Source organism: Rhagoletis pomonella, unplaced genomic scaffold (assembly GCF_013731165.1).
Source record: "Rhagoletis pomonella isolate Grant_MI unplaced genomic scaffold, Rhpom_1.0 Rhpom_scaffold_00001, whole genome shotgun sequence".
NCBI classification, from domain to species: domain Eukaryota; kingdom Metazoa; phylum Arthropoda; class Insecta; order Diptera; family Tephritidae; genus Rhagoletis; species Rhagoletis pomonella.
In genome coordinates this window covers 1,899,423-1,971,511 of record NW_023458555.1, presented here as the reverse complement: position 1 = coordinate 1,971,511, position 72,089 = coordinate 1,899,423, and the positions used below count along the sequence as shown (strand labels likewise).

The 72,089-nt window shown below is 36.6% G+C and overlaps 4 protein-coding genes and 1 long non-coding RNA gene across 9 annotated transcripts in view; 2 read left to right on the top strand and 3 right to left on the bottom strand.

Moving 5' to 3' along the window:
- Positions 1 to 20,310: 20,310 nt before the first annotated feature.
- On the top strand, positions 20,311 to 24,441 carry LOC118735979 (VPS35 endosomal protein sorting factor-like). Of its 2 annotated transcripts, none has more exons than XM_036466078.1 (13): positions 20,311 to 20,711; positions 20,775 to 20,940; positions 21,018 to 21,354; positions 21,409 to 21,561; positions 21,654 to 21,822; positions 21,898 to 22,064; positions 22,121 to 22,403; positions 22,464 to 22,774; positions 22,832 to 23,187; positions 23,250 to 23,389; positions 23,466 to 23,631; positions 23,699 to 23,967; positions 24,327 to 24,441. In XM_036466078.1, the coding sequence occupies exons 1-13, from the start codon at positions 20,403 to 20,405 to the stop codon at positions 24,432 to 24,434; spliced, it is 2,934 nt and encodes a 977-aa protein (XP_036321971.1). In that variant the 5' UTR covers positions 20,311 to 20,402; the 3' UTR covers positions 24,435 to 24,441. The 2 variants fall into 2 exon arrangements, with proteins under 2 accessions (XP_036321971.1, XP_036321964.1); XM_036466071.1 differs by having other exon boundaries at positions 21,654 to 21,825.
- A 7,235-nt stretch (positions 24,442 to 31,676) lies between these two features.
- LOC118735976 lies at positions 31,677 to 36,106 on the bottom strand. Its single transcript, XR_004992662.1, has 2 exons — positions 31,882 to 36,106; positions 31,677 to 31,812 (listed from the first exon to the last, which is right to left on the bottom strand). It is a non-coding gene; the product is annotated as an uncharacterized LOC118735976 (long non-coding RNA).
- A 3,567-nt stretch (positions 36,107 to 39,673) lies between these two features.
- LOC118735964 (14-3-3 protein epsilon) lies at positions 39,674 to 47,998 on the bottom strand. Of its 2 annotated transcripts, none has more exons than XM_036466041.1 (4): positions 47,377 to 47,998; positions 40,187 to 40,656; positions 39,929 to 40,109; positions 39,674 to 39,864 (listed from the first exon to the last, which is right to left on the bottom strand). In XM_036466041.1, exons 1-4 carry the CDS (start codon positions 47,438 to 47,440, stop codon positions 39,809 to 39,811), a joined length of 771 nt encoding a protein of 256 aa, XP_036321934.1. In that variant the 5' UTR covers positions 47,441 to 47,998; the 3' UTR covers positions 39,674 to 39,808. The 2 variants fall into 2 exon arrangements, with proteins under 2 accessions (XP_036321934.1, XP_036321943.1); XM_036466050.1 differs by lacking the exon at positions 47,377 to 47,998 and adding an exon at positions 44,889 to 44,982.
- Positions 47,999 to 55,445: 7,447 nt separating this feature from the next.
- Positions 55,446 to 57,728, top strand: LOC118735955 (oocyte zinc finger protein XlCOF6). 2 transcript variants are annotated; one of them, XM_036466028.1, is made up of 5 exons: positions 55,446 to 55,539; positions 55,697 to 55,869; positions 55,953 to 56,811; positions 56,897 to 56,974; positions 57,026 to 57,728. In XM_036466028.1, the coding sequence occupies exons 2-5, from the start codon at positions 55,708 to 55,710 to the stop codon at positions 57,640 to 57,642; spliced, it is 1,716 nt and encodes a 571-aa protein (XP_036321921.1). In that variant the 5' UTR covers positions 55,446 to 55,539; positions 55,697 to 55,707; the 3' UTR covers positions 57,643 to 57,728. The 2 variants fall into 2 exon arrangements, with proteins under 2 accessions (XP_036321921.1, XP_036321911.1); XM_036466018.1 differs by having other exon boundaries at positions 55,522 to 55,539; positions 55,610 to 55,869.
- Positions 57,729 to 71,804: 14,076 nt separating this feature from the next.
- LOC118735944 (transcriptional regulator ATRX homolog) overlaps positions 71,805 to 72,089 on the bottom strand; it is a 28,044-nt gene continuing 27,759 nt past the window's right edge. For both annotated transcript variants that reach the window (XM_036465997.1, XM_036466005.1), the window contains one exon: positions 71,805 to 72,089. This exon is cut by the window's right edge and continues 1,200 nt beyond it. The gene's annotated coding sequence lies outside the window, so the exon portion shown is untranslated.

The window sequence follows — 72,089 nt, the reverse complement described above, 5'->3', positions numbered from 1 at the left end:
GGGCGTTTTCGAACTGGCTGCCGATATAGATCGATCTTCTACTCAGCAGTCGATATGAAGTAAAGAACACAAAAGTTTTGCCAAAAGGTTCTACTTTGAGCTCGGTTGCCAATCTTCAGCATTTTATAGAGTTGTAGTGGTGACGATGTCGAACAAAAATAAAAAAACCTTTGGGAGTTTCCAAGCGGAAAAGTAGACGCAAATCCATGACGCTGTTCGGCGTGGGAGAGGGATGACGCATTTGGGCTCGATAAAGTAAAAGTCCAATGAAGCTCAATTAAATAGGATTGGATTCGTATATAACTTTTTTTTTAGCTTAGCCTTTTAATTAGTAGCTTTAATTGTATTTGTTAATAAAAATAATAATAATTATCTATTTATTTGACTTTTCGCTTGATAAATTTCGTATGCATTTATTCTCTTATATTACGCTGTAACTTGGATCGCGAATTTAGTTTATCCCACAAATAAAAATTTTTCAACAAATATTGGTTCATAATTTAATTCATTGCAGTCACTTTCCATACAAGTTGAACTAAATTACTGTGATATGTTTAATTTGTAAATAACGATATTGAGATATAGTATGTGTATTGGTGGCAAAGAAAAATGAATGCATAATTTAGATGTTCATTCAGTCTTTCATAACCCCTCTATAAATGTAATGTTAATAAACGCTTTCCAATAACAAATAGCAGATCATTTGATCAACATACTGTAACGGCAAAATACGATTGAAAAAGGATACTATTTTTATTTGGGATGCAATTTAAAAAATAATAATTTTTTTAAACATTGTTATAACTTACAAAATCGTCAGCGGATATACAACTGTGGGTTAATTTTTAGCTTTGCGTCCAGTACTTTTTAATGATAGACTGCTCCATCGACGGAACTTTTCGCAACCGCCTACTTGACTGGATGGCTTTCTCAATTCTCACCGCAGTTCGGAAATTTTCAATGTGAGTGCTCCCAAACGGACAATCAGGACAATTAGGATAACAAGAAAGTTTCTGCAATATGAAATGAACAATGAATACCCAATAACCTTTTGTCTACTGCCGGATATATCAGAAACAGTTTCTCAATAAATCCGAATATTTCCACTTACCTTTTTGGGATTACTTTTATCTTTCAACTTTTTCACAAAACGTGGAAATTGTTTTCTTATTAGATAATTCTTTTTTTAAGTATCAAATTTTTTTTTTTATGTTGGTAAGTACTAAGTGCACCACTGCAATACCAAGCACGGCACCAATGTAAATAGCATCCGCTAGCATCCACCATCTACAGTTCGGCTTGCAAATTCGTGAATAATGCGGAAATATTAGCCAAATGTCAATTGGCAATTTGTCAAATGCGCTTTGCAGCACGTCAATATGCTTCAAGCCGTGTGAATCGGGCGCAGTGAACAACAAACAACAACAGCATATTGTCATGACATTGCGAAAGCTGTCGGCTGTCGGCTGTGGCAGCCACGCTGGCGGCATTTCCCATTCATACAGAGACAGAGCTATTTGCATTGCAACATGGCATTGACATTCGGACGGCTGCGCAGGCAACATACAGCATTGAATATTTCAGATTTCGGCTTCCAGTTGCCGAGATATTTTTCCGAATTTAGCATGCGATATTTGACATTCACAGCAGTGTACTGAATGCAATACAACATGTAAATATACTATTTGTAAGTAAATATGTAAACGAGTGTACATAGCAAATCAAGACATGTATGTGCATGAATATGTAGTGCTTATTTAGCATCAAACTTTTCATTCTTAGTAACAATGAATTCGAGGTTCAAATCCATCAGTAGGTAGTAAACCCACGACACAGGTCTGCGACATTTAACTTTTTTTTTCCCCTGCTAATAATTATGTTATTTTTTAAATATCGTGGCATGTTAAATTTAAAAAAAAAAAACCTTTTTGTTTTTCTAGCACATCGACATTAATTTTTATTTTATTATTTTAAAATTATTAGCATTTTTCATGAAAAGCCAAATATTATTATTATTAAACTAAATAACTAAAAATATCCCTAAAGATTAAGTAAATCAGAAAGACTTATAGAAATTCGAAGTTAAATACGCGGCAGCACCAAGAAAAGTTAAAAAAGTAAGTTCTAATAATTTTCATGAAAAAACCCACTTGAAAACTAAATTTTTATTTCAAAATTATTTGTTAAAAATACCCATAAACACTAAGTAAATCAGAAAGATTTTCGGAAATACAAAGTTAATGCCGGTAATACGCGGTAATACTTTGAGAAATGAAAGAAGTAATTTTCTCGGAAAATTTATGTTATGGAATTTTTTTATTTTTTATTTTTTCACAACTTACTACCTGATACCAACAAAAGTTGCTTATTTTTATTATTTATTATTTATTTAGTTTTTAAGGGAAATTTTCCTTAAACTTAATTATTTGTCAACATTATAGTGGCGTATTAATATTTCTTTAAACATTTTTATTGAGCTTTGTACCACGATTTTTTTTTTGGGAAAAATGGAAAAAGCTACAAGTCTAAGCGGTTCGAAGTTGTAGCAGCTATTTCAAAGATAACCACATCTCTTCATCAGACTTTTTTCTCTATGCTTCAGAAAGAATAAAACAACCCGCAAACTCTTGTTGATAATCCCTTTTTTACTTAAAAAAAAAAAAAAAAAAAACAGTTTTAGTTAAAAATATACATAACTACTAAGTAAATCAGGCTTTTGTTATTTTAAGAAACTTTTAGTTTACTAAATAGTACAAATGATTCGCGATTTTTTGCACAGTGGTTTTAAATATTCCAAGGCTAGTTTTTGAGCATCTAAAACCTGATTTGCCGAACTCAGTGGAAATATGACTTTTTGCAAGAAGTCGAAATCAACATTTTCATAATATTACATAGAAAAAGACAAACACGATTCAGTCAAGAGCCGATTTAGGAGACATGAATTTTTAACCGAATTGATTTTTAATATGTCGCAGTTTAAGGTATATTAGTTACTTTTCTCGATGTTGACTCCGACACACAGAGGTAGGTGCTCGCAGTGTTAACAATTGAAATTGCTATAGTTTTGTAATTTTTTTTTTTTTTTTGTGTTTACCACCTTTAGCGGGAAAGATAGCATGATAAATCGTCGCTCATGATTGTTTGACGTAGAATACGATTTTTTCTGAGTTTCGAACATTTTCCAATCATTCGATTATTTGATTCGAAATTTGGTGGTGTGATTCGATTTAATTCGAATTTTCAAAAATTAAAAATTTTTTTTTTTACTGAAAACTTAAATCAAATCGAAAAAGAGATTCAATTTAAATAACATCTATACATATAACACATTAAAGATATTAAAGAAGAAATAATAAGCGGCAGCAACAGAAACCAAATTAACAATTTTTAGAATTTTTGTTTGTCTGTATGTTTGTACGCGCATCACTAGAAAACTACTGCATGGAATTGTATGCAGTTTTCACCGATGTATTGCTGAAGGTCTAGCTTAAAATATAGGAATAAAAATTATTAGAAAGTTGCCACTTGATTGAAAAATTACAATTTAAGTAAATTTATAAGACAAAGTAAATGTCGCAATATGGCTGTCAAAACAAAGAAGTTAAATGAGGCTTATGACGAAAATATTTTTGTGGAAGGTTGTGACCTGTTTGAAGATTTGAATTTGATTTAATTAATAAGATAAATTAATCATAGCAATACGGGTATCAAACTTAAGAGGTTTAGAAAAGTTCACTGTCAAAAATATTTTTCAGGGAGGATTGCCACCTGTTTGAAAAATATTATTAAATAAATAAGATAAATGAAATATTACAATATGGGTATCAAACTAAAGAGTTTTATTTGATAGTTACTTAAATAGATAAAAAACAAAAATGTATCAAATGCATCATGTATTTTTTAGTACCAATTAAAAAAATTTACAAAATGTATTTATATTAAAAAAAAAATGTGGTTTGTTTTCATTATTCTTGCTTAACAAACACAAAAGAAATTTATACATACTTAACGTTACATACTTATACATTTATACGTATGTTCATACTTATACAACGAATAAAAAGTCGTACATTTCTGACTACGTATTATTTTGCTTTCTAAGCAAGATCTTTAAGTAAGCAAGGAACAAAATAATAGATCATGAAGAATTCCATCGAGCCACATTTTTGGTTTGCCCATAGCTAAGCGGCTGGTATTCTTGACTTATGCTTAACATTTCACTACACATTTGACATCAGTAATAAAAAAGGAATGTCAATCACCCGACACCAAAATTTGACGACAGTCTTCAACGTGCATTGCGATATCTACATTTGTTGTAAAAATTAAGCATTAGATACAGTTTTTACATTATAAAGCATCGGAAATCGTATTAATTATTTATGAATTTATTTCAATATTAATACTTAAACATTTATCGGAGTACCAATTGTTCCATTTTCTGATACATTTTTAATACATTCGATACATAGAAAAAATATCGCTTTTTATATACGAAGCATCGATATGCATCGATGCAGTATTCGATGCAAGGCGAATTTATGTAAGGTGGTGTTACTAGATGATCAGCTGATTTTGTGTAAAAATGTGTTTCGCCTCACGGCTTCTAATGTCAAATTAAACAAATTTTCTTTGTATTTCCACACATATCCTTACAGACTTTGACAGTTTATGCCACCAAAGCAAAAACAAAATACATGTAAATTTTTGTTTTTGAACTCCTGCCATCACCTTATATTAATTCGCCTTAACTGATGCATCGACAGTTCGAAAAAACATCCGATGTATTTTTATGACTTGCACGCCTAAGGGAAATGTGGTGCCAAACACAGAGGCAGAGTTGCAGAAAGTTGCAGAGTTGCTTTTTTGCTTATTTGCAAATAAAGGAGAAATTCGATTGTTTTCTATAAAAATTCGATTTTATCCGAATTTTAGCACCACAATGTTCGATTTCAAAAATTCGCCATTTTTGGGGTAAAATTCGACTCTCGAAGCTTCGAATATCGAATTTACCCATCCATGGTATGGAAAGAAATATCCCCAAATTTATCGATAGGCTCATTTTTATAAGTGATTATTTCGTTCTCTGTCGTATAAAGGACTGTAAACATTGACTTATTTTGGTGCCAATTTTGAGCCTTTAAAGTGCTATAGCGACTTATGTTTTGCAGATGCACCTTTTATTTTCGGAATATACGTTGTTTGGAGCAATAATTATTATTGTGTAAACATTTTATATAAGTTCAATAAATATTGAGCATTTTAAGGCAAAGAATTTTTAAGAAAATTAAAAAAAAAATATTTATAACGAAAATGCTCGAAACCCGCTCGAATGACTTTGCTTTTGTTTTATTTACCAAAAAGTCAGTTATTTACTTTCGTTGGTATACGGGAAGTATTGGTTAATAACTTCTAATTATGTTTATTTTATTAAAATACATGCTCATGAATTTTTAATACAAAATCACTTTGCCATCATTTGTCAAATCGTCATTGCCATGAAAAGCGAAATGAAAAATTGTGTAAAAGAAAGAATTGGTAGAATTTCGGCGTATGGACGATATTAGTAATTTTAATTAAAACAAAATCTAAAATCAACCGACTGCTAATTTGTTTCTTTTAATTTTCTTTAGAACTAAAGTTATTCCTTGACGTGGTTTATTTCTAGGCCAATTTAATTTAAACTAAAACATCAATTAAAAACTAATAGCCTCAGAAATTGGATTGTATTAAATTTCATAGCCAAATCAAATTTGTATATACATACATACATACAAACTAAATCAAGTATGTATTTATGTATAAGCGTAAGGCTTTATTTTTACAATTCCCATTACTTGCGCTGCGCGATTTCTACTCTATCGTATACTGGATAAATACTTTACTTTTGCATTTAACGTCTTTTTCATCTTCTCATTTCTTTTTGGCCGAAAAAATGGTGCTTACGAGCGAGCGCCTTTTGACTGCGGCGGTTTTCTCATTAAAAATAAGTTCTGTACTGCCATGCTATGCTTTATTAATTTACGATGGTTATTTGTAATGCACGTTATTGACAGCCACTCCCACTTGATGTTCTCCGCAAATAGAAATTAGGCATTCATAAAAATTGGTAGTAGCCTTGCCAGGCATTTTTTGTTTCCATTGTGTTTTCATTTTTTTTAACTGCAAGTACAACACTACTTATCAAAATGTTTATGGGAAATCATTTTTATGTTATTTATCACATTTTTCCGTTGTAGGACTCTTTAATCAGGCACGGAAGCTGAATTCAGTATTCAACAACATCTGCAAAGAACCGGGCGGGGCTCTTCCTAATTCCATGTATGTACATTAGAGTGGTCCAAAATTGCATGCGAAAATGTATAGACGGCATTTTTATGCTCTCACCGACTAGGATTGTTCTATACCGAAAAAAATATACCCCAATTTTTTTTTATTAAAAAATATTTAGAGGTCGCTCAAAGCGCTCAAAGTTTTCCATATATTTTATATGGGAAACTATAACTTTTCGTAGAAATTGTATATAATTCTTGAGAATCAATATTTTTGATCGGAAAAAAATTGTTTACTTAAGCGATTTCAGCTTTGAGAAAAAATAAACAGAAATGCATAGCTCAGCCAAATGGCGGCCTGCGGAACTGAAGACGATGTTCCTCTGGCGTTGGCACAATCAAATCAATAGTGGGATTATTATGCTGTGGTAAATCATTGCATTGAAAATAGGGCTCGTAAAATTATCCGACTATTCGACTAATCGGTTAACCGATTATTCGATTCGTAACCTTTCGCATGCTTATTAGTCGGTTAATGGTATTCGAATAGTCGCCCGCCTTCGATTATTCGAATAGTTGCTTTGCTTCGACTACTCGGGCATTGTAGCAAATCGAATTTCAGTAACCGAACTCTCATTGAAATTTCTTTGACAAATGAAAAAAAAAATTTAAATATATACATGCACACATATGTATGTATATTCAGATACAAAAATGAGCGGACGCAAAAGGAGCTGGGTTTGGGATTTTTTCGAAAAAACAGAGGACGAAAAGGAAGTTCCATATGTGGTGCAGTTTTGTGCTACAACTCCTCCACATCCTCACTGAACAACCATTTAACAAAAATCCATAACAAAAATCGCGAAAATGAGAGGTAGGTATTGCTTTAGCCATTGTCTCTAAAATATTTCGCAATAACATTTCAATAATTAGCGCACATTCTTGCAAAAAAAGTCTGCCTTAATTTTGCACATGCAATCTTATATATGTACTACGAGTGTAACAAGACTTTTCATATATGTATATGTATCTGTAAATGCAAAAAAAAAACTCGAACTTAAAATATTCGATTAACCGAAAATGAACGGTTAACCGAATAATCTAAAGTGAACGGTTATCCGAATAGTCGACAGCTTTCGACTACTCGAATATTGCTAACCGATTAACAGTAGTCGACTTCAGTCAGATTCGAATAATTCGGTTAATCGATTAACCGAATTGCCCGAGCTCTAATTGAAAAGCATTTGGTGTTTTGAATTACTCTTTAATCACAAATTCATTGCAGTCAAAACTATATTTAGTAGAATTTTAAAACAATGACTACACCCATTAGCGCACACAAGGGTTGGGTTTTGGGGTCCAAAAATTTCTTTTCCATTTCTTGTGCGTAATTTTACATGAATTTTTCGTTGTCCAAAAATATGCAACGCATACGAACTTACTGTTGTTTTTCACACTTTGCGGCTACACTTTACAGAGTTTACCACTGATATGCACTTAACAAGGGTTCGAAAACTTAATTTGCCAACTTAGAGTTCGTTGCACCAAAATGAGCTACATAATAAAAATACAAGTTCAGTTAATTTTTTCGGCATTCGAAATATTAAAAAAAAATTAGTCAATCGTGAAAAACCACCATCTCTATCGAAATCCAAAGACCACAAATCGAGGAGAATTAACATAAAAGTATAAAAATTTCATGGAACTAATTAATTTATTTGTGTGTTGGTGTTGATTGACAAGGAATGGCGGAAATTCGTTCCAAAATAAATTATTTATTTGTATTAAAAATATTTTTTTTTTATTTTTTATTACTTTTGAAAGTTGAGGGGATCTTGTGTTTATAGACCCTTCCCAAAATATATTTCTTGGTGCGCCCCTGACTACACCATTAAATTATAAGTAGTTTGAATAAGTTATTTAAACATTCTGTAAGATAAATTTTAGAAAAGCCCTTATAACCTTATACACATTTGTGTGTTGCATTATATATTTCATTATAAACCTAAAGTGAGCTAACTCAAAATTCAGATCGGAAAATAGTATAAATGCTTGTGAATCGTACATATTCAAAGCAATTAGTTTAGTTTTCGGTTAGTGTATATTATCATGAAAAAAAATATTTGCATAATATTGCATTGAATTTTGGCGAAAATGTAAATAGGCCATTTGGCTATTTTCCTTTTTAATAATGTTTATTATTTCTTTATGAAAATATAGCGCACTATCTAAAAAAAATTTTACATCAAAATTTCTAACTTTGTAGAGCATTTCTGTGTTCGTATGGAAAAGTAGCTTATGTCGAATGGCTGGCTTTAGTATAATGCGGCATTCCCTTTATTCTTTAGACGACAAGGAATTTTTTGATGAGACTTAATAAGAATATGGATTTGCAAGTATCGGAACTATTTCTTGTGCGTTTATTTGCCAAAAGTTCTTCAACGGCTCAGCGCCAATGAATCATTCGCAATCGTATGCTGCGAATGCCGATTTATACTAAAGCCAGCCTTTCGATATAAGCTTCTTTTCCATACGAACACAGATTTATAAAAATTCGACGAATTTTAACAAATGTTTGATTTTGAAGTTTTTTGTCAAATTTTTGTTAAATTTTTTGCAGTAAGCACTTTGGTAGCCCAAAAATCGGGCACCCCTTTAGTTTTTTCCTTTTCATATTTGTAATACCTATACCACGACCGCTGTGGTGTAGTGGTAAGCAGTGCGCGCTTCCACTCCGCAGCGCCTGGGTTCAAGCCCTGGTCAAAGCAACATCGCAAAAAAATTTAGAGAAAAGGTTTTTTCTTAACAGCGGTCGCCCCTCGGCAGGCAATGGCAAACCTCCGAGTGTATATCTGCCATGAAAAATAGCTTCTCATAAAAATACAATCGCCGTTCGGAGTCGGCGTAAAACTGTAGGTCCCTCCACTTTGTGTGACAACATCAAGGCGCACGCCACAATTCGGAGGAGAAGCTTGGCCAAACACTAACATATGCGTAAGCGCAAATCTATTATTATTATTATACCAACTTTCAGTTTTCTACTGCAACCAATACAGGGTGCTCAATGAACTTGAAATGCGCTACTAGTTCGCTGTGAAACTAGCAAAAATATTGGTGATTGTTATAAAAACCTACAGTTGCCATGACAACTGAAGCTTGTGCGATTTTTTTAGATAATTTAAATTTGAAATGCTCTTAGGATGCTTAACCAATTGTTTGATTAATATATGTACACAACACTTCTAGAGTAAAATATTAGGGTCATGAGCATCCTCTACATTTGTACATAGAAACGTGAGGTTTGGTACCAGCACCTCTTTCGGTAAGAGGACAAATTTTGGAAGGTGTCCAAACCCTATCTTCGAACAATTTTTTTTTTACCACTCTAATGTACATACATACATATAAAGTATATGTACAAGTACAAGAGAAACATTTATTAATAAAACACAGCTTTTTTGTCCAAGTTCTGGCCTGGTTTTTACATCTTTTTAATGCTTTTCTCCACCATACTTTCTGTCTTCTATCTGTGGATTTTCCCTAACTGAATACCGTCACAGTTTTTCTTGCACCGTCATCTCCAACGTCTTGCTGCACATTAACCCAATTAACAGTTGTCATGCACTTGCGCGTACATACATACATATGTAACTACATGCCGACCGACCTCAAGTGCATCTCATCAGCTCCCTTTCTCCCAACCATCAAACTTAATACTTACATATATACGGGTTCTCTTACAGTGATCATGTACTGTACGGGTATTTATTTTATTATTTATTTTCAGTACTTTGTTGTTGGAAATTGTGAAATAAGATTTTTGTATAAACTTATATATGTACATATGTATGTGTGTGTACATATTATTATTGTCACATTCGCCGTGTGACATTTCATTTTCTGCCGCCACTTTCATTCCCCGCAAAACCTGCATATGTGTATGTACATTAGCATATACATACATAAGCCGGCGGCAGATGGTGTCAATGCGATGCAATTGCAGTATACCATATAAAATATGTGTTCTATGGGTAGGACTATAATCTCACAAATGGCAAAGCGACTAATTGCATTTTTTAGATACCCTTGCCCTTTGTGTGACAACATCAAGGCGCACGCCCACAAATCGGTGGAGAAGCTCGACCAAACACTAACATATCGTCGGTGATACTGCAAAACGGTCTATGTCTATTAGTACCCTTGACACTTAAATGGTGTCTTACTTGCACCGGAATGCATCTGCAAATCATTATACCCTAGTAAACGAATGACAAAACTGTCTGCCTTTGCCTGATGAAGATGAAGATGAACGATTGTCAGAAGCGATCTGATACAGATAACAGATCAATTAAGCACCAGAGGTAATAAGTGACATAGAACGTTTTGCAGTATCACCGACGATATGTGTAGGCGCCAATCAATTATTATTATTATTATAAAATACTTTTTCATTGCGCCTTTTAACAGTCACAAAAGCCTAGCTACTTATGTATGTACATTAGGGTGGTCCAAAAATGCATGTGGAAAAGTAAAGTCCGTGTTTTTATGCTCTGAAACCCTAGGATTGTTCTATACCAAAAAAAAAATTGATGTACCCTCATTTTTTTTATTTTGAGATCAAAAAATATTTAGAGGTCGCTCAAAGCGCCCAAAGTTTTCCATGTATTTTATATGGGGGAAAACAACTTTTCGTAGAAATGGTATAGAATAGTTAAAAATCAATATTATTCTACCCGAAAACTCTGTTTATCTGCAAGAGGCTCCCAACAATAATATACAATTGTTTATTTTACCATTTTTTCATTGCAACTATAATTTATAGGTCCGCCAAAAACCCACAAAAACCCCGAAAAATGCAATGGGGCGACCGATAAAAAATCCTTAGTATTAAAAAATGGTTAAATAAATAGTTGAGTATTATTATTGAAAGTCTTCTTAAGAGAACCAAAGTTTTCCGATCGAAAGATATTGACTTTCAAGAATTCTATACAATTTCTATGACAAAATTTATTTTCCCCATATAAAAATACATGGAAAACTTTGAGCACTTTGAGCGACCTCTAAATATTTTTTCGATATAGAACAATCCTGGGGGGTGAGAGCATTACAATTCCGACTTTACCGTTTTTGGACCATCCTAATGTACCTTATCACAAAATGCATTTGATGTTCGGAGGTGGCGCAAAACTGTAGCTCCCTCCATTTGTGTAACAGCATCAAGACGCACACCACAAATTGGAGGAGAAGCTCGGACAAACATTCAGCAAAAATGTTAGTTCTAAAATATTATATCATAATTTCGCATATAGAACTCTTAAAGTTGCTTTTATTTAGACTACAGCGAACGGGTATAGGGAACTCCATATCGAGTCGTTAATTAGAGCTGACTTAGGGAAAAAGAGATTTTCATATACACATGTAGATAGCTAGGCTCCTTTTCCATCTTCTATACTATAATAACTCACTAATCTCCGGAACTACTGAATGGATTTTCATGGGGCTTTAACTATATAACTTAACGCTATAACTTCGAGACCGTAAGTCACATGACTTTGTAATTTGGTGTGTTGAAATACATGTCTATGGTGGATGCTTATAGTAAAGTACATTAACTTTTGTAAAAGGGGCGTGTCAATTTTTTTTAATCAGCCATAACCTCGGAATCATACGTCACATGAATTTGGAAAGCGCTTGCATCGTAAAACATACTTTTGCAAAAAAATGCTGCCGATAGATGGCGCCGGAGTCGAGACATTTAGATAACCCGTCTTTATCGTAAGACCTGGATTAACGGGTATTAACTTTATGATAAGAAGTGCCTCTGCAAAAAATCACGATATTTAGATGCCCCTCTACAAATTGACATTTCAGAAGACTAAATAAAGCACATAGGCACATCAACGGACTATCGCTATATCAAGAAGAAGTGTGCTGAATTAGAGAGAACACGGTGGGAATATCAATGACCCCGTTTGAACGGTAAAACTCTTTCATCCTGTGGAAAAGCAGAATTGCAATACTTGCAGATATCTCACAGGTGGAAATAAGAGCTCATAGCATCGAAGGAGATTAGTACTTAACCCAAATGTTGTCTCAGCGCTATTATTCTTGGCCTATGAGTAAGCAAGGCTCTGCTCTTCACTCCTTTCAACCTAAACTATTAATTTTTACATTACAAACCGTTTTTGCATGGCAACACTATATTGACAAAAGTTCTTATAAGGCGTCGCGAAGCAAGCCAGGCATTTGCTAGTTAGTACCTACTAAGTTGACAGAGTTGCTATATGCAGTTTCTGCCTTCCGGATAATCAGAAATTTCAGTCTACTGAACGCGAGCTACTTCAATTTTATAAACAAAAAATTGAGAATTCAATTTGCTTGTAGATTTTTTGACTCTCCTTGCACATTTGCATTATTGTTTATTTCCTTCCCATTTAGCGATGAAATAAGACCAACATTTTTTTAATAAAAGTGCAATAAGTTTTATAAACTTTGGAAATTTGAAAAGTTTACAATTTTAGTAGAGATGTAGAAGTACACGCAACGGATTTCACAAAAATGTATTGACATATTACTATTTTTTAAAAGTACAATTTTGGTAGTGTATTCCAAATTAAAAAATTAAGTGCCGTTATAATATATGGCCAAAAATGGCACAGTTTAAGCCAAGTTGGCGGACATGGACATATACTTACCATAAACTTTCGTTTCCATACAGATTTCCAAAAGCTTTTTCTTCTGATTAGACGTTAAAGTTGCATAATTTTACAAAAACATGATTTTCCAAATTTAGATTTACTTTAAGAGAGGGGGGGGGGGGGGCCCCCGGTACATTTTTTGTTAAGTGTTTTTGTGTTTTTTTCGAAGTTAGCGATTTGAAATTTTTGCACAGAAATAGGTTTGTTTTTTCATCGACTGCTTATTTTGTGTTTCTTTTGTTGATTCTCGGACTGCTAGCCCGAGATCGCCCAGACTAATTTCCGGGGCGAGTTTTACGATGTAGAGATTAAAGTTAGCGGAGTAAGTGGTATTACATACTTTGTTTTTGTCGATTTTGATGATTCTCAAGTCAAAGTAAACAACGCCGCAGAAACTTGAAATGTACTGAAATTCACAAATACTTACACAAAAATCGCCGTTTTTTTTAACATTTTCTTTATTAATTCTTTTCATAAATCATATAAAGTCTGGTCTTTTGCTCGGCCGCGGGCGCCCGCGTTTGCCCGAAAATGCCCAATTTGTGTTCCTTTGGTTAGTTCGCGGTGTAAGCTTATCAAAATGCTTCTTTCCTTTATCCTGACCCTGTTAGCCTGAGACTTTATTGTTTTCCATGACACAGTTGAGCACAGTTGTGTTAAGTTATCGGTCAGAGCGTATGAGTAACCTCTTTAAATTTTCAGTCTCAACATACATATATGTACATTAGATCACGTCAAAAAAATAAACATCCCTCGCTGCGACCGCCATCTGACTCAGACTTGCTCCACAAATTTCCCCTCTCTACGATATGTAATTTTAAGGGGTCGCGCATCGAGTGTTAATTTTTCCCATAGGAATAACACATACGAAATTGAGTTATTCTCTTTTGAGGTCAATATAATTTACTACTAGAACTATAAGAATACATTTTGTTTATGTATTATGCATGCTCAGATTTTTTAAACCTTTTCTGCTACATATGTCTGCCAAAATTTTATAGCTGTACCCTCCCGATCAACGTACACGAGAATGCATCCGGTTTAGATATTTTAGCAACGCTTTCACTTACAAAACTATTGAGAACGGGTTCCGAAAAAGTATCGTAAAAGTATTACCTGTCGCTCAGTTTGTGGCAGCAGGACTCTCGTTCTCGATATGAGTTTTCAAAGGTTTTTCGAAGTGTTTTCGATAGTGGAAACGTATGTCAGGCGGAAGTTATTTCGATCCGTTTTGTTATCGAGAAATTAATGAAAACGGCAATGTTTTCGATCCGTTCGATTATCGAGAAGGCAACGAAAGCATTAGGAGGAGGTTGCAATTAAAACTTATTATTAACTGACTTCAAAAAGGAGGAAGTTTATCAATTCTTCGGAATATTTAATTTAATTTTATGTACATATATTACCGGGTAACTTTTGACCACGTGAACCGTTTTCGATTATTCATTTTTTTATAGGAAAGGCGATACCTCAAGGGTTGTCCCATACTAATCATCGTGTCATGAAGAAATTAACGTTAATCCTAAATTTTTGTATGAGCATTAAAGTCGCTGCCATTTTGTTGCTTAAAAATTACTTGTTGGTGAACATCACTTTCCATCCTTTGTTTTTTTTTTTTGATATTCGGGATTTTTGAATTGTGCTATTTGATAAGGATAGTTAGTTTTTTAGTTTAATATATTTATCCTGCAAAGGAGTTTCAATACTTATGTCCTCCGAATTATTACATGGTTCCTTAAATTATCAAATTTGAGTAATTGTTTAGTTTTTAGTATTTATGCTCAAATTAATTTTTCTTACTTTTACAGCCGATTTCACCAGCAATTTAAATGGAAAATGATGATTTATTTTCTGTCAATTTCCATATAAAATTCAAAACATCAGTTTTTTTTTTTAGGAAATTGGCTGTTAATGTTTTGAAATATTCTTACAAAATTTTTATATTTTTTTGAATATTGAATGACTCTTAGTTAAGGCGGAGCTTGATGGTTAGAGAAACTATCGTTAAACTCGTAACATCCGCTAACATACATACGTTTCTTGGTCGGGTGGTATGTATTCATTTTTACTATGGGAGTATACATATGACAACTTTCAAGCCGTTTCACTCGAACTTCCCTTTTTTGAGTATATAAATGAGCGATATGTATACATGTATGTATATACATTTGGAAAAATTTGAAGTTTAATTTTAAGTAAAGAAATTAATGTTTTAGTTTAATTTTTGTTTTTTTTTTTGTCTGCGTATACCGGACTGTCTGCTCACGCCTGCGGTTACATGTACACATGGTCGTGTACATTTTAGACTTTATAAAAATTGATTGAAAAAATATTTTTCGTTAACCAAAAACATACAAATCACAGTTTCAAACTTTATAAAAAATTTTGGAAAATTCAACAAACTTTCATCAAAATTTCAACTTTTTAATCTGAATCTTTAAAACATTTTTGGGTACGCAGTTTTATAACTCATACAATTTCAGTCTAATGAAGTGGAAGTTTTAACCGGCTGAAAATCGTGTGTTGATTTTTGAGATTTTTTTTCGGAGACTGCTTTTGCGGGTTTTTTATATAACAAGTGCATTTTACAAAAACTGGCGTTTATTTTTTGAAATTCTGTTGCTAATGGTCTCCGCCATCATACTCGTATTTAATAAGAAATTCATGCTTATATATATATGGGAAAAAGTGCAAAAATCCGTCACCAAAACAAATTCTCAAAAACCAACGGGATTTTTTAACCATTTGAATCTTGAAAATTATATGGGCTATCAATTTTTTATAAAGTTTGAAACTGTGATTCATATGATTTTGGGTAAAGCTTGGACGGTATTTTTAGAGAGAAATAACAAAAAGGATTTAGCTCGAAAAACAATACGAAAATTTAAAAAAAAAAAAAATCAACACGTGGTCGTTTGTTTCAATCTCAATATGAACTCAAAAAAAAAACACTGAAGAAACGGCATTTTTATACCAGATGTAAGTTCTTCCTAATTAACAGCCAGTTCTTGTGATAGCATCTCTTTAGCTAACCAACAAACAAACATACATATTAGAAAATAAATGAAAGTAACGCCATCACAGAATTATGTTTTTGCCCTAATTAACTCGGAACAAGTGGCTTCCACGAGTTTGGTCGTCAACGATTAATCAAGTAACGGTCGACAAGCAGGATGCTTTGTTAACTGGGTGTTATGACCACAAAATGCTTATTTGCTTAGCGCGAAAACGAAAATTATTGCAAAAACAAGTAAAACCAGCAAATACGAACAACAGCAGTAGTGACAGCAATTCAACTTGCAGTTTCACTTTCCCTTGCAGCGGACGCAGTACCACAAATTTGCGTACATAAGTATTGGAATAAGGTATGTACAATACATATGTATGTATATGTATACTGTATGTTAAAATGTTTTCGATCCTGACAGCATCTGTGCGAATGGAACACCAACTCACCGGAAGCTCCTGGCACCAAGCCTTATCCATTCATACAAAATAGCGATATTAGATACTAGCCATCAGCGATTCGCCACTTCTCGCTCGCTATATTAAAGAAGAATTTTGCATGTGAAAGCAACAACAAAGTTAGCTAGCACGGATAGACGATAGCGAGTTTGGTTGTACCTCATTGAGTTCGATCGTTTCGCCACTCGCTAACTGATGGCGAATCGATGACGGCTATTAAAAGGTAAGAGATAAATAGGGATAAAAGAGAGCACCTTATGAAATAAGACAGATTTTACTCTCCTGTCAAGTTTGGGCAGCCTCACAAACGAGGTTGGTACTTTAAGGCTTGGGTGTGGATGTTCCCTACGTTGGGTATTTGTGAAAATTCACATCTTTGCTGACCTCACGCCTACCTCATGTGTTATGATTGCTCTCGGTCGTTAAAACGGAGGACGATAGGAAAAACGGACTAAATAACGGAGTCCATTGTGGGTCGTATGGAATAAAATTGGCTATGTTTGTGTAAAGTTACCAGCCTCCTACGTCGCGCAGGTAGGTGCATTACCGGGCGATAATAAAATTAACTAGCACAAACGCTTACAAAAACGAAAATATAAGAAAAAAAGAAGTGTTGGTTCTTCGCCAAATAGCCACAGCTTATCCCGGCAAAACCCAACACGGAGCAGGAGTTTTTTGGAGTAGGAGTTTGGGTGTCTTCACATCCGTTTCGGTAGTTTTGGTGAACGACCTTTTCAGCTTACTTTTGTTAGTCTGATAAACAGTCATTTACTTTTAAAAAAGGTAAAATATTATTATAATTAGGGTTTAGGTATGTTTAGCATTAACAAATGTTTTGTAGAAAAAACAAAAATGAAATCATTACTAAAACATTTTATCGATTTGCAGAAGACACCCGAAGACTATTATTTAAATCAACAAGTAATTTTTTAGCAAAAAATAAATCCGACTTGCAATTCTCATGTAAAACTTTAAGATTAAATTATTAATTAAGATTACATATGTACCCAAAAAAATATTCCGACGAATAGATAACCTCCTCCTTTTTCTTGAAGTCGGTTAAAAATAACGGAAAAAATTACGATTTTGGTGTAAGGACGAAGTCGCATTTAAAAATTTGCATGCAATTAAGGTAACTAACATATTTGTATTTTAACTCTTCAATAAGTTCATAATAAACTTTATGCAATATAAATTCCTTTGTAGGGCTCGGCAAAACTCAATTGTTACATGTGTATTCTGCTATCACGGCAATAGCCATATTAGAGAAGAAATAAAATATAACATTTTTACATAAATTATTTTTCGTATTTGTATAAAGACGTGCGGTGAAACCCGCGGGTAGAAGCTAGTACATATATAAATGAGTATGTAAAAGGGGGCATGGCACATCGCAAAAGCATGGAATTTTGAGATTACGCATGTTTGAAACAATTATTTTAATGGAAAAACGTTGAAACAATTCGATTGACCATAATCATGCGAATACAATTGCATAATGAGCCATTGGCACGAGTATTTCCAAATCAATTACTGTATGTATATTGGTAACGGTAAAATCGAACTGCATCCAAATACACAATTAACCTGTTCCCGTACATCAGGATTTGCAGGTTTTACAGGAACAGCTGTTTTCGCCTTTAACAAACCTTACGTGAACGTGGCGTACGGGAACGACTGTGGACTTAAAGCTCAAACAGTCAACGACGTAACGTAGACGTAGGTTGACGCAGACACGATCTACCTTATGAAATTCGCGTGTTAACGAAAACTCACCACCGCATGGTGGTGACGTTGCCGTTGCTTCTCTCTCTCTCTCTCAACAGTAAATTTACGATACGTCGTTGACTAACTGCGCTTTAAATGTGCCCACACGCACCGAGGTGTACGTATGCCGGTCTGTTTTACGTAGCAACATATAAAATTTAATGTTGATAGAAAGAGAGAGAAGCTGTATACGTCACGCGTAACCGTCGTACGTACACGTTGGTGAGTTTTCATTTACATGACGCTCTCATAAGTTTGATCATGTCAGCTGATACGTTAACGAACGTTTACGTCGGTGAGTGTGGGCAGCACTACACTATTAGTCTTCAAAAGAATTACCGGAAGCATACAATGATATTGACTGGAAAGTTTAAAGGAGAAAATGTCCTGTTACCTCGAATACCTATGATACCATCAGAAACTACAATACCTTTCAACCGGTTACAAATTCCGATACCCAAACTTTCACGATGCAATCACAACAGACAGCGAGCGCTTTCGCTACTCGACTCTCACACCTGCTCTCAGAGAGCACTCTTCAACAAACCGACATATGCGAGCAGTGGAACCACATTTCCCGCTCATTAAGTACCGCCGCCGAAGAAGTAGTCGGATTTCAGCGAGCCCGAAAGAACAACTGGTACGATGAGGATTGTCAGGAAGCTGCTGAGAGAAAAGATGCCGCCTACAGGGCCACGCTGCGATCGGACGCAACGCGCGCTATGTGGGACCGCTATAGGGATCTGAAGGGGGAAGCGAGACGTATTTGCCGCAATAAGAAGAGCGAGGCCGAAATACGTGAGTGCGAAGAGCTTGAAATGCTGGCCGACAGGAAGAATGCCCGAAAATTTTACCAGAGAGTTAGGCGACTCACGGAAGGTTTAAAGACCGGGGCGTACTCCTGTAAGAACAATAATGGCACTGTTTCATGTAAGGCAGTCAATCCCTGGAATTCAGTTAGCGGTCTGTAGTCACTAATAGTGATTTTTGGTGGTGAACTTGGATTTTGAGACTATTTGAAATTCAGTACGCTGGCTCACGTCTCTAGTCTCAAAAATAAGTCACTAATTTGTCAGCTGGCTAAGAGCAGGTCACAAAAATAGAAGTATGGAGGAAAAGCTTATTTGTTTCCATTTTATTAAAATAAAACGCGAAAATGAAGCGAGGAAATTTGTTCAATAAGAATTTCATTAGGAAATAAACCAAAATGCTTTAATATCATACAAATGTATTGAAAAAAATTTAATTTATTTGTTTTTAAAACATTAAAATCTAAAGATTTAAAAAAAAATAAAACTAATAAAAAAATAAAAAAATACTAAATAAAAAAAAAATAAAAACCCCTCTACGGCCGAGGAGGACTTGAACCCGGACCCTTTCGACTGCCAGCCAAATGCTTTGACCACTCGGCCATTGCGACTCTTTCAGCGGCGCGGGCAATAGGCATACATAAACACTATCAGTTGATTGTCTGTGTTTGCTTTCACCACACATTTTTGGTGAAATTCTTGTGACTCTCTCCTTCTGAATATCCCAATCGTCTCAAGTCACAAAAATAGTCACTAATTGCTAATCTCAAATTTAATGACTTGAGATGAGATTTAATTACTGAATCCCCGGGAATATGGCGGATTTAGAGCGAGAAGTTGCCAACTGATAACACTTTGTATTATTGCATCATGGATCATGAGTTATAGCGGCGAGTTTTGACATTGCACCCGAATAGGGCTGTAAACACCCCTACTTATCATGCAAAGGTAGTTCAGAGTAAGTTGAAACGACGATATTTGATACCTGCGCCGGGTATATAAAGTTCGGTTTCACCCAAACTTATACTTCTTTACTTGTTTTATACTAATTACATTAATATCTTACGAACTACATTACCGATTAAAAAAGTTTTGTATGTAACTCCTGTAGCTTTCGTTATCCCATCAAACAAAATTATACCGTTATACTTTCTACAAAAACCTTTATCGACGTCTTTGTTCAAAATTTCTCGCACCGGTTCTTGTTCCGCAAGCCGCTTTTGTGGTGTATTAAGCTCTTAAGGCTATTGCAGAGAATTATTCGAATATCTGTGGCAACACTAATCATATGTTTAATTTTTAGTTTGTCACAGTCTGTTTGCGCATAATACGTAGCCATCAGAAACGCCCAGATTCAGGTTTGGTTTACCACAGAAATTTCGATCCTAGAAATGGCAAGCGACTGGGATTGCATTCCGCACACTTACAATGTGACCAAGAATTACTTGCAGAGCTATCTAACCTACGAACATCCATTGAAGATACAAACAGTAACCGTAGTGGAAAGCAAGGGAACGAAACAAACTTCAAAGGATAATCGCAGTAGTTTCAGTAGCAATGCAAGCTCGAGAGCTTCTTCCAGCATTTCACTGATCACTGAGCCACTCGGGTCGACCCTAGACGGAACAGATCCTTTGTCTCAGTTCGCACGACAAGAGCAAGAACTCAAAGATCCCCTAGCACAGATGTCTACAGAATTCGTTAGTAGCTCGGAGAAAATTTTCTCTATATGTACATTTGTTTTATTTTGGTATTTTGAACAGCACACCTTTCAAAAGAAGTTAAAGAGACGGGATAAAAATGTCATAGACGACGATGATTTAAGTTGGGCCACTAAACGGCTTGGCATATTAAATCGTTTCACAACATCGGAGAAGCTCTCAATAACAACCAGTTTCCTTTCCACAGGAAGTCCAGGAGCGGAAGGAAGTAAGCTAAGACTAATACAATTCTATTAAAAGACATATCCAGAGTTTGGGACATATTTTAAAGCAACTTATTTTTAGTCAGATCTCAAACTGTGGTGGCAGATAAGGTTAAATTCCGCCTTGAACAACTAGATGACTTTGATGATGGTTCCATGCGCCACATGATTGACCTAACACAACAGGAATACATACAGCGTATTGAACAGCTGAACCAGGAGTTGGTGCAATCTTGGAATGATGATCAACGTGTTAAAGCATTAAAAATTGTCATACAGTGCTCAAAAATGCTACTAGACACTTCAGTTCTTAGCTTTTATCCCAGCCAATTTGTACTTATCACTGATATACTTGACATGTTTGGTAAATTGGTATATGAACGGCTGAATATAAAGGCATACAACGTTGGCGATGGATGGTATGTAAAAACTGTATTTTTTTAAATCACCATTTTAATAATACTCTACCGTAGCTCTGGCAAGTTGGGGAGAACTGAATCATTGCACGAAAGTGCACGAGAAACTTGTCAGAACTGGTTTTTTAAAATTGCATCTATACGAGAACTCCTGCCCCGTTTATTTGTAGAAATGGCTATAATCAAATGCTACGAATTTATAACTCCAAAGTAAGAAGCCTAGTTAAATTCTTGCAAAGTGTATCCATATACATACGTACATAACATCTTATCAACATACAACTTTCTTTCGTCATATGCAGCGAATTTGATAAATATCTCCTCCGTATCACGAAAATGATCCGCGGGATTGGCGATCCTTTAGTGCAAACGTATGCGCGCTGCTATTTGGTTCGCGTCAGTTTGAGCGTATCAACGAATAAAGAATGCATACGAGAAAATTTTAAGGATTTTTTAAAAATCTATCATACGGTAGTGAGCACTTAAAAACTTACAAGACAAATATTGTGTATACATAAATACGTACGCATGCTCTTTTTTGCTTAGATTTTTAGCGGCGCTATTCGTTCGGAGCTAAATCGTCAGCATGTTAGCATTGAGACTTACTTGGCTCTGTATGGTCCGGCATTGGATTTTATATTATCAGCGCTTGTTCACAAATGCAATCTCTACACCGAGGAAATATTGAATGAGTGCAAAGGAATAAAAAATAAGTGAGCTTGTTATACGAATTCCTTCATGTCTATTTCACCGGGACTTTTATTTTCAGTGCGCCGTTTTTGGTATCGATATTGAATTCTTTCAAGCCTGAATTCATCGCGGCTAATGCTTTAGAATTCGTCAAATTACTTGGTGATTCCAACACTGAAGGCATTTCAAAAGGGCAGTTGTTTCGGGCACTTGGAACTAATGTGAGTGGCTGCCCACCACTGCCAGAGCAGCGATTACCGTTTTTAAACGCTGCTTTTAACACCATTGACACTTTTACTGATCCAGCAGAATATATGAATTGTGTGGAAGCTTGGGCTCAATTCATTACAGAAAATTTTCCAGTAAGTGAAATGGAAAAGACAAGTGTTTAAAAAATTTATATATATTATGTATTCCAACAGGTATCTGTAATAAACGATTTGCTAGGAACAATTACATTAAGGATTAACGCCAGCAGAGCATATGAGAAATATTATACACAGCTACAAAATGTTTTAGACAAAACACTCCAATACTTTAAAAATACGGAGTCACTTCTCATCCAAGAAAATTTTTTACCATACGTTGATCTTTTCCAAAAGGATACAGTGAAGATAATTGTTTGCAAAAACATACTCACCATGTTTAATCTGAAGAGCGAGGAGAAGATTTCTGATGAAATTGTAATAAATGCACTGATGTACATTGGAAAAATTCTTAATGACTCTGTGACGTAAGTCGAGATAAAATAAAAGCTATAAATATGTATGCATATACGTTTGCTCTTTAGCTCTTTAACCGTGGAAGATGAACGCCGTCAGATTTCTCAGTTAATTAGTAGTTTTATACGCAAGGTGGCTTTTCCTCGAGACTTTGAACGTCACCTAAGCTTTTATGTGGAATCACGCGATGCTTTCACTAATTTGGATACTGTATATATAACATTGGTTAATGCAGTCAATAAGTTAGCCATTGAGACATATCACTTAGTTAACGGGAAGCACACACGTAAAACGGGGGCCTTTGCTAAGGCATGCGCCGCTTTTTGCTTCATCACTATTCCTAGCATTGCAGCGATTCAAACTCAAATGGATTTATACTTGCTGAGCGGTCAGGTGGCATTATTAAACCACTGTTTGGGGCAGGGTATGTAGTTATCCCTTGAAATATTATAGATCAATTCACACCTGCTATGTTTTTTTTTTCAGCTGATGCGTGCTTTGAAGCCTCACTTCAATTAGTCAACGATTTGCCGCGATCAGTAGAGGTTGAAGGTAAAACGCGCAGCCTAGAAACGTATCTGGTTTCATACCTCTGCAACATGTTGGCTACATTGGTAGTAGTGCCGGTACATAAAGAAAATTGAGTTGACTGATTCCTATAGCCAAGCACTTGGTATGTACGATTTTCGTTTTCTCCAACAGGATAGTCCTGAGGAAGGCGTGTTGTATTTGTTGCGTCTATTACTAGATGTCGTAAAGAAATTCCCCTTCGATAGTCATAGCTCTGGACCCATTACTGTGTATTTGCATGTTTTGGACATGCTGTATGTACAAAGTTTAGAGGAATTTCCTTACCATATACCCGGCGGTTAGATAATACATATATAACTCTAACACCATATTGTTTCATTAGGTGAATTACTTAATAATTGCAGTTGTTTCCAACGATGAACTGTATGGCCATGATCCGAAATTCGTTGCTGAAGTCAATAATATGTGCGTCCAAGTCGTGGATCAAATTTTGGTTCAGTTAAAGGTACTTGGTACAGAAAAACAACAACGTGCGCAGGCCACTCTAGCATTGGAGCTATTCTTACGCATTATACGATATGCAGATTTAAGCCGTGACAAAATATTCCAATTAGCTTTGAACCTTTGGCTGCTTGCTGTCAAGGCGGAGGATCATATTGATGCTAAATTAATTGTAAATTTACATATATAAAAAAAATATTGAATTTCGAACACAGCACACATTTACATATCGATGTTTCTATGCATTAACGGCAAACCTTTATTACTGTTAAATGTCCATTATCCTCAATTTTTGTCTAATCTATACTACCTGCTTGCTCCTTATATAAGCAAGGATGTGACCTCGATTAGACAAGGATTAGGGACGCGAGGCACCTAACAGTGGTAAGGGTTTTGTCTTTTTAAATTTTGAATTGTGCCGTTATTGCAGAGGACCATAAGTATGTACATACATGCGTTCTGCGAGTGTTCGATATTCGTCTTTATTTAACAAGTCAATTCGCTCGTTATCACTAAATAAATCCTTTTTAGCCATGCACGTTGAAGAGCCTTGAATACACTTACAAGCAAGTAATGAACACCAATACACAACATGCCCAGTCGCTGGCACAATTGATGTTACACATTCGAAACAAGTAATCTAAGATATCTTTATTAATGTGACTGTATTGTATATTTATTTACGTATACATTTGACTTTTTATCAAACCTTTTAATAGTTCAGAACTTAGAAATTAATGCTACCAAAATCTTTGAGAATTAAGGTGACAATATGTAGTTTCGAAAAAAATTAAATTATGAAAAAGCTTTGTGTTAAACATACATACTAGAGCTCTCGATTTTGTTCGCACATTTTCAAACAGCCCGGGTATATGAGCAGCGAGTACTCGCACACTTGTTCAATGCTCATTACTCGAAAATTTTCGAGCATGAGCTCGAGCAATTCGAGTTTTTTCGAGTAATTTGAGCAATGTTTTTTTTATTATATTGACATTTTTGGAAGCAACTTTTTAAATATTTCAAATTATTGATATATAATGCAAAGATTGTTACATTGGTTTTTATTAATACAATTTATTTAACATGAATTAGAAAGCAGCTGCTGACAAATACAATTTACAAATTTTCTTTTGTTTATGAAATTGTTCAAAAACTCGAAAATTTTGAACAAACATTTGAGCAGTTGAGCAATGAACGAGTTTCGAGCGAGTATCGAGCTACTCGCATTGCTCGATACCCGGGTATCTAGAGCTCTAATACATACGTATTACCGGTTAATATGACTATTTTTAAATTTCCAGTAATACAAAATTATTTTAACCAATTTAGAGAACATTGTTTTATTAATCGATGATTGTCTTAATCACGCGCCCATATCCCTTCCCCATCTATTGTAGCGCAGAGTTCTGAAAAATGCATTAATTTTTTAATGCATAGCATTTTAATGTTAATGTAAGAAATTAATGCATTAATTTTTGAAATTTAATGTAAATGAAAATTTGAATGCATTTATCCCGAAGAAATAATGGTAATGATTTTTTTTTGCATTAATATTAAAGTTTTTAAATGAATACTATTGCAATAATTTATTGCATTAGAAGTATAACAAGCATTAAAAACCCATTAACTAATTTTATTTTAAAGTAAAATTCTTTGTTGACGTTGAGGGTAGAATTTTGAGGTCAAAAAAGAAGTTAAAGTTGGTTTGCACTATGTCAAATTCGATGGCATTTGTAGTCAAATAGGTAAAAACACATTGTCGAGTGGAACTAAAACGGTTTATTGAACTATTTTGATCAGAATAGGTCTTCAGTCGTGGACGTGTGCTGCTAAATTGGCTTTCTGTCCGTTTTTGGCCCATAATATAATCGGTATGCACCACAAATCAACATAAAAACCTGCAAAAGCACACTGAGTTGCACGCATATTGGTTTTATTTTCATAAAACATCTAAAAATTTTACAAGAATTTTTCTTCAAGTAAACATAATAGAATGAAGCTGAAAAACACTATTAGTAACTATTCGAAGTCCTTCCAGAGGTTAGTTATATTTCATTGGAAAATAAATTTGATGGGTTTTATTAATGCAAACGAACAAAATCATTAAATCTTTTTATGCATTAAAATTTTATCATTAGCATTAGTTTGGATAATTTAATGAAAATAATTTTCATTAGCATTATATTTTTCAGAATTAATGCATTGAAATTTTTATTTGCATTAAATTTCAAAAATTAATGCATTAATTTTTTACATTAACATTAGTGCTTTAAGTACCATTAATGCATTAAAAAATTAATTAATTTTTCACAACTCTGTTGTAGCGTTATATTCAAAAGAATTCTAAAGCGAATATATTTTCTTTTGTCTGCTTATGGTTTTGATGCTTTTTATTATTTTCAACAAAAACATCAACAACTTCTTGAAAGTACACATCTCGAAGTGTATTTATCATAACTTTTTATAAAAATACGGCTCATTATGTAACAAAAACCATATAATTCCAAATTTAAAACTTCGTAGATCAAGTAATTTTGAAGCAAAAGACATAACCGACTTCAATTCTCATATAAAAATTTAAGAGTGCCGTTAGTTTCTTCATGAACCAATAATCGGATCTAAACCAAATTAGTATGGGACCATTCCTGAGGTACCACCTTTCCCTAAAAAAAAATAGAACTATAGAAATCGGTTAACGTTGTCCAAAGTTAAGTGGTACCATACATAAAAAAATATTTCGACGAATTGGTAACCTCCTCCTTTTTTGAAATCGGTTTAAAATTTGAAAAATTCAACAAAATTTTACAGCAAACGTTTTGTTAAGAATTTTTAGAAAAATTAAATGCATGCCCTTTTATAGCTCATTAAATTCTACCCAACAAACGTTTAGGTTAGAGAACCTTTAGAAAACGACTCGAATTCTAATATGTTCTCGGAATCATCTCGATAATTAACTACAGTTATATCTAGCTAGTTGCTTTTGGATATAATTGAAAGACATATACTTCAAGTCTCAAACAAATGTTGAATCAATTTGTTGCATAACTTTTGAGTTATAGTTGGTTTAGGGCCAAATTCACAGTGCGTAGGTAACTGAAAATCTGTAGATATCTACCGATTCTGAGTTAACGACGCACTGTGAATTTGGGCCTTACTTAAAAAATATTAACAAGTAATTTTTAAGCAAAAAACAAAATTTTCTAAGTTAACTACGCACTGTGAATTTGGCCCTTAATGAGGTAAATGTATAAAAATCTGTGGTAAATGTATAAAATGAGGTAAATGTATAAAAATCTGTAGTTAACTGCCGATTCTGAGTTAACTACGCACTGTGAATTTGGTCCTTAATGAGGATCCTTCTTGTAGTGAGAATATTTTGAGCGAGGTATCAAATCAACTTTTTTTAGGCAAAGGTTCTGATAGTTGCTCCTACTTATTTGAAGGCTTCTGGATCCAATGGCGTTCCTAGTTTTGCCAGATTGGCTCCATTTTTTTTAGAGATAGCGGTACTTGAAACTTTTAACTATTTTATAAATAACTTCCTCAGTTTTGAAATTATTTATCTATTTATCTGTTTTTAGTGTTACCTTAACTTTTCCATAAAATCGAAATCGGTTCACTATAACATGTAGCTCCCATACACTTGGTTGTTAAGAGACGTTGTTTTACGTTATAACCAGGGACGTGAACCGGATGACAAATTTGGTCGGTTCGGTTCAGCGTTTCGAACCGTTGTTGCACTTTTGGATTGGTTCTTCAAAGCGGTTTTTTTGGTCTTTGAACCGGGGTTTCGGTTCGGTTCAACGGTTTGAAAAACAAAAAAATAAGGCGCAAATTTAAGTGTCAAGTGTCAAGTGCAACAACGCGCAAGGTTAAGGGTCAAGTGAGATGGGCTGCCTTTACATTTGATATTGTCCCATGGTAAAAAACATAGTAGGTATTACCATGTTTAACAAAATGAAGAAAAAGTGGGTACATTTATCTATTGAAAATTGGCTGAAACGAACCTTTAAACCTTTACAGAAAGTGGTTCGGGTTTCGGTTCGGATCAAACATTTGTGGAAAATTTCGGTTCGGTTAATGGTTCACTTAATTAATAGAAAAAAGCGGTTTTCCGGTTCAAAACCGGTTCACGTCCCTGGTTATAACTCCTCCAGTTGAGCAGGTAAGAAAGTTAGTACTATTTTTATTCATCACAAACATTGTTAACTTTGTCTTTCTGAAGTTAGAAGCCAAACCACATATCTGAATAATCAGTTGTATGGAAGCTATTTGTTAAAGTGAACCTATTTCGATGATTTTCAGAATTAATTAAGGAAATATTAAAAAATAGTCATGTGCAAAGTTTTCAAAACTGAGGGAGTTATTTATAAAATAGTTAACATTTTCAAGTACCGTTATCTCGAAAACCGGAGCAAATCTGTTGAAACGGGGGATGCCATTGAATTTAGAACGTCCCAATTTAGTGAGTTCAACTTTCAAATCATTGCACATCGTATTTTGAACCCAACTTATTCTTTTGTTTTCTATTTCAGCGATATAAAAGTTTATTCCTCGTCTAACTTTTGAAGCACTTGATCAAAATGAATTACATTTATATTTATCGATTTATTAAGCGATTACGAATAGAATCCTATATAATGGCCTTATTATGTATGGCAACTGGTGTGTAGTTGCTGGTCTAGTAGCCCTGGCTACCAGTATCGTACTTTGTATTATGTATAGCGATTAATCTCAGTATACCGAAAAAGGCAGACAACATCCGAATGTACTTTTTTTGACATATACATACATTTCGAAGCCATTGACAACTTTGCTTCAATATGTTTAGCAAATTATGTATGTAAACATATAACAAATTCGTCATAAGCGCTACTAGATTCAGTAGCCGACGGTCAGTAGCCAGTTGCCATACGTAATGGGAATTTTTGTCATCGGCTATCAGTCCCCATACAAAATAGGGCCATAAACCATATGTAAGTGTGCTCACAAATTAAAAAATTAAACTTTTTTCAAGTATACCTACGGTGACTGTACCGATTCGTACCAATTTTGGCGGGACAGTACCGATTTTTAGAAAATTGTCCTGGGGAATATTTTTTAAAAGTCGGGTCGTATAAGTGGCCCGATTTTTCATATTTGTACCTATTAAGTCCCGATCTACAATGTTTTCTTTTTATTCATTTATTAAGACTCCCCATGTACTCTAGCCCAAAAACAATTTTTCGTACAAACGAGGCATCCCTAGAAACATTTTGAGTATGCGGTTTCGTAGCCTATTCAATTCAAACTGCAAATTTTTAGGGCCGGTTACTCAATGTCTGGTTAACACTAATCTCAGGTTAAACATCGTTATCGACGTGTTCGACTCCATGCATACAACAGGGAGTCGGTGACATCGATAACTATGTTTAACCGGAGATTAGTAGCTAAGACTTACCGTTGATATTTGTTGTGAAAGGTGTTGCTCATTTTCTTCCATACAGATTATGTTCAAAAAATTTTTTGTCAAAAATCAACGGTAAGTCCAAACTTCTTCCAACTCGCACTTTATTATAAATTCGTTGAATTTTTATAAATGTTCTACAAATTTTGAAATTTCAATTTACATGTTTTTTTAGATAGTAAGTTATATTTTTATAAAAAATAATAAACAATTTTAAATTTTTTTCTCTTTGTTTGTTGTAAAATTTTTTTGAATTTTTTTAATTATTCTACAGTTTTATGACACTATTAACAAGGGGCTATGTGTGCTAGTGGGGTCACTGGCAGCCACTTCAACCTATTATATATGGCAACTGATAGCCGACGGGCAACCATATAATAAAATTAGCTTTACGTATGGCAACTGGCTACGGACTATCGACTACTGAGCCTTGTAGCGCCATTTTATGTTCCCCCTTACGACGATTTTGTTATTTGTTTACATCAATTGTCAATCAAACATGTTCGAGCATATTTGCCAATTACTTCGAAATGTACATGTCGAAAAAGTAAATTCGGATGACTTTTCTATAGACAGATTTATCGCTATACAAAATACAAAGTACGACACTAGTAGCCATGGCTATTAGACCAGCAACTAGACACCAGTTGCCGTTTATTTATATGATTTTTATTAGATAAGAACTGTATTTATACAAACAACCCTGGCAGCTAAAAACACGCGTCTCTGCAAGTTTGGGAAAAATTAATTTATAAGATATTGACTGAAATATTATGTACCAACGTAGATACTAGGGATGTTAATTTTTTCGATTTTTGTGATCCCGGGATTTTCGAGACAACGTTCATACAATCCTAAATTCATTATTTTCCAACAACTTAACGTGAAAAAATTGCATCAATATAGTTTGAGAAGCTGCCTACCATATAATAAATAAATGGGTGTGAAACCTACTTTATAATATAAGTTGAAAAATATTTCATTAGTAACAAAACAAAAGACAGTAGTTATATTTATACGTATTTAACAACACATATTTGATAAGGTAACTTAAGACATGTCGAAAAAAGCCCGATGCAAAACAAACTTAAGTCAACATATGTATTGTGCGGTTGAAAGAAGTTCGTAATACTATTGGCAGCAACAAAATAAACGCCTTATGTCAACCAGTTTAGTCTATATTTCTTTTCTTTATTTAATACTTAAGTTTTTTTATAAAAGTCTAAATCATTTTACTTATTATTAACTGCATTTAAATGCGTATTTCCAAATTTTTACAAAGATTATAAAAATGCAAAAAAAAATTCCAAAATTTCAAACTTTTACTCAGCATTTTTAGAAAAAATTTACGGTACGCAGTTTTATAGCTTATTAAATTAATTTTAAAATGCAAGTTTCATGCAGTTACAAAATACCGTTGATTTTTGGGATTTTTTTTAAACGAAGCTGGGCATTTTCTTCCATATAAACAAATTGTCGAACATACTTTGTAAGGAAGGAAATGCGTGACACCGCCAGCCAAAAAATTATAAAAAATCAACGTTAATTTTAGTCACTTGAAAATTGCACTTTATCCTCCTGTAATTTAATTAATAATTTATACTTAATGTGACCAACCGTTCTTCTTTCGGAAGTACAGTACTTCCTTTTTAGCTCTTGTACTTCGTATTATTCTATTCATAATCTTGGGGTTGAAACCAACCGAATAAGGCTTACATATCTACAGCTTACTTTGTGACAGAACTGTCGGGGCGGAGTAGGGAACGCCTGCAATCAGCGCAGAGACAATAGGCGCACACCGCAAGGTGGTGACCAGGTATTGAAAAGGACCTTTTAATCAATTTTATTTTTTTTTTTAAGCTAATAAAGTTAGGACTATATTCGAGGACGTTGTCGAGTTTATATTAGTCCTTAACATATAATTTTTTCAAAATAAATATTGGAGAATTTCAAGGATATTCAAGGATAAAATTTTTAAGGACATTTTCAATACCTTAAGCACCAAAAATTTAATCTGTTCTTTCTCTACAGAATTTTCTCTTCAATTTGATACCCATACCGTTTTCCTCAGTACATTGCACTTAATTTTGTAAACCATTTTCTGAGTTACTAAAACTATTCAATTTTCAAAGGCATTTTAAAAAGTCCTGACGTCAGAGAAACTAAAAACATAATTTTACTGCATATATTTGGCTCATTTATACAAAAAAAATATTAAATATTAAATAAACAAAAGAAATATAATTTATTTTTGAACGAATTTCCGTCATCCCTTGTTAAGTTTGGTTTGCAGACAAACCGGTTTCGGCATTGTGCAATCTTCAGTGTCATTTTTCGTTCTGTCTGGTTCCAGCTTTTGTCCTTAATTTATGTTTATTTATCTTAGGTAATGTGATTTTCGTCGATGATTAATTATTTGAAATGCCATGGTGTCCTTTCAGAACCAGGTAATAGGTTAATCTTCGCTGTCTCGATATTAACATCCGTTATGTTGTCTTTGTATAGTTTTTGCCTGAAGGTAGGTAAGAGTCGGTGATTTTTGTCCTGGTGGTACTTTGTGGTGTGTAGCGGCTAATAACGGATACAAGAGAGAATGGCCTTCGATATGCATATCGAACTAAAAACGAACTCATAACCAACCTTAGTTTTCCATAGTAGTTCATAGTATATTGGAAATACACTAGAGATGGCTTCGAAAAAAAAAATTAAAACCATAGCAACAAGAGAGAAAGTGAAATCCAGCTCATTCTCGGAAGGAAATATTAGAAAATCACTCTTTCTCATTAAAATTCCAATTAGATAATCCGGCTGGATTTCGAATTCTTAACGAAGGGAAAATACACTGGATAACGACGGTTCGGTTTTACTGGAGAATGGCCTAGTTCTCGAATCGAATACTAACCTATTCCACATTAGTTATCGAAGGTGACACTGGAAAAGGATTTGTTTTCCAATCATTTTCGAATTGTTAACCAAGCCCAATGTTTATTGGGTAAACAAAATAAAAAACCTTAAACAAACTAAGGAAAAATAGCAAAAACTGGTCAAAGTGTGCTGCCCCTATTATTTTTTACACGACTATATATATCTACATAAAACCAAAAGACTGAAATGGTTCTACCGAAAGTATTTTGTTCAGATAGAACCGAAGAAGCATTTCTGTAAGGAGTTTTAATAGTAACTTGCTACATTAAGTGTTAAATAAGCGTTTTTATTATTAAGTTTTTGCAAATTAATCTTTTATAGGTGCTGGGAGCGAATTATAGATCACTTAGCTTTAAAAGTTAAGTGCAAATATTTAAGACTAAACCAAGAAAAAAATACTTTCTTTTTAATATTTATTATAAATTTATATTCATACGTTTAAAAACAAGGTTCCGTTTCAAGCGTTTTATAAACCAAAAATATGCGTCTTGTAAGCTTTATTTATGTTAATTTTAGTAAACTTAAAAAAAGTTTTGGCTTGTTGGGAAGTTTTTATTTTTTAAATATTTTGGTTGGCTCTGTCAAAAGTTAAAGTTTAAGTAAGGCAATGAGAGGGAGAGTAAGTAGACTTATACATTTTATAGAAAAAGGAGCAATATGGAAATGCGTCCCCAGAAATATGTTGCTTATCACCACAGTAATCCCGGTTTAGTTTTCGCATGATGTACTCGTAAAATGTAGCCAAAGATAGTAGATTATTTTGCAATACAAATTCAAAAAACGTCGCTAATTCGATTGCCTTATTTTTTAATGTTTTGTAGATCGGCTATTGTGGTTCCCATCGATCCAACTATGGTTCAGAACTAATTTCTTAATGCCGCTCAAACGTTTCTTACCTTGATAGCCAGGTGATAATGTTAGGGGCTATCACAGAATCCATCGTAGTCCGGTTATTCGTGGAATCTACGAAAATGCGATCACTGAATCCGAATTGCTACGAACGTGTGTATTCAAAGTAGACGCTACGTTCGTAGCTATTCAATTTCAATGATAGGATTTTCGCAGATTTCACGAACTACGATGGATTCTGTGATAGCTCTGGTTAACTTGTATTGAATAATGGACGTGCTGGAAATCTGCTCAATAAAAACGTTCTATTGTTTCCAGCGGAAAACGTAAGATCTGGTGTTCGCTGCTCTTACATTTGTACATCTCGATTTTTTGCGATTTTTGCTAGAAGATCAAGGGCAATTTTAATCACGCTCATACGTACATTAATTAATGGCAATCAACGGGGAGCGGTTTGATTACTTGTACGATTTCGAGTTTTTATAAAACTCTCAATATATAATAATTCAAAATGTTTGTTTTTGCTCGGTATGTTTTGAACTCAAATAGCCATAAGAAAAATTATTCAATCGACTTTGTGCTTTCCTCTCCACCTCTAAAACATCGATCTTATATATTTTTTATATATAGTTATGTTTATTTCCAATCGGTTTTTGTTTTTATACAATACTGAAACAAAGATTATTCAATATTAACGAAATAAATGCAGTGTATCTAAATCATTACTTGTTAATAAAATGCAAATTGTGTAGCTGTCTTTCTACTTTCAGCTGTTTTCGTTGAAAATCTCGAATTGTAACTGTAATGTTTATGTGTATGCATGTATGTTTTTTTTTTTTATATTTGGGTTCCGATAAGTTTATGCATAGAGTAATATCTATGAAATTATATTTCTATGATGTGCAATGCCTTTCAAGTTTTTATAAGTTAGAGTCGATACATAAATATGCATATTTCTGCAGTCACTGAATATAATACATTTCAGCATGCATTTTCATGCTTCATCGCCCACAGTGTCGTAATTATGCGATTAACCTTTTTCTTGAAAAGCTTCGTAGAAAAATATCGCAATTTGAATTTTCGCCAGGTAAACTTCTCGATAGCTTAGCGTGACAATCACGTATGTAGATGCGCCTCAAAAGATAATATTATTAGCAATACAGACAAACATATGTAGTTCTCAATGGATGCATCTAAGGAATGTTTATCTAAAATGTCTAGACTATTTAAAAAAAACTTACATGTATATATTTAGTTTTTCATGTAAGTATATATATAAATTAGTTCAATTAAATTCAAAACAAAGCAATGAGGGCTGGAATTTTTACCATAACAATTTCCGCCAGTCAAATATTTACTTCACAAACTAATTACGTTTCGATTCGTTACGATGCAATTAAAAATCATCCGATAAAAGCATAGCATCTTTCGCGAGTATGATTTTTCGGCAAAATGGTGAACAAACGTTGTGATAACGTTGCCAGCCACATGCCCGAAGTGAAACTGCTGTTTTCGATTAAGATTATTGTTACTCTACTGGTTAATGAAAATGCGTTTGAGCTAAATTTACTTATCGCATAGGAACGAAATGTTCAAATAGTTTTGTGACAAAAATACAAAATAAGGGCGTCGCTAAAGTTGAAAAACAACCGTATATAGGGAAGTCTTATTGGTAGTATTGAACAGCAGAGTAAGCAGCTACAGTTCTGCGAACAACAAGCGGGCGTAGGCCGCCCTCCATCTGGAGACAAGCTGGAGCTAACGGTATAATGAGTTTGATTGTCTGAAGAAGAGAATTGAGGGTTGGGTTAAAATAATGTTGAAAAATCGTAGTTTCTATATTTATATAAGAATGAGAGTGTTTTTCACAAATTTATTATAGAGAAGTTTTGTGTAAAAGTTGCTGGTTGCTATTATCTTTATTTTAAATAAAATATTCGCATCTTTCAACATTCATATAGTGAAGTATCTCAACGAATGCAAACATTTTCTATACTTTTCTGTATTTTTGAGTCTTTTGTTTTCTACAAATTGAAAAGCGACACATCAAATAAATTCATGGTAAGCTCTTAACAAAAGTTTTTACAAAACTGCACCCCCGCAGTATCATAGCTATAAAACCACCACTAAAAATTAACTGTAAAAACTCATTATTTGCATTGAATGTGTTAAATAATTTTGATCTCTTGGGAATAAAACCTTGGCGTATTAAAAAACCACTGAAAGAACATCATCACCAGAAATACGTACATACACGAATCAAAAAAACGAACAAATAAAAATAAGAGTACTATAAGCATAGCAACATGGAATGTGCGGAGCTTATACGAACCAGGAAAATTAGAAAATACCGTAAGAGTTTAAAAAATTGAACAAAGATATTTTAGGCATAAGTGAGGCGTGGTGGCCTCAGAATGGACAAATACAAGAGGAAGTAAAACTATACTATTCAGGAAATGATACAGAAAATATTACGAGAATGTAAAAGAAGTTATTCCGTATTCTGACAGAAAAATACTTGTAAAACTAAACGGTAAACCAATTGACTTGAACATCATACAAATTTACGCCCCAACTGCTGACTGTGCTGACGTTGAGATGGAGAATTTTTATTCTGACGTGAAGATGATATTAAGAACCACAAAGAAACACGAGATTAACATACTCATGGGTGATTTCAATGCCAAAGTGGGCAAAGAGAAAACTGTAAATAGGCCAGGTAAACGTAATGAACGTGGAAATCGATTAGTACAATTCTGCCAAGAGGAAGACTATGTTATAAGCAATACTCTTTATAAATTACCAGAAAGAAGACTATATACGTGGAAATCGCCCCAGGGCAAAGCAGATAATGTGACTCGGAATCAAGTGAACTACAAATCCTAATTAATAAATGCAAAGATATATCCAGGTGCAGACGTACCATCAGACCACAATGTATTAATGGCGAAAGTAAGAATCAGACCCAGCAAAAGAGAACTGACCAGAAACCAGCTAAAGTTAGCAAATCTTGAGAATGCAAAAATACAAGTAATTTTTAAGCAAAAAAACCGACTTCAAATCTCATATCAAAATTTAAGATTATCGTCAATTTCTTCATGATCCGATGATCGGATTTAAACCAATTTAATATCGGACCACCTGTGAGGTAACATCTTTCATTAAAAAAAATAGATTATAGAAATCGGTTAACGTGGTCCAAAGTTATGCGGTAACATACATAATAAAAAATAAATAAAAAACATTCCGACGAATTGATAACCTTTCTCCTTTTTGTGAAGTAGGTTAAAAAGAGGAGCTTAAACGACAAATAAATTACGTATTCGCATCATCAAATGACGTTGAAATCCTATTGATACATGGAACAAAGCTACCGAGAATATAAGAGCGACAACGAACCAACAACTAGGCACAAAGATGAAAACGGCAAAACAAAAATGAATGAATGAAGAGATACTAAACTAAAGATGACGGATGAATGACGAAATACCAATACTGATGAATATAAAAGACTTAACAAAGAAATTAGAAACTAAATACGAGATGCAAGAAAAGTATGGATGAAAAAACAGGGAAGATATAGAACGATTAGAAAAACTACACAATTTAAATCTGCACAAAAAAATTTAAGGAAGTCTGCGGCACAAGAAAACATAATAGTATAAATGTATTGGTATACAAAGATCACAATTTAGTAACTGACGAGGTAGGAAAAATGGAATTGTGGAAGACATATGTAAACGAACTTTTCAAAGACGACTCGAGGGATATAATATAACAATAAATGGCATAACAGAGGAAACGTTTTTGAAAACAACAAAGTCAGATATTGCGTGTGCTATAAAAATGTCCAAAACGAAAAAGGTGACAAAGTTATTATGAATGTTCTGGAGGAAGTACATATTTAGCTATATGTATATATAAAACTAGAGAATATCCGATATCCTGGGTGAAATCTACTTTCGTGGCGCTTCCGAAAAAATCAAACGCTACACTACCGACCTATAAGTTTAATGAGCCATACGTTGAAAATACTTTTAAAAATTATACATGGTCATAAATAAAAGTGAACAACACTGCACTAATACTAACCTAACAATAAATAAACACCCTCATTGCGAGAGTCGTGTCGAATGCAAGTCGTTTTTCGAGATTCGATGTTGTCGAGTCGTACAATTTAGCCTAATTTACGACTTACGCAATGAGGTTGAATATGAACGTGGACAAAGTAAACAATTTCAAATACCTGGGAAGCTGGCTGAGTGACAAATGGGAATATGACAACGAAATTAACGGCAGAATAGAAATAGCAAGGGCAGCATTCAATAAGATAAAGAAAATAGTAACAAGTCGAGACATATCTATTAAGCTGAAAATAACACTCCTGTAGCGAGTGTCGATCGACTAGTAGTAGATACATCGACTATAATTCGATTATCGATTATCCATGGTATTTTCGGGGTCGTTTTCTTGTTCAATAAGTGAGTGTGAGTTTTTTTTTATAATATAATAGATTCCCTGCAAGACAGCTGAGTATCATATGAGTACTCATATTATCATTATCCCTAATCACAAAAGTGCTTATCAAAGTCCTCATTTTCGTTCAGGCCATGGGTAAAATTTGAGTACTTTCCCCTCAATGTTGTCATCAGAAAGTCCTCAGTACTAATAGTCAAACTACTCATTTATGCCGTACTACAAAAACAAAAGTGTAGATGTGTGAGAATTTTTGCCTAAAGTGCTCAGCAATGTCTTGTAGGGTTGGCGCTTACACATATGTTAGTGTTTGGCACGGGAAATCCACATTCACAATACCATGGAAAAGCGATAATCGAATAATAGTCGTTTATCTACTACTAGTCGAGACTCGCAATAGGGGTGTAAGATTCATTAAATGCTATGTGTGGTCGACTCTTGTGTACGGGAGACTTTTAATACAAGGAAAGCTTGAGGGGCGCAGAGGAGCAGGAAGAAAAATTACATGGTGGGATAACATGAGAGAATGGCCATGATTGAAAGCAATTAGAGAAATAATGGAGAAAGCAAGAAACAGAGATGAATTCGATATGATAATCAAAACTATGAACTAGAACGTAAAGTATGTATGTAATCGCAAACATCCAGCAATTATTACTACGAGATATTTTGAGGTCAAATCCGGGCCGTTTATTCAACGATCGTTATGCTTCAACTCGGAGGAACAGCTCAGAATACATAGGTAAAAAAAAACGAGATAAAGAGAAATTTCATAGCTGTACCTACTACCCGTATGGGAATGTTAACCCACTACCGGTTTTTTAATTAATGATTTTAAATCGCCCATGGCCGATGACCAACCATATACAGAAATTGGCTTACGTATGGCAACTTGTTACTTGTTTACTTGTTTACATAATTTGTTAAACGTATTGGAGCAAAGTTGCCAAAAAAAGTAAATTCGGATGTGGTGTGTGCTATACATAATACAAACTACGATACTGGTAGCCACGGCTACTAGACCAGCAACTAGACACCAGTTGCCATATATAATAGGGCCATTAGTTTGAGTTCACAAAATCATCAAAAAGATCGTTTGCAAAATTACAGTTTTGACCCTTCGACGTGGCCACTGAGTTCGACGGATTAAAATCCGGTTTTAAACATCTGAGGTGTCAGTTGATGAAGTTTATGGCCATAAATCGCGAACACCAAAGGATTTCTGACTTGTTATCAGTAGTGGCAAAGTTTTTTTTATGTAATTATAAAACATTTTTGTTATGTTAACATTTTCATTTATGAACTGCCCACAAATACACTTCATTCTGCTGCATTTACCGAATCATTTCCAACACTGTGACCGAAATATGAATGATACAAAATGATCAATCGTTTAGTGTATATTTCACCAATACAAGAAATTTCCTCACTTATTCACTTATGTATGTGATTCAAAACGAACCTCGAATCTCTCAGCAACGACCAAAAATATAGATATAAAAATCGGCAAAATTTTTGCACCACCATTCAGAAAAACGCGAACTCAGTTTTACAATTTATCCGTTCTACTACAATACAAAAGCGAGTATCAGCTAAATGGTGCGTGTTGAAATTAAGCAATCAATGGTTAGTTAATTGCCTAATAGGTTTCGTTTGTTTTCATTTCAATATTTGTTTCTACTATTTCTAATATGTATTCTCATTATCCCTCCGTCTGCGCTTCTTTTGACTTTAGTGTGCTCCTTTTGTATTTTACCGATATAATTAATATCTGGTGCTATTATTTTTATATTTCCTTTTTTATTTTCTAATATAAAGAAAACCGTTTTTCCTTATATTGCATCGATTGTTGCATTTGCAACTCTAACTGTATGAGTGTGAATGTATGTTTGTGTATATTGATTTCTTGGTAAGGTATTATCTTTTATAATTTAAAATAATTATTTTTTTGTATTTGTTTATTTTATTATACTGATGTATATTATCATTACCATTATTATTAATAATTATTCTGTTTTCTTTAATAATAATTCTGGTTTTAATAATTATGTTTAATGCAAAAAATCTTCACACATTGAATGGGAGCGGGGCAGGAGAAATTTTGTTGAATTCTTTCTTTAGATTTAGAAGTGTTTTTCTGAAAGAGAATTTTTTTATTTTTTATGCAATTGAAATGTATATAATGTATATCATTGTTGCTGTTGTTGTGTATTATAATGCTTCTCGTTTTTTATGTATGTGTTGTTGCTGCTGTATTACAGTAGGAAAAGGTATATAGAGGAGTTTTAGAATTAAGTAAGATGGGGGGTTACTTAAATTACGACACATCCTGATCCTCGACATCTTGAATCTCCGGTTTCTGCTCGCCATCACCTGATAAACCAAAAATTTTTTAGTCTATTTGTTTACCAATTTGTTAATAAAACTGTTTACGAACCATCGGCCTGCATATCAGACGTCCATAATGTAAGATTATCCCTCAGCAATTGCATAATTAGTGTGGAATCTTTGTAGCTCTCTTCGCTTAAGGTATCTAGCTCAGCAATGGCATCGTCGAAAGCTGCTTTCGCTAGTCTGCAAGCGCGATCCGGCGAATTGAGAATTTCATAGTAGAATACCTACGGAAAGAAATTACCGAGTTACAGGAACACATACGTACATACATTTTAATATTCCTCCCTATTTCAATTCTTACCGAGAAGTTCAACGCCAAACCTAAGCGAATGGGGTGTGTTGGCGGCAGATCGTTCATTGCAATATCGCTGGCAGCTTTGTAAGCAATCAGCGAATTCTCTGCCGCGTCCTTGCGATCCGAACCAGTAGCAAACTCTGCCAAATAGCGATGATAATCGCCTTTCATCTTATAATAAAATACTTTGCTCTCGCCTGTAGTGGCGCATGGAATGAGATGCTTCTCTAAAACATTCAGAATATCGGAACAAATATCTCGTAGTTCTTTCTCCACCTGCCCGCGGTAGGTTTTAATCATTTCAAGCTTCTCCTCGGCCCCTTTGTTTTCTTCCTTTTGTTCAATAGAGGTTATTATACGCCATGAAGCACGTCGTGCACCAATTACATTCTTATAGGCGACGGAAAGCAGGTTGCGCTCTTCGACAGTTAATTCAACATCTAGGGATGCGACCTTTTTCATAGCTTCCACCATTTCTAAAAAGAAAGTTGGCGAATATTTTATAAATTTTTTATTTTACACAATATCAATGTTGGTTTTTTGTTAAAATGGTATGTTATATGCAATACTGTAAGTATATAAAATAGTTGAGTATATCTCGTCTACCAATAACGGTTACATTTTCAGCCAACGCCTAATAATTAATTAATTAATCCCAACGGTTTTATTGCCCTCCCGACCAACGGACACATGCAGTCCACAATAACGTTATTAAAACGATGGGCAAGACACACTTAAAAGGTAGAAGACTTATTGAAAGACGTCAAAATAAGAGTGCGAGCACAAAGGTGATTTCCTTATGGCATACATTCTGGGTTGTATTTTTTAGGAATGTGTGAACATGATTGAATCGTGTACGTGAACTATTTTACAGAATCGAATTTCAAAATGTAAATCACAGCCGACCTCAATTCTTATATACATATTTAGGAGTACTTTTAATTACTTTATGATCCAAAGGTCGGATCTAAATCAAGTAGATATGGGTATTAACTTTTCCAGAGTTAACTAAATCGGTTAACGTGGTCCAAAGCTATACGGTAACACATGTATGTACATAAAAAAAAATATCCCGACGAATTGCTAACCTCCTAATTTGTTTGAAGTTAGTTAAAAGTATAAAAATAATAAGAGACTTTCCTATTAAAAAGTTGTTGATGGTTTTTTACTTGACTGGTGACTACATATACCTATACAGTTATTTTTTTTCTTCTTTTTTATAGATAAAAAGTCTAAGAAAAAATACATCTGAAAAAGACTTGCGTGTACTAATCTCTCAAAGTTTACACTGCTGGCAAATGCAAATAAGGATTAAAATTTTAAAACTATTTAATGAAATTTAAATAAAATAAAAATAGACCTTTTATTTTTCAAAAAAAAAAACCCCCCGGGCTACAGTTAAGGCGGATCTCCATAGCATGCGTATACGTATGCGTGAGTTTGACAGAAAAAAAAATGGTATACAAATTTTTATGGCAGCGCCTACATACATAGCGACGCATGGAAATGTAAGAAAGTTGTATGAATTTTGACTTCTAAGCGTAAATGTCAAACGCTATGGAGGTCCGCCTTTACTCGTCGGCACCCTGTATATCAGTTTCTAGTTGTATTACTTTTAATCACAACTGTAATTTATTTATTTATTTATCTAATATAATTTATAAAAAATAAATTCGTATAGATAACAAAAGTAAATAAGATTACATATGTAGAAGATTTCAAAAGATGAATGGAACCATCTTTAGATAAAGAAAGATCAAGCTCAATAAAAAAATAGAATATGTTGTAATCAATTGTTAAATTTCGCGCATCATAAGTTTTATTATTATTGCTAGGGAACGGATTTTATGGAAATTGCTAAAAAGATTATATTCTATTATGAATGTCCACGATTTAGCTTTCCCTAATTCCATATATACACATGTGATGTTGCCTTTTTTGCATTTTTTAAGATATTTGCCTTTTTGTCTTTTCTATCTTAAAGGCCTGTGTGCAGCTTTCAAGAAAAGCAAAAAGCCCATATAAAATGACGTACAAGGATGGCTAAGAAATTTTCATGAGTCAAATTTCCTTAAGGCAGTACGCAGTTCTTAAGAAATTTGAACGCTTTCTAGTAAAGTTGTTTTTTTGTGAAAAAAGGCCACAAGGTAACCCACGGTTGCAACAGAAATATATGCCCGCTCCGTTATTTCTTGAGGAAAAAGTGAGGCAACTGGATATGTATTAGGTTGTCAAAACTCCTTGGACACACACACACAAGATAATTTCAATTTTTTCTTGTCCGTTTTCGTGAGAGCTGCATACTGGCCCTTAGTTGTAAAAAACCCGTATTTTTGATAATATGAAGGTCTTAAACGTTCCATATTTAAATTGTATAACTCACGTCGAGCGCCTTAAAAGTTGGCTTTTCTTCGCTGCCAGAAAACTAGAGATAAGTTTTTTTGTCTTTTGAAAAATCGAAACTCTTTCTTTAGTGTCTTCTTTTGCCTTTTTTGCGATTTCTAGTGCAAGCTCTTGAAACAGGAGCATTTATTTTTTCCTTTTAAATGTTTTTTCTCAAATTTTTAAACACGAAGTATATAAATACGCATATCAGAAAGGGGGTTTAAAATCAGTTCAAAATTGTTTGAAATACATATAAGGTTTTTAATTTTTCGAAGACCCGACCTTTGACCCCTTATAACACCTGTAGTATAAGTTTGCACAAAAAAAGTCATATACCAGTTAAATAAGAGCAAAAGGCGGACTACTACGTCTATATTTTCAGTTTTTTAGTTATCTAGTACGCTCCAAATAACGAATGCTTATTTTAAATGTATTGATTACTCTAAATAACGAACGGTTGGAAAAAGGAGTATTCTATATAACGAACGCTTGTATACTTTGTGCGCTTGAATGACATGGTTTTGCATGACTTTTACGTACGTGGAATTACGATCAGTTCAAAAGATAAACTTCTTACAAGTGATCGCGTTTATTGAACTGGGAAAATACCTCCGTCGCGTAAACGTTTGTTATTTATTAGGTAAGAAATAAAAAAAAAATAAAAGCACATTAAGCAAAATTGGAATATGGGACTCATGTGTAATATATAGACTGATTTTATTGAATTCTCATAATAAAATTTGAGTTCCATACAACGTACTTTTCGATATAGCGTATGATCCCAGACATTATATCATTCGTTATACTGGACGACCACTGTAGTAATAATAAATAATTTTTTACCAAGGGCCCTATTTCGAACTTCGAAAGCGCATATCGATTTCGGAGGCTAACTTCGAAAAACGGGGAAATTACTTTTTTACCTCAATCAATCAATCTCTTTAAAAAAGTTGGCTTGGTCCAATACCCATCCCATTGCTGTACAGTGTAATGATTCCACTATCTTCATTAATGTATATTGTAACTATCAATATCTTATAAAGAGAAGTGTAAATTTTTTTTATCTAAAACTAATAAAGTTAGAAGTATGAAATTCGAGGATGCGATAGTTAACTTATTAGTACATACTTGACAAATATTTTATTCAGAAATAGACATTAGACATTTCCAAGGATGTTTAAGGACAAAGTTTTAAAAGGACATTTTCAACACTTATTCGTCCTGACGCAGCAAAAAATTTATTTATTTTTTTGGTGTAGACATTCGTCGTGTCAATCCAGCGCTGGCCTGGCTCACTGGACTGGCATGCTACTGGCATAATATGAACGGTGCACTAACTAGGTTAACTCAGCTAACCAGCCACTACGTGGCTTCGCAGAGCAAGGCCCGCAGCGATGTCCGATAAACTACAACCACATTAGACAGCTAATCACTGAGTACCAGGAGCAATATTGTAGAACATAGCAGTCCTATTGGCAAACTCGTTAGCTTCTCTACAAGCGCATTCTACGGCTTCTTTAGCGGTAGATAGTTCTTCCACCGTTTTCTTTGCAATCCGGCTAACAGTCGATTGGCTCACATGCGTTAGCTTTCCAGTAATATTATTTTTATATTTTTCAAATCGCGTCTCATGGTATTTTTATAACAAAAACCATTACTAAGTTATAACAAAAACCTACACTTCACGGGGGAAAAGGGGTTGCAGCGTAACAATAGGGATTTCCCCTCAGTTGTAAATTATATGAGTGCAAAATTGAGTCAATAAGCTAATTTAAAAAAATATTCCAGACACGTTAGCGAAATTTTAAAATTTTATGGTGGATTCTAGTTCTTTAAACTATACTCGCATATTTGCTTTTAATATTGCATATAAATTTTACCAAAGAACCACCGAAAAACGCATAAGTAATGATTTGTTTTATTATTGAGTCAATTTTGGACCAAGTGTACATACACTAACTAGAATATGTTTCTGTACAGTATTTTTTTTTTTAATATTTGCAATGTTTTCAAAAAACTTCTAACAAATTTGGTTTAAAAGTTGCAAATTTTGGTGAAAATTTGTCGAATTTTCCTAAATTTTGTAAAAACTTTGAATCATTAATTTATAGGCCATTCGATGCAGAATGAACTATTAAAATTTAACGAAAAAAAATTATTACGAAAAACATTGCGATTTAAAAAAAAACAAAACAAAAAAACACTTGGAAACATTCTGGTGAGTGAGTGTATACATATATACACATTCATTAAAATCATAGCCGGATATTCGCATGCATATAATCCATTAGTACGATTTTCCCTAAAATAATGGATTTCTTACTTTACTACTGTCAAACCAAGCATTATGGCTATCTATAACTTTTTGTTGCTCAGTAAGCGACCGGTCGATTCCATTCATCGATTTTTCGCGGCAACAAGCAACCACGAGCAAACACTATGGAAACGAAAAGTACCACACTCAGTACCAGTGCTCGGGCTACTTAAAGTCGATTCAGTAGTAAATTATTTTAAAATCAATAAGTAGCGTGCTCCTTTTACCGTTTGTTTTATGTTCTGCGATTTCATTTTTCTACGATCTAAATAATTATTATAGTTACGTTTTTTTTTCACACTAGCCAGTAAAAGCTAGTAGTTGCACACTTCCTGGGTCTCTCGTTGTTTGAGTTTGAAAAAAACACTTCAGGGACAAGCCGATCTAGGCAGGGCCGAGTCGAGAACACAAGATTGCACACTCCCGACGGTGACGTCATTTGTCAATTAAAAGTGAACAAAGCATAATTGAAGTATAAAAGAAAATGTTATGTATGTTATTATGTTTTAAAGGCGTTCTTTAATTCATTGTTTGTTTCATTGTTGAAAAAGTATAATAAATAAAAATCTTCCGAGATGTACTCATAAAACAGTAATTTTAAAATTATTTGCATGGACTTTCGAATTAACTATGACTTGCCAAATTAACCTTATGATAAAGGGAATTCCAACCAGGCAAACGAAAGTTATTTCGGCAAATCTTTCACAAGGCAATGGCAAACCTCAGAATGTATTTCTGCCATGAAAAACAGCTTCTCATAAAAATACAATCGCCGTTCGGAGTCGGCGTAAAACTGTAGGTCTCTCCGCTTTGTGTGACAACATCAAGGCGCACGTCACAAGTCGGAGGAGAAGCTCGGCCAAACACAAACATATGTGGTAAGCTCCAATCTATTATTATTATATGTCAAATATCTCAAAAAATCATCTACATTTCCGCCTTTAGCTACAAGAAAAAGGGTTGGATACAAGGGTTTAATGGAGGGTGAGCCCCAGTTTTCTTTATTTTTAACCTATTAGAATTTGAGTTATTCAATGTTCCTCAGAAAAAAAAGAGATTTTATAATGGGTCTTCACACCGAAGCTTTGTACTCTGTGTTTGGTAATTTTTACCCATGTATTTTGTTTGTGTAACACTATTTTACACTAACAAACCACACTAGGAAAAGATTACGAACACGGGGTAACGAGCTCAATGTGAAGCGCCATACAATTTTTAAGAAATAATAAATCTACTCCGATCAATGCTGTGTCCAAACCCTGCACCGCACGAACGAATGACACATAGGCGCAAAAAAAGCAAAGAAAATAATACCCAAGTAAAACGAACGATACCCGTACACCATCGTATTGCCAATTCTAGGCAAAATGTGAAAGAGCGGCGATGGTATATTTCAGGCATGGTAGTCGGCTAGTGACACTGCTCATGCCTGCAGGACAAATACAAATATCCACCGCAAGGTGAGCTAGTATGAGTTATGAAATGTTCAACTACGGCCAAGGCTGCCAGCTTAGCTCAAACCGTGCAATTTTTGGCCCTATTTTACTTCAAATGGCACTTAATTTTTCAATTTGGCACAAAGTGCCAAAATGGCACTTTTGAAAAATAATATTTTAATACATTTTTGTGATATTCTTTTGCACCTTCCTTTTTCTCAACTAAAATTTTCTAACTTCTACAGGTATACAACCGGTTTATCTTACTTTGTCACTGGAACTTTGATTTAGAAATGTGTTTCTAATTTTAATGCTAAATGGGAAGAATTACAAAGAATGGCACCTTTTTATCCTCAAAATGGCACTTCATAGCAGAGTTGGCAGCTCTGCGTTTAACCGTCTTCTTATTGACCAAGTGGTTCTAAATTTTTATACTGCCAATGCTACTCGCTTTTTAGCAGCTCGCTTCATATACTCTCATTTATTAAAGCTTAAATCCATGTGAAGTGCGTGTGCGCTTTTTACTCTCGAACATAGCAACTAAGAATAGAGATGATTTTTAACCAATTTCGAAGTGACAACCATATAGGACGACAAGCATAGCCTGCGTTTCTCTCAAGTGTTCGTACCCGCTTTATCGATGACCTTAGAAATCTTATTTTATATATTTATATATATACATACATATATACACCAATAGCCGTATTTTTTCGCAAGTCCATTTTTCCTACATAAGTAAACGCTTATGTACAATTATAAACGCAAGAAAGATTTCAATGCAACAAAAAACCACCCGAAATTGAATCGCCGGCAAATATTAAGTCTCCATTATCTTCTCGCTATTCCGGCCATCTCTCTTCATTAAAATTTTTTCGTCTGCACTGACGCACCATCGTCTTTGCCTTCGTCATAAGCAGTACACTATACCCCGCGTGTTTCTACTGCGGTCACTATTTCCTATTTTTTTTTTATCAATCCACACCCATTATGAAAATCCGCATTTTTTATTTTCTCGGACCACATTTCCTATTTTACAAATTTTATACAGTCCGCGTACTTACCGTCATAACGTTCAGCCTGTTCAGCCAATTTGGCCTTGTACACATTATTTTCACGTTCAGACATTCTGTTCGATAGCTTAGTAAATCTCGATTTAGTTCTTTAGATTAGATTCTTCTGAAATCTTATTTAGTTATTTACTGGCGTCGTCCTGAAACAGCAGTTTTTAGCGTTTTACACCTTTTTATTTTTCGTCGTCGCCTGCGCTTCCGAAATTCAATTTTTTACTTTTCTCTACTATGAATTTTTTCTCTTTGACAAACGTTTCGCCTCTACTGCTGCTTTTGCTTCTGCTCCGGCAATAATGTCGTTGTCGTTTCCCGACCGCAGCGCTGCTGTCGCTTTTATTTCTTCTTCTTACACTTTTTCACGACTTCGTCGCAGAATCCAATGCCTAGTTCTTCACTCTTTTCAATGATGAACCGTCAAGAATCGGCGTTAAAAATTCCAAGTACCGTAAAATTCTTAACTCCAAATACGCATTCAAAGAGAAATTTTTTGCACAACTCTATCGAATGCTTTTGATAGATTTTATCTCAGAAAATTTCAAATTTTTTACCGCTTTCTATTAACAATACTCGATGAACGTCGTTGCTCGCCGTTGTCAACTCGTTGATTCATCCACATAAACGAATATGAAACGACGCTTGACGAAGTCCGCTTCCCTTGCCTTCGTATGTAGCAATCAATATGGCCGCACCTATTTATATGTATCTATAGCTATCTCTCTTACTAGCACGTCTTGTTTACTGAACTACTTAATACTTTCGTTAAGTCGTAGCTAACTTGTCTCACTCTAATAATCACTTTGCCGTCAAGTTTTTAGACAAGGAAGAATTCAATATCCGCACTATGCAAGGACTCTGTCACACGGTCAGTAATTAGAACGGCATGAATCACGTAACTTTGAAACGACAGTCGTTCAAACGATACTGACAAAACGATGTTGTCAGAACACTGATTTATGCATTTGTCTTGCTGTTACGTGTTACTGTTACGTGAAGCAAAACTGGAATCGAGTTGACGATATCGCACAAACGATCAAACAATTCTTGATTTTTATGAATGAATCGTTCAGACGATTGTCGTCATACGTTACTCATGCCCACGATATTTGAATCGCGATCTATATTGATGGATTGATGGATCGCGCACGAATGCTACATGTTCAATATTTATCGCGTCAGTATTTGCATAATTTTTGTGCTGAATGCTTATTATGACGCAAGAAAATATTTTTATTTTGTACGTATAATTTACAGATAATGCATTCCACAATTATTTTAAAGTTTCCAATGTTAATTAAAATTTGTTTTGAAAGATTTTAAGCCCCGAGAGCGAAGGCAAAGCCGATGTTCGCATTACGAGAGTAAAAGATGTACTGACGAAATGTATGGATCACGTTTTGAAAGTGCTACACATTCAGTATTTATTGACGGTATCGCGATCCGCGATCCAGATGTCAAAATTTTTAGGAATTTTGCGATATGGGTCACGATCCATCAATAATGCATGCTACACTGTCAATAAATATCGCGATACTTGCATCGCGTCAATAAATACTGACCGTGTGACAGGGCCTTAATAGATGACGCAAATTTTTAAATTTGTAATAGAAGATACAGAGATTTTTGTTAACCACAATTAATCGATTTTTCAATATTGAAATATAATCGATTAAATCATTCAAATATTTAGGCTTTTCACACCGAGCTTGGTACTCGGTAACTCGCTGTTCGGTAATTTTACCCCATTTGTTGTTGTAGCAGCATACAACTTTCTCCAAGAGTTTTTGGTGAGTGTTTTTGGGGAGTGAGAGTCCTTGGCCAAATATAAATCTGGGTCGCTCTGGTTACGTAGACCCAACTGTCGTGGGAACGGTAACTCGCTGTTCGGTAATTTTTCCTCAAGTATTTTGTTTGTGTTAAATTATTTTATTATCGGTTTACCGGGTACCGAACTACTGTGTCGGAAGCTTGATAATTTTACTGGTAGTTGGTAAACAGCCATCAGCTGGAAATTTTTATGTGTGGGCACTTTGACGCCTTGAAATAAGCATTTGCCGCATGACGCCACCAGACACCATTTTCTCAATTTCGGTGTTTATAAACATTTAAATCTTTAAAACAACTTATTGAATAGTTTTCCAAAACGTAATCACAAATAATCCAATAGGGAAAAGATTTTTATTTTGATTTAATATCGAAATTTTATGGATGTTATCACCAGCACGATTTTTTTCAAATGAAAATATGGTTGTCAAACTATCGAATTGCCTGCAATAATGATCAAGCAATAAGGGATAAAATATATTGCAGCCCATGAGAAATAGGCGGTCTCCATTGGAACATGGCGTCACGACATCAGTATTTCCTGTGGAGACAGGACCTTAGGTAACTCCTATTTTTGTCATTTATACTTAGTGTTTGCACCGGTCAATACTGTCACGACCATCGTACAGTTTCGTAAGTAAAAACACTATCACCTGATTGCCAACAAATGCCTACAGCTGAGATCACCGGTTTTTTGGCATGTGCTCTTATCTTTTACAATTTCTGTCATTTATACTACGATTTCTTTTATTTCTGTTACAATTTATTCAAAATACAAATTGAGAGAATGGTTTTACTTTAAAATTTGTTATCATTATTGAAAGTATGATTGCTACCATGATAATAACATAGTAAGATAAATCCATTCTCTCAACTCATCGGCCATGATTTTTTTTTTTTAAGTTTGCCAGCATTTTAAAATCATATGAAATTGAGAGTAAAAAAAGGAATTGTTCAAAGTTGTTGCTGTTTGAGATTGAAAATGAGAATGTGTGTAAAATTTTTAAATTAAACTGCTTGCAAACGTCAAGAATTTGAAAAATTCCTCTCAGCGGTTCTACCTTCCTAATTTCTTATCATACTTGCTACAATGAACGCTTGGCAGCGAACGCTTAGACCACTAAATTAACATAATAACGAGAGATAAATTAATATTTCATATCGATAATTGCATTAAAAACGATATTTCTTGCCCGCACTTGATTAAAAAGGAAAAATATTTCACATAATTTTATTTATTTGCAACAGCTGACGAGCGACGCACGCGAAAAGTTGAGAGCACAATATAACCAGTAAAAAACCTTGGGTGAATATGGCGACTGCCCATGATGCAATAATACAAGGTGTTATCAGTTGGCAACTTCTCGCTCTAATTCCGCCATATTGACTACCTTACGTGAAACAGTGTTACTTCTTTCACTATTCTTTGCCCATTAATATAGTTGAATGCTTTTTATTTTTTCTCAGTATACACACTTTGTTTTCTTAAAAAGGTATTTTATCTTATTTTATTTCGTTTCATAACGAATATACTATAAAAAAGCAAATTTTGTTAAGGAGAAAAAGTGAAATTTTATATTTTTCCCCCATATGGGGATTCATTTTTCCCGTTTTTCTTCTCATTCTACTGAGCTAAGGTAGTGTCAAATCGAGCTGTCACAACTGATAGCACCTTGTATTATTGCATCATGGCGACTGCCTTCATCGGGGATGAATATGCCAGGGATGAAATTATTGGTACACACGCCTTCTGAGCACGCTTCTGTGAAACAAAAAAAAATTAGCTCAAAAAAGTTTCAAAAAGTATAGTGTAAAACCAAATTTATTGAATAATTGTACATAGAATTGTATACGTAAATGACGTACTATGTAAACTATTGGAAAAAACTTGTTTCATTACCGTTTTTGTGCAAAATGAAAACGACTATCTGAACGCTCGAAGCGCTGCCACTTAAATACTGCTCTGGTGTTACTGCTGCCGTGGTGAATATATGTTCCTATTTATTTTTCTTCAGTTTACGCGACAAACAATGCAGGTAGTAATTTTCATTGAATTTCTTCACGAATCTGTATATTTTATGTTTTTTTTATAATTACTCGAATTTTATGTGTTAGCCAGAACGAGGGATATGTAAAATGATGGAAAGTTTTTGAATTTCTCACACAAACTTAAAAAGTCCTTTCCTTGTAGGGAAATTAAATAAAATAATGGCAGAATGTCTGTCTGTGCATGAATTCATTTGTCAGTGCTACCAAACTGTGCTGCCAAATTATCAGTGAAACAAAACAAACAGAACGGCTTATAAATTGAACCAGATCTCTATCAGGATCACATCGCTGTTGTTGTATTTCTGTGAAAAACTTGTAAGTGGTTCTCGATTATTGCCCAAGAAAACACAGTTAGAGTTGTGACAGAGTTGCATTGGCTTCAGTTTATCAAGTTTATTCAGTGAAATCGCTGGAGAAATTTAGCAGAAATGTGTAATTTAGAATGTCCACACAATTATAAGTTTATACGGTTTATAATGCATTTATAAGGTTTAATGAATACCCTTATTCATTTCTATCTTACCCGCCGGGTCGAAGACTCAGGGTTGCTTTTCTAACCATTTGTTGTCAATGGCCCCAAACACACGGAGTAATTGTGCATGAACAATTTTTGTTTTCTTCGCGTCACCCGAGATGAATAAAAGCAGTGAAGAAAATGTATACGTGAATAGAGATTTGTATGTATTAATGCCATTTTACGTTGATTTGTTCTTGTACATAAGTAAACTTAGAATCGTGAATGCAGTTTAATGCATGCACAATTATTCTCGTGTTTTAGCCTCATTTCCGTCACAATAGTGTTTTCCGTTCGTGTCGAAATTGTGTTTACCCGATCGAATTTTCCGACTGGAATGGATCAGCTGTTCGCCACCCATCAGCCCTTTACCCGCTATCCGCTGAAATTCTGTTTACATTATTTAAATTTGCCAAACAAGAGGCACTGTTGCTTGTTCCTTGAAATTGTTGTTGTATTTGTTTGTTTTGTTTACATTTTGTACTGAACAGTTGATTGTTGCTTGAAGAAATACGGGGTGGCCATATAAGTGTTTTTTAAATATATAATCTGAAAATGAATTTCTTATGTTAATCGACTATCTCTACTTAAATAGCGAATCCGCTTATCAACAGCTGATTCGTAGCTTTTTTCCTGTAAAAAAAAAATAATTAGTAACAGAAAATTTTATGAATTTTATTTACTCATATGCGCAGTGTTGCCAGATTTTGGGCGAGCCGATTCCCTTATTGTCCATGCAATTCCATGATCCAACTACACAAGATCTGACAAGATGAAGCAAAAGAAAAAAAGAAAATTTCTGACTGATGTTTGTAATTGCGCCATGTTATTTTCTTTGAAAAGTAAACAAAGAATATGAAGACGAAGCATAAAGAAAAAATGCAAGCAATTTTGTAGCACATGTTTGTGCTAACTAATTTATTATTTCGTGCGTGCTTTTGCAACCAATCAACGTCAATGGGGTCAATTTTAGATAAAAATTTGTATGTCACTTAAAACGTCGTTTCCAGGCTGCCCAAATGGCGCAATTTAAACACCCAAATTAAAATTGAAATTGTAGCTGTCGATTTCGATGACAGTTTGTTTATTTGCTTGTTGTTGTTTTGTTGGTTTTGTTTTGCTCTGTTTGTTTATTTTTTATTTTTTTGTTGTTGTTATTGACGTTTGTTCATTACTCTATTTTCTCTTGAATAACTTACAATACACAATTTTCAGAGTTATATTCGTAAAATTGAGGTGACTACGCCTCAATTTCCCGAAATTGAGAATCGAGAAACTGAGTAGGCAATTCACGACGTACGAAAACCACACTGTATAAGTCACTCATCATGCCCGTGATGGTATATGGCGCAGAAGCATGGACAATGACAACAACTGATGAGGCGGCTGTTGGAGTATTCGAGAGAAAGATTTTACCGTAGACGATGGAACGATGAGCTGTATCAGCTTTACCAAAGAACGTAGATAACAAAAAGGGACAACTCGTTAGAATTGTAGCGAAAGTGAGCAAAAGGGGCGTGCCTTCTCTTTTGCCCTAGTACGTTTTTTGATTGGATGAAAAGAGAAGGCACGCCCCTGTTGCGCACTTTCGCTACAATTATAACGAGTTCTCCCTTGGCTATGTCGTTCGAATGGACGCCGAAGCTCCGGTTCTGAAAGTATTAAACTTGGAACCCGCTGGTGTCAGCAGAGGAGGAGGGAGGCCCCGCTGCGATGGAAAGACCAGGTGAAGAACGACTTGGCTTCACTTGGCATTTCCAATTGACGACAGTTGACACAAAAGAGAAACGACTGGCGTGCTTTGTTGAACTCGGCCAAAATCGTTTAGGCGGTTATAGTGAAAAATAAGAATAAGAAAAAATTGAGAATCGTACCGCAATTTCAGCTGAAATTCAGAATAGTGTCGAAATTGCGCAATTCGGGCGTTGCTGTTGTTGTATCAGTAGTACTCCACCCCCCGGGATTTCGATTCAGGGCTCGTCTTCGTCCTTTGACTCTACTCCATATGGACAGACCCGTCGAGGCTGCACGCTTCCTAGGGCTGCCGTTAGTGGAGTAGTGCCACAGACTAAGGTCGGTGTTATGCAGAATTTTTGTTTGGCAAACTGCGTGCAATTGTTGTTGCAGCAAACTCGGAGAGAGCGAGTTTAGCGACTCTCACAGCAAACTAATTTTGTTTGGTCAAACTGCAGCAAATTCGGTGTTGTCATATACAAAAATTGCCGTGATACCGAAAGCCAGAGTACTGAGTTTATGCTATAGGAGCTTCAAAGATTAGGGCACAGTTAATTGCTTATACGATATCATAAAAAATATATTAATTGTGCACGTTATGTACATCTGAAATTCTCATTTCATGTTGGCAATAGTCATGAATACTATAATGAACGTGCAACCCTGGCCAACCTCGACATAACCACCTCCGAGCAAACTAAGCAGCCACCACTTAATTTGGCAAACAAAAGTTTGTCTGCATAACGCCGACCTAAGCAGCAATTCGGGTGTCGTTGTCATTGGGGTGTAATTTTAATTTTAGATTATTTGAATCCCACCTAGCTTTCGTTGGGCTTCAGATCACCTTTATTTCAATTTTAACTTTCTGGCAACGCTGTTACTTGTCCCTCGAAATTGTTGTTGCATTTGTTTGTTTGTTTACATTTGCTGAACAGCTGCTGATGGGCCATTTACTTGCTGCCTCCATTAGCATTCATCCATCGCAGACGATCTGTCAGTTTCATCGCAACCGTAACGCTCACCGCATATAAAAACAGAAACTCATTTAAATTCAAAAGTTAAAACAAGCTGTCAAAACTTACTATTTGGAAATTAATCGCCTGTGATAGTTCGCAAGCGATGTCTCCCGCTATCTATCACATCGATAATAGGTTCGTTCGCGTAGGTGTTAATCGTTCATGTTTAACCAAAACTTACAAGTTTTTGCGTTCGCGTACGCAACAAACTTGCAAAGTAGGGGAAATTGAGAGAGCAAACTGACATTTCATTTTGAGGGGAAGCTGCTGGTTTCTGCTGGAAAAATTTTTGCCAACAGCAATTTGCCAACAGGAAAACAGCTTATCAAAAACAGCTGGTTGGCATTTACGCAAATCACAAAATTGAATTTGATGGTTTGGAAGATAAAAATTACAAAATGCGATTAATTAAACTTGTAAGAAATAAGTAGTTATTTGTTTAATCAATAAACTGTGTCAGTATAACACTTTGCGATGACTTTTCGTACGTTTGAAATTTTACACTTTTGTATGTAAACAAAAATTATATCAGCTGTTCGTCTAACTTGCAAGTTTCTGCAAATTTTCTGTTCGCGTAATATTTTGAATATTTCTCTCTTGTGAGAGAACATATGACATTTCGCCGAAATTTGGCAGTTGGTTGGTTTCTGCTGGAGATTTTAAACGAACGCACTTAATATTGAAAAAATTGCAACAGCTGATTGCAGGAAGATTAACGAGCTTGCCTCCACGATATTTCGGTAATTAATAAAATAATTTTGTGCAAACAGAATGTACGGAAAATTTACTGAAACCCGATTTTTCGAATACCAAACTCGGTGTGAAGACCCCTATAATTGTACACAAACAAAATACATGTGAAAAATTACGAACACCGAGTAACCGAGTACCAAATTCAGTGTGAAAATCCCTATTGTAAGTAGTTGCTGCAAGATGCTTCACGATCCATTAAATCCAAGGTCGTGACGCATATTGTGAGTGTAGCATTCGCCTTACCGGTTTGAAATCGCTGAAAATATGGTGAGCATGTTGCATCGGAAATAATTCCAGTAGTCTGGCATCTTGAATAAGTTTGGGTAAAAATTGTCAGATAGGATATTTGGATAGCTTCAGCAGCTTCATTTGTGATTTTGATATTTATCTTGAGATTTTATAAACAAGACGTTAATTAATTAAGTGTTGTCCAACATGGCGGGAAACGGCGATATTATGGAGGGCATAGAACCATGCCGAACATGCGGAATATTCTATTTAACATCATCGAATTTTCTACGACAGATATACGATTCCTCGTCCGATGAGTGTGATTTGTCAAATATTCGTACTGAACTAGCGGGATGGAATGTTGAGGTGAGTACCTGCAAACGCAAAAATCATAAGTACATATCCTCTAAATGCAAAAAATCAATAATAAGCAAACGCTACTTTAACAGATTAAAAAGAACGATGGTTTACCTCAGTATATTTGCACCTGCTGTATTCTTGAGTTTCAGAAGCTTTTTAAATTTCGAGGCCTTTGTGTTGAATTAGATGCACAATGGAAACATTTTTACAACCTACGAGAAGATAATAAGGTTTATATAAAAAAGGAACTACCTGATCCAGAAGAAAAATCAGAAACTATATGCGATTTCATTTACGTTGATGACCTTAGCGAAAATGAGTACAATGGTGTGGGAGGGGGTGGTTTTACACCTTTTAACATCCCTCACGTTCCTATCGTTCCTATAAAGGAAGAACTTGTTGAAGAGAGCTCTGTTCATAAAGATAGTTTTGTTCCTTCTTTAAAAGAAACATTTAATATTCCCTCTTTGGAAGAACAATTTAATATTCCCTCTTTGGAAGAACAATTTAATATTCAAATGGAAGTATCTGAAGAAGCAAATCAAACTCATGACATAAGTTATCTAACAAGCTCGAATTTGAATATACTAAACTCTCCAGAACCACAACCGTTGGAGGAGCATATAAGTGAAAATTCTTCAATTCACGTAAAACAAGAAGCATCAACATCTGTTCAATGTAGCTTGTGTCGACATATTTCGGCAACAATGGAGCTGCATAGACAACATATGCAGCGGATACATGAAATAAAGGATATGGTTTGCCACATATGCGGAAAGCAGTTTACAAACTCCACTGCTACACGACTCAAATTTCATTTGAAATGGCACAGAATCAGCAAGCATATTAAATGCGCTCAGTGTGGATTCTTTTGTGACTCGCGGGAAACTCTTAAGGAACATACCAGAGCAATTCATTCTAAGATTGAATGTACTACTTGCGGCAAACGTAAGAAAATAACTTTAGATAAAAAATTATAATTACATGTATGTATTTTCCTTTTTTGTGATTATGGTTACTCTTCTGCAAACAGGTGTCTTGGGGAAAAAAATGAAAGTGCATATGCGCACGCATGAACTAAGATCGTGGCCATGTTCTTACTGTGATGAGGGTAAGGCGAAACCCGCTATTAATTCGATATAATATAATTTTTTGTTTACAGTATTCCAGATGGAGGATATACTTGAGTCTCATATTTGGCAAATACATGCCAAAGAAGAGACTCTTCCCACCACAACAGTAGAACTGGAAAATGCACAAAAAAATTCGCTAACAGAAGAACAACATCTCTCTTGTGATCAGTGTGATCGACGCTGTTCCACTGAACACGAATTAAAGGCACATAAGTTACAATGCAGTTTAATACAAAATACTACTGATACTGAGGCATGTGCTAATACAGATATTCAAGATGAACAATTTCACTACCAAGATTCGACAGAGGTGTTGCAAATGCCTATTACAAACTTGCAAACCTCTAGCCAAAACACTGGGGTCAATGAGGAAAACTCGTATAGCTCTAAAAATAACAACTCAATGACACAAGTAATATCTTCTGACGAGGAGACATGCGAAAGTGAAAAAAATTCCAGGGCACTTGAAGAATTCACATGTCCAAAATGTACGCAAACTTTTTCAAGTACTGAAACACTTTGTTCCCACTATGAGATACATTTAGAAAAGCCTGGGTTCAGCTGTCATATATGTGGAAAATCATTTGAACTTAAATTCACTCTCAATCGTCATCTAAAGAAGCACAAGAGTCCATATTCTCATTAATTTTTGTAAATTCAAACAATAAGTATACATTTAGTAAAAAGTAGTATGTAAACAAGTTATACTGAATACAGATGTATATCATGAAAGCAGCTGATTTTTCTTAAAAAATGGGGAGTACTTTTGAAGGTATGAAGTTCTTTTGAAAGTATGATATTTTTGCATGAGATGTATGAATACTTAACTTCAATGTCTATGTTTTTTACCATTATTTTAAAGACGTTCCATTTAAATTAATTATTGCCGCAGCCGAAATCAGCCCGGACTTTCGTTTCCGAAAGTATACCAGCAATAAAACACTCGATGGATTTGCAAAAATTAGCTCGTACTTTATTTTAAGGCCTACTAAAGTTTTCCCAGCCTAAGTAGTTTTCAAAAAAGTGGAAAAAATGTTAAAAGAAATATCTGAGCGAAATTAAAGGTTAAAGCATATAATGGCTGCATTTCTTTATTGTTGTTGTTGTTGTTGTAGCGGCTAAAACAACCCCGCCCAGGTCGGTTGGTATATCAGTCGTTGTCGTCAAGTTCCACTAACGGCAGCCCTAGGAAGCGTGCAGCTTCTGCGGGGTTGGTCCACAGGGACAAGGCCGTTAGGGTTGTCGGGTTTACCGGGCATGCGAAGAGGTGTTTCGAGTCATGTGGGGTCTCTCCGCATGTCGGACACTCATTTGGCACATCCTCATTCAATCTACTCAGGTAGGAGTTTAACCTGCTGCAGTAGCCGGAGCGAAGTTGTGCTAGTGTCGTTCGCATCTCCCGAGGCAGATGAAGCTCCGTCTCGTCTATGTCCGGGGGTTGTATGCCTAGAACGGCATTCACAGGTCTAGAGTCTACATAACTCGAGACTGGCTCCCTGTGAACGCCGTTCAGGGCCAGTCGGTAAGCTGTCGGGTCCAGAGGTTGTTTGATGAACCTCTGGACTTCGTCCGTCAGTTCATATAGATGCCTCCTGACGTGCCTAGGCGAGGGCTCCTCTGCAAGCAGCTGTCTGTTTGGTTGGCCATTTCTGTGGCTCCCGATCAGGAACTGCTTGCAGAGCATTATATTGTGCTCCTTTACGGGGGCCTCGCCGTGAAGATTGTGTTCGGGCGACATCAGGAGGCATCCTGTCGCTGTCTTCAGGGCGGTGTTCTGTGCAGTCTGTAGCTTCGTCCACAGCGTCCTACTAGTCCCCGGCGACCACACTGGCGCTGCATAGTTCAAAACCGGCCGGCCTATTGCCTTGTATGTTGCCAGCAACGTTTCTTTGTCTTTGCCCCAAGTACTGCCGGCTAGCGACTTGAGGACCTTGTTGCGGCTCTGTACTTTATTGACAATAGCGGTTGCGTGCGCAGAGAAGGGGAGCAGGCTGTCGAATGTTACTCCTAGTATTTTGGGGTTATTCATCGTCGGAATTGGTGTGTCATCGACGTGAATTCCCAGCGGTAGCCTGACCTCCTTCGTCCAGGTTGTGAACAGGGACGCAGAGGATTTCGTAGGGGAGAGTGATAGATACTTTGCAGTGAAGAAGCGAGAAAGTTCGGAGAGATACCCGTTTACTTTCGAACACAGGTCATCAATTCCATTCCCAGTCGCCATGATCGAGCAATCGTCGGCATAAGAGACAATCGAGACTCCCTCTGGTGGTTGAGGGAGCTTTGAAATGTAAAAGTTAAACAGTAGCGGGGAAAGGACACCACCCTGTGGAACCCCCTGTTTTATTTTCCTCTGTTTACTCGTTTTGTCTCTAAACATTACCGACGAATGTCGACCACTCAGATAATTTGCCGACCACCGTTTGAGCCTCTGTGGGAGAGAGGAGGCCTCTATATCTTCTAGTAGCGTGGAATGGCAGACGGTGTCAAACGCCTTTGACATGTCCAACGCTACTAGAATCGTTCTCCCACAGGGACGGTTTCGGTTAAGGCCACGAGTTACCTGAGTGTTTATGGCGTTAAGTGCTGTTGTTGTGCTGTGCACTTTACGGAAACCATGCTAATGCTTCGTTGGGGTCAAGTGGTTTGTGAAGTACGGGAGTAGCAAGGCCTCGAGTGTCTTCGCTACCGGGGAAAGGAGTGTTATCGGAAGATAAGAATCTCCTTTGTTGGCAGGTTTCCCCGGGCAGTGGGACCACTCTCCCCACCTTCCAGATGTCTGGGATGATGAGAGTGGCCATAGACAAGTTGAGGACCTCCGTTAGGTACGCTACCCCCGCAGGACCAAAATTTTTCAGCATCAGCATGCATATTCCGTCGGGACCCATGGCTTTGGAGGCTTTCGCCTTCCCGATGGCCACCTGAACTTCACCGCAAGTGAAAGCAAGGGGGGCACAGGTTGTTGGCAGTTTGTGCAGCCTTCTGGTCACTCGACGCTTGGCTTTGTCCACCGGAGGATGCAGTATGAACTGCCGGCTAAAATAGCTCGCGCATCGCTCCGGGTCCGACGAGGCATGGTCGCCGAAGGAAATTTCGACTCTGTCGTCGTGCTTCGTCGGATTGGACAGCGACCTCACGGTTGACCAAAGCTTGCTCACACCAGAGGTGAAGTTACAGGTCTTCAGATGCTCCTCCCACTTCTTCCGCTTATGTACGTTTACTAGTTGCCGAATCTCCGCGTTGAGATCCCTGATACGGGGATCTCCGGGATCGGCCTGACGAAGGCTATCACGCTCATCGGCTAGAACAGCCGCTTCGGCAGGGAAGTTTGGAAGTGGGTCCGTTATACATCCTGCCGGTATGAAGCGAGCTGCAGCGGCAGTGACAGCACTGCGGAACTTACGTTCACCGAGATGGACGTCGGTTGGTGTGGGGAGCGCTGTGAAGGTGTTTTCGGTAAACTCCGCGTAACCTTTCCAATCAGCTTTAGAAACGTTGATATAGGTCCGGTGTTTGGCGGAGGCAAAGTCGGTTGGTTTATCTATCGAGATGACTATGGGTAGGTGGTCTGATGCTAAAGTCAGCATAGGTCGCCATGTGATGCTGTTTATCAGACCAGCGCTGACTATGGTGATGTCTGGCGAGCTACTGCAGTTACCCATAATCCTGGTGGGTGCGTCGTCGTTCATTGTGCAGAATGTCGAATCGTCTATCTGCTCTTGACAGGCTTGAGTGCCAAAGATCGTGGTGCGCATTAAAGTCACCTACTACCATACGGTTTTCACCTGAGGAGCGCACCTATATCAGGGTGATATTCTGCCGGGCAGCAGGTGACAGGGGGTATGTATATGTTAAATATTTCGAGCTCGACATCGCCTGACCGGATAGCGATGCCCTGACATTCTAGGGTGGTATCCCTGCGGTCGATGTCTGCTTCGATAAGACGATACTGCACGGTGTGGTGCGTGATGAACGCTAAGCCACCACCATTATCTCGCTCGCGATCTCGACGGTGCACGTTGTACCCGGCGCAATTGCTGTGCAACTTCGTCTCTTGGACCGTAGCTATCAATATACCATGCCGACACATGAAGACGGTTATCTCCTCAATCTTGCTCTGTAGCCGGTTACAGTTAAATTGAAGGAGCTTCATGTGGTTCGGGAGACGTGTCGTGATGTGGGGTGTAAGTGATGTGTGTGTTCTTAACGCCGTTGGCTGCGTGCGCTGCTGTGATGGTTGCCGCCCTGTGGTGGTGGCGGGAGGCGTCGCAGTTGGGGTCTGCGACCGAGCAGCGCAACACGGGCCCTCGAAGTTCCCAGTCCAATCTCGCGTGGTACGCAGACCTGAGCATGCCCTAAAGTGGCACCAACCAAGGCAGGTGTTGCACTTGACTGATGTCACATTACGGAATATCCTGGTCGGACATACCGTGCAGATTGTAGGGGGAACCAGGAGATGTTGGCGGCGGCGTGTGGGTGGTGGTGCGGTTGTGTGTGTTATGTAGTCTGTCGTGGCTGTGGTATGGTCTGTGGTGTTATTATGCTGTTGTGTTGTGGTGACTGTGTGAGGCTGCTTGGGTGGACTGAGATTGGCCGTGGAGGCTGCTCTGTTTGAGCAACAGGGGGCCACGTTCTTTATTCATTCTGAACGCTTGGAATAAACTTTTTAGTTTACTTATTCCTTAACGTATATTTCAAACGCATTCTGTTTATTCTGGATGTGAAATGGGATTATCTGGAATGTATAAAGAAACGCAGCAAATGTGGGTAATTTCCAAACAAAATTAAAAGAGGCGAAACTATTTGTGAGTGACCACCTTGAGTTTAATTGTTTCATTCTATTTTTGCATGAAACACTTATAATATTGTCCCTCCGAATTTTTGCCGTGATATTAACGATAGCTGTTGTTATTATTGTTGTAGCGGCTACAACAACCCCGCCCAGTTCGGTTAGTCCCTCGATCGTTGTCGTCAAGCTCTACTAGCGGTAGCCCCAGGAATAGTGCAGCCTCGATGGCGATAGGGCGGGGTTCAGTGGGGGTTCTGTCTCTTCGCATGCCGGGCATTCCGAAGCACATCTTCATTTATTCTGCTCAGGCAGAGTTCAATCTGCTGCAGTAACCAGAGCGCAGTCAATCACAAAATTGTCGGTTCTACGTTACCGAATTGACTCGGAGCACCCACTCCGACCAAGGACACATTACCCCAGCAGCAACACCCAATTTCTTCGCACTGCGAGCATGACTTACCGGCAAGTCTGCTCCGCATACTACTGGTCCGCGCCGGCATAGAGCAAAACCCCGGACCACGGACATATAGTGACTGCAACCGAAATATACACCACCTCAGTCTGTTGAAACAGCTGCAGTAACTGGTGTTACCTGAGAGCATGCTCAGCCAGTGGGCCAACTCCCAGCACACAACCCCGGACATCCATGCAACGCATGCAACAACTGGTGCCACCTGAAACACTGCTTCGGCCTCATACACCAGCGCGAATGGACTACTGCTTTTACTGCAGCCTGCTGCTCGGCTATCACCCAACCACCAACGCCTGCACCTGCATCTGTGCCAACGTCAACGCCAGCGGTAATCCCGAAACCGCGGCATACGGTCACACCCACACCGGTGACAACACCAGCGGTCGGACCACCACACCCACAACGAGCACAGCAAGCAGTTCAGGCAGCGCGCCAGTACTCCCTCACCCCGCGAATAACCATCACTAAGCCCAACTCAATAAAATTATTGCAGTTCAATTGCAACAGACTCCAAAGCAAGAACGCTGAGATAGTCAGCTTCATGAGGCGCAACAAAATCTCAGTCGCGGCGATCCAGGAAACCAAACTCCAGAGTCAGGAGGAGTTCAACCTCATCCGCGGTCCAATACCGGCTCATTACCCCCAATTGTTGCCAACAATACACTCGTTGAGTGCCAACGTTTGGCAATCAAGTCGGGAGATACTGAGCTTGACGTCGTCAACGTTTACATCGCCGCAAATATTGAGGTTAGTTATCGATTAAAGAACGCTTGGAGAACTAGCCACATTCTACCATCTCAAACGTTAGATAACGACTCGAAAATCTTTAGAGAATCATAGCGATCTCAACAAAAATGGGACATACATACATAGTTCTCGGCTCGAAAAAATATTTATTCTCCGATGGAATTCTGATGTTCATCTCTAATGGGATTCGAATGTGAATTTCACACTGCTGTTTTGCTTTATTAAACAAAACGCTTTGTTTGTAAAATTTGTATTAAATGTATTTGCAATAAAATAATGAATTATGTAAACTTAAAAATAATTTATGATTCATTCATTTGGAATATTGCTTATTTACATTTATTTGAAATTGCGTCGTTTCTCTAATCGTTCTCGATTCGTCATCGATTAGAAAATTATCCTAGTTATCTAATGTAGAAATCCAAATTTCCAATTTGTTTGCTGGGATACCACCTGCCACCAACTGCCCAGCAGGATACCGCCCAAACATAAGTGCGCAGCGGGGTACACTGCTCGCTGAACAAATTGACGACTCGACGTTTTGCACTGTAAATGACGATGCCCCCACCTGGGTCGCGGGTGACTGCTACATCACTATTGCAAGCGCGGGTCTGATAAATTGCATTGTATGCCAACCAGTGCTCACGCTCGCATCAGACCACCTGCCCATAGCAGTCGCGATAGAACACCCAAGTAATTTTGTCATATCCGAAGTCTGTACATAAACACCAAGAAGGCCAACTGGGACGGTTTTACGGAACACACAGACTGCAAATTGACCGCTCTTCCACCACCAACATGCGCGCGCGAAGCTGAGCGCAACATCCGCCGGATCATCAACGCAGCAGCCGCTCGCTTCATACCAGCCGGTAGGATCGCCGGTCTAATCCTGGCGATCCCCGTATCAGGGATCTCAACAAGGACATTAGCAAACTGGTAAACGAACATAACCGGAGCTAGCAAACTGTGGACTACAGCAAAATCTCTCTCCCATCCGACGAAACGTAAGGACAACATTGCCTTTACATTCGGCGATACCACCACGTCGGACTCGCGGATTTGCGCGCGCTTTTTCAACCGGAAGTTTATTGCACACCCGGAGAGAGACAAAGCCCGCCGGAATGTGCTATGTAAAGCACACAAACTCCGCCCCCGAGACACAGTAACGTGCTTTACACCAGAAGAGACGCAGGCTGATGTAAATAACGTCAAAGCATGTGCAGATGCTGAAAAAGCTAGGACCAGCGGGAGTCGAGTATATCACGGCAGCGTTCAAATTGTCAGTGTAGACCCTGATCATCCCTGAGATTTGGAAAATGGGTAGGATTAATCCCCTCCTTACGACAGGTAAGAAGGCGGACGCAGGAGACTTACCGGCCAATCTCCCTCCTATTCCTAGTGGCAAATACTATGGGAGCACTACTCCTCCCCGGGCTGACAAAGCATCTGCGACTAGCCGAACACCAATTCAGATTCTGCAAAATACATAGCACGACCACTGCATTAAACGCCATCACCACAAAGATAAGCGAGGGTCTGAACCAGCGGAGACCCTGTGATAGGACGGTCCTAGTCGCGGTGGACCTGTCGAAGCTTTCGACACGGTAAACCACGCGACCCTTTTCCAAGACGTCCTGGACTCATCGTTTCCAGATCGGACAAGGCGATGGATAACCAGCTATCTGTGTCGAATTCCGTAACGCCAAGTCCAAGCCGCGTAGGATTAAACAGGGCGTCCCCCAAGGCGGCGTACACTTCCCGACACTGTTCAACCTCTACATAGCGAAACTGCCTCCGCCGCCAGCAGGAGTTAACTTGGTGAGCTAAGCCGATGATTGCAAGATTATGGCGACGGGCCCCAATATCGACAGCCTGTGTGGGAAAATCAGCGACTATCTCACCGATCCTGCAAATTTCTTCACTGCCAGGAGACTCGCCATTTCCGCCGCGAAATCCACCGCCGCACTGTTCACCACCTGTACACAGGAGGTTAGGCTAGAGCTGAACATCCGCTTCGATGGCAACACAATACCGACGGTCAACCACCCCAAAATCCTGAGAGTTACGTTCGACAGCCTATACTCCTTTTCAGCGCACGCCTCAGCCACCTGCGAAAAGATGCGAGCAAGGAGCAAAGTCCTCAAGTTACCAGCCGGCAGCACTTGGGGAGCAGACAAAGAAACCCTACTCACCACGTACAAAGCAATCGACCGGTCGGTGGCAAACTACGCAGTGCCAGTGTCGTCGGCTGGTACCAGCGATAAACAGTGGAGAAACCTACAAACATGCCAGAATGCAGCTCTACGCATCCGAGCACCACCTCCATCAAGCCAGATGCTGGCGGTGAAAGAGCACAATACGTTGCGAACGAAGCAGTTCCTCGTGGGATGTCAGCGTGGAAACCACCCCAACAACGCCCTGCTTCAAAATGACCCAGGATCTTCGGGTTGTTCACCGTCGGAATTGGTTCGTCATCGACGTGAATTCCCAGTTGTACTCTGACCTTTGTCCAAGTGGTAAAGAGTGTTGCTGAAGATTTTGTAGGGGAGAGGTTTAGGCTCCGTGCAGTGAAGAAGCGAGAAATCTCGGCGAGATAACCGTTTACTTTCGAGCACAAGTCGTCAATTCCAATCCCGGATGCCATTATCGAGCAATCGTCAGCATAAGAGACAACTGTGACTCCCTCTGGTGGTTGATGTAGCTTAGAAATATTGGGAAAGGACACCACCCTGTGGAACTCCCGGTTTTATTTTCCTAGGTTTGCTCGATTTGTCTCTAAAGGTTACTGACGAGTGACGATCACTCAGATAATTCGCCAACCACCGTTTGAGTCCCTGTAGGAGAGTGTCGAACGCCTTAGAAAGGTTTAGCGCTACTGGAATGGTTCTCTCACAGGGGCGGTTTCGGTTTTCATTAGTTGTTTTGCTAGCCTAAGTGCATTGCAGTAAAGAAGCGAAAGAAGTTATTGATCGAATGACATAGGGTGGCCCGATATTTTGGTGACATAATCAGTAAAGTTGGGATCAAAATTCAGTACAAATCCATAAAAATCAGCTCATTTCTAAGCATCTTTTTCGTCTATTAAGAATACAACAAAAAATAACTAATAGACGTTTAAATACATATCGTCACTACACAAGAATAAAGGCGCGAGCTCAAAATTTGACCGGGAAAAAAACGCATAAGAATCTTCAGCGAAGATTGGCGTCAAAACCTAGTCGGCGGCGTAGAAAGACGCGTAAACTTATTTTTGCGGTCAACTATGTTTGCGGGTGTAATTGTATGTATATTCCCCAAAGAGTTTTGGGGAATAATGCTGAAGTGACAGCTTATGTCTACGCGTCTTTATTCCCCGTCAACTATGTACGCGTCTTTTTCGCCAATGGCGCGCCTTTATTCGTGTCTAGTGACGATATACATAGTATTATCAATATAAGTTCATTCGTTTAAAACAAATCAAAGGTACGTATATACGTACAGTTGTGTTCACAATAATAGCTGTAAAACGTTTTAACAAGTTTTGAAAATGTTTTCTTTCCCAACTTAATTTAATTTCTTTATTAAAGTAAAGTTACGTAATTCTATTACAAAAACCATGTAAGTTAAAGTCGCAAAGTTTCTAGAAAATTTATAAAAATTAAAAAAAAAGTAAAGAAATGTTCATCAAAATATCAAGTTTTGGATCCGAATTTTAAAAACATTTTGGAGCACGCACTTTTGTAACTCATTCAGTTTCAGTGGAAGACGAGCTCGAGTCAAAATTTGTTTGCACATTTTAAGTTTCAAATTTAAAACATATTTAGTTGGTGTGCTTATTAAATACAACATTCACATCAAAATGTTGACTGAAAGGTATAATACCGTATTTTTGCTAAACGAATTTTCGAGTACGAAAGAAATTTAATAGTGTTAAATGTGTTTGTGCAAGTAAATTACAGCTGGTCGAACATCAAAAATCAATGTAATACTACGTTCAAATTGACGAGCTAAACATGTTTAATGGGTTTGAACCAGTTAAATGAACAAACATGTTCATAAACAAGTTAGGCGACGATACCCTGAAAGAATTGGGGCTGTGATAGATAGGAAAAATCATACCTTGAAAATAGATCCAGTTATTAAAATTCCACTCAAGAATAAAACCGTTGGGGTATTAATTTTTCTGAGGCATCGATCCCGGAGGCAGTGTTGCCCGCTCTGAAATCTCTACTTAAAAAATATTCACATCTCTTTGAGCCTTTGAGCGCAAAAATTAACATTAAAACTTCATCACATCAACATGAGGGCCGAAATAAAAACTACAACAGAAGATCCTATATACGCCAAAAGCTATCCCTACCCGGCGAATATGAGAGAAGAGGTGAACAGACAGATTTCCGAACTACTCGACGAAGGTATTATTCGTACATCCAAAAGCCCTTACAATTCTCCAATTTGGGTGGTACCTAAAAACCCAAAGCCGTCCGGAGAAAAGCAATACAGGAGGTAGTTTACTTTAAACGCCTAAATGCAATCACGATATCCGATACCTATCCCATCCTTGACATCAACGCAACATTAGCCAGCCTCGGCCACGCCAGATACTTCACGACCGTCGATCTAACGTCTGGGTTCCATTTCATTTTCTACCATGAATGGGAAGTACGAATTTTTAAGACTTCCTTTTGGGCTGAGGAATGCGCCGGCCATATTTCAGCGCATGATAGACGGCGTCTTGAAGGAACATATTAGGAAAATATGCGACGTCTATATTGACGATATCATAGTGTTTGGTAAAGATTTAGACGGGCATATGAAAAATGTCGATATAGTATTCGAAAGTCTGGCAGACGCCAACGTCAGGGTAAACATAGAAAAAACAAAGTTTAAGAGAACCGAGGTAGAGTTCCTGGGGTATATAATAACCTCCGATAGTATAAAAGCAGACCCCTCAAAGGTCCAGGCCATAGAAGCTTTGTCACCTTACCGAACGCTAAAAGAGTTTAAAAGTTTTCTTGGAATGTCATCGTATTATCGAAAATTCATCCGGGATTAAGCCAGAGTGGCGAAACCCTTAACCAACCTAACGGGAGGGGAAAATGCGCAGATCAAGGCCAGTTAGTCGAGAAACGTTCGCATTAATCTGGAAGCGGATGCTCTTCAGGCGTTTGAGGACCTAAAAAATTGCTTGTCTGCTCAGACGTCCTTGCTTTTCCTGATTTCGGGAAATCATTCAATCTTACAACAGATGCTTCGAACTATGCCATAGGAGGGGTGTTACTCAAGGCGAACACGGAAGAGACCGGCCAATCGCATATATATAGCGCTCCCTTACCCGAACAGAAGAGAACTACGCCACAAATGAGAAAGAAATGCTGGCAATTGTTTGGGCCCTGGACAATTTAAGATCGTATTTGCATGGCGCAAAGATGACTAAGATTTATACTGACCACCAACCTCTTACTTTTGCATTGGGAAGCAGAAACTACAATGCAAAGCTGAAGAGATGGAAGGCCAGAATCGAAGAGCATAACCTCGAATTGATTTACACTCCAGGTAAATCAAATGTCGTGGCCGATGCTATGTCAAGACTGCCGTGCCAAGCAAACAATTTAATCAGCGCAGAGTCAATGGGTAAAGTAGATGGTGATGAAAGTGGATGCCCGACAAGGATAAATGCACAATTGAACAGCGCTTCAGCTTCAGAAATTGAAAGCGATATGGCGACTGTCCATAGCGCGGAGCAAGATCCATCGGACCTCATTCCCCACGTCGAGTGTCCCCTGAATGTATTTCGCAATGAAATAGTGCTCAGGGAAGGTAATGCTTTGACATGCGTAGAAAACCCACACCCTGGTTTTACTCGACTGGATAGCATCGATAAACCAACAGTAATAGAAGTACTTAAGGAGCGACTCAATCGGTCACTCATAAACGGTATTAAAGTCCCAGAGAATCGTCTGCAACTCCTACAGGAGGTATATTTAGAACATTTTCTCTTATATAAAATTAGGATAACTCAACGGGTAGTTGAAGAGGTGGCCAACGAAGGCAGAATTTGCAAAATAGTGGAAGATGAACATAAGAGGGCACACAGAAACCCCAGGGAGAATAAGGAGCAAATCCTGGAAAAGTACTATTTCCCTAAAATGGCAAGTCCGATAAGGAAATTCGCATCTATCTGTGAAACTTGCCTCACAAACAAGTACGATAGACATCCCGCGGTACCCCCAAAAAACGAAAAATTTCAATCTTGTATTGACAAATTTTCGAAGTTTGCAAAACTTTTCCTTATAAGGAACCGCTCATCCCTCACTCTTCGTGCAAAATTTGCCAAGCTTATCCACTACTTCAAAACCCCTCGGGTCAATAGTAACAGACAATTAGAGAGGATTTATGAGCCCTCTAGTAAGCAATTATATAAGAGGTTTAAGGACTGAATTGTACCAAACTCCAGTGCAAAGAAGTGAAGTCAATGGGCAGATCGAAAGATTTCGTTCAACTTTGATAAAATAAAAAAAAAACGATCAGGTGCACACATAGGGAAAAGTTAAAAACGCCACAAGTAAACATCTCTAAAAGAGGCATATACAGCCCACTAAAAATAGCAGGGCATGCTAGTTAGGCGTCTACAGCCCACAAACAAAAAATAAAAAAATAAAATAAAATTTAAAAAAAGCAAAAAACACTATATAAAAGAGGCTTCTTATAATCGCGGGGACGGGAAATAAAGTAATGAAGTGATTAGATAGTATAATAGTATAAAAAATAATGTAAAAACATAAAAAATAAAATTTAACAAAAAATAAAAAAAAAAACAAAATAATACTAATACTTAACGGATACGCGAAGCACTAACAATTAATTAAGTAAAGAATGTTCCAACAAAAGCTCTAACAGGTACCGGATAAGAAAAACGGTACTACGAAACCTGAGATTTACCACATTTTTTCTAAATCTACCACGTTTTTCCAGAATCTACCACACAGAATTTTTATTGAGTCCGATCACTGGTGCTACTCCGAGAATACCTGCCTGAAATCGGCCGGAAGCTGTTAACAGCTTGTTCCGTTTCGTTTCTGTGGTCCCCCAGGTAACAGTCAAACACTTCCCAGAAAAGCATCATCTCCAAAATAACCTAGCAAATCATAAACATCCATTCAAGTACATATAGAGAAGTACATCGTTTTATGCTAAAAAATTATTTACGGCTTTTTGCATTTTAAGTGACGTTAAGTATTGTATGTACATAAGTATGCGATAAAAAAATAAATAAATGGATGACTTATGTTGTTGTTGCTAGTACTCCCTTATTCTTGTGGCAGCTGAAGCTCCTTATCTGCGGTTGGTGGTGATCGGGCGCCTGGCATTCATGGGGCATAAGTCACAGAGGGTGGTTGACGGGCTCTTTGAAGGCCGTATGTAGTTGTTGTTGTCGTTGTGGCGGCTACAACAACCCCGCCCAGATCGGTTAATATCTCAGCCGTTGTCGTCAAGCTCAACTAACGGAAGCCCTAAGAAGCGTGCAGCCTCAATTCGGTCGGTCCACAGGGACAAAGGCGTTAGCAGTGTCGGGTTTCCCGTTCATACGAAGAGATGTTTCGAGTGGTGGGGTGTCCGCATGCAGGACACTCATTTGGCACATCTGTGTCTAATCTGCTCAGGTATGAGTTTAACCTGCTGCAGTAGCCAGAGCGAAGTTGGGCTATTATGATTCTAGTCACCCGAGGCAGATGAAGCTCCGTCTCGTCGATGTCCGGTGTAATCCTCTCCATCGATTTTCCAGTAATTGTGTTCTGGTTATGATTGCTAAACAAAGTGGAAATTAATGAATTTTTCCACAACATGAAACTATTTTTGCACACTTAAATAAAAAAAAACAATCCAGATTAGGACGTTCCTCCAGCAAACGAGCGATAACTGTTCATATCATTATCATTCCGTTATTATGAATTCGTACGATGCACGATAAACGCTTGCATTCTGTTATCCCCTATTACGAACCGATGTTTGTCGTAGCACATCCAATGGTTAGCGTAATGGGGCTTTCGCACGAGGCGATTTTTCAGGCAACTTTTGCGTTCAACTCACGCAGGGTTGCACGAAAAAGAAAATTGAATGGCTAAAAATATCAAAATATAAAAAAATATCAAAGTATTCGCCATAGAAAGGTGTTTGCGTTGTTCAACTTTGCATTCTACTTTTGGTTGAACGGCCTTTCATGTAATCGCTTTCAACAAAGTAGTCGCCAGCCAACATTTAGCCATTCAACTTTTTTTTCGTGCACCCTGCGTGAGTTGAACGCAAAAGTTCATCGCCTCGTACGAACACCTTTTAACTGATTTTGGTTAATGATAACGATAAAAGGTGAACAAAACCAAAGACATGCAAAATAATACATCTGTCGGGTGTATGAAAAGAATAATACGAAAACTAATTCCTAAGATACGTTTGCAAGCGGTTATCGTCTATCGTATGGAAATTCATAATAGGAGGGATTAATGCAAAAAGCGCTATTTGAAAATTTTGGAACTTTGCAGAGGATAAATAAAGCCGTTTAAGTTTAGATAGGAAATACAGAGCTGTTGTTCAGATGCCAATATGACATGATTTTGAAATTTGATGGGAAGCTAAACGAAGGCAGATATAGTCTCTTCCTAGCAATGTATAAAATAGGTAAGAAAAAATAAAAAAAAGCATCGTACGGCAACTTATTTTGTTTGATATATTTATTTAATATATGTAGTCACTCAAATTATTTACGTGTTTGCAATTATTTGTGTTATATTGTTTTGTTTTTGCAAAAAAAAGGATGCCTATGAACGAATATTTATTATTAATAATATGTAGGTATGTATTTTCTTATATTAATACTCAGTGTGAAAAAAATAAACTTAAAAACTCTACTTTCGAATTCATTTCTACGCATTCTATAAATTTGATATTTTAAAACAGGATATTTTTTAAACAGTTATAGTTGTTATTTGTATCATTATGTAGGCATATTTGTAGTAGGCATTTGCCACAACATTTGAGAGCAAGTGCGGAAAATTCAAAAAAAAAAAAGAAAACGAAGACATACACATTGATTTGTGTCCCTTCTGCAACA

What these genes read in the sequence shown, in the direction of transcription:
- LOC118735979 (XM_036466071.1), top strand. Translation starts at nt 20,403, where the DNA reads ATGGCAAGCGACTGGGATTGCATTCCGCACACTTACAATGTGACCAAG. An exon ending in CACAGATGTCTACAGAATTC is followed by an intron (nt 20,712 to 20,774) that starts GTTAGTAGCTCG and finishes TATTTTGAACAG; the next exon opens with CACACCTTTCAAAAGAAGTT. An exon ending in TGCAAAGGAATAAAAAATAA is followed by an intron (nt 22,065 to 22,120) that starts GTGAGCTTGTTA and finishes TTTTATTTTCAG; the next exon opens with TGCGCCGTTTTTGGTATCGA.
- LOC118735964 (XM_036466041.1), bottom strand. Translation starts at nt 47,440, where the DNA reads ATGTCTGAACGTGAAAATAATGTGTACAAGGCCAAATTGGCTGAACAG. An exon ending in ACAGGCTGAACGTTATGACG is followed by an intron (nt 40,657 to 47,376) that starts GTAAGTACGCGG and finishes CTTTCTTTTTAG; the next exon opens with AAATGGTGGAAGCTATGAAA. An exon ending in GTCTGATATGCAGGCCGATG is followed by an intron (nt 39,865 to 39,928) that starts GTTCGTAAACAG and finishes TTGGTTTATCAG; the next exon opens with GTGATGGCGAGCAGAAACCG.
- LOC118735955 (XM_036466028.1), top strand. Translation starts at nt 55,708, where the DNA reads ATGGCGGGAAACGGCGATATTATGGAGGGCATAGAACCATGCCGAACA. An exon ending in TAGCGGGATGGAATGTTGAG is followed by an intron (nt 55,870 to 55,952) that starts GTGAGTACCTGC and finishes CTACTTTAACAG; the next exon opens with ATTAAAAAGAACGATGGTTT. An exon ending in ATGTTCTTACTGTGATGAGG is followed by an intron (nt 56,975 to 57,025) that starts GTAAGGCGAAAC and finishes TTTTGTTTACAG; the next exon opens with TATTCCAGATGGAGGATATA.